At 36.7% G+C, this 72,089-nt stretch overlaps 4 protein-coding genes and 1 long non-coding RNA gene across 5 annotated transcripts in view; 4 read left to right on the top strand and 1 right to left on the bottom strand.

Annotated features, from left to right (window-relative positions):
• Positions 1 to 14,375, top strand: part of LOC140147099 (hyalin-like) — an 18,947-nt gene extending 4,572 nt beyond the window's left edge. The window contains exons 4-15 of the mRNA XM_072168873.1: positions 1,758 to 2,012; positions 3,216 to 3,485; positions 4,664 to 4,939; positions 5,280 to 5,555; positions 6,211 to 6,486; positions 7,117 to 7,392; positions 9,134 to 9,409; positions 10,339 to 10,614; positions 12,333 to 12,608; positions 12,994 to 13,269; positions 13,770 to 14,045; positions 14,368 to 14,375. Coding sequence (XP_072024974.1) covers positions 1,758 to 2,012; positions 3,216 to 3,485; positions 4,664 to 4,939; positions 5,280 to 5,555; positions 6,211 to 6,486; positions 7,117 to 7,392; positions 9,134 to 9,409; positions 10,339 to 10,614; positions 12,333 to 12,608; positions 12,994 to 13,269; positions 13,770 to 14,045; positions 14,368 to 14,375 — 3,017 coding nt within the window. The remainder of the gene's footprint in view (positions 1 to 1,757; positions 2,013 to 3,215; positions 3,486 to 4,663; positions 4,940 to 5,279; positions 5,556 to 6,210; positions 6,487 to 7,116; positions 7,393 to 9,133; positions 9,410 to 10,338; positions 10,615 to 12,332; positions 12,609 to 12,993; positions 13,270 to 13,769; positions 14,046 to 14,367) is intronic.
• Positions 14,376 to 17,710: 3,335 nt separating this feature from the next.
• LOC140147098 (hyalin-like) lies at positions 17,711 to 30,226 on the top strand. The gene is made up of 10 exons (XM_072168872.1): positions 17,711 to 17,714; positions 18,087 to 18,362; positions 20,852 to 21,127; positions 21,629 to 21,904; positions 23,034 to 23,309; positions 23,780 to 24,055; positions 24,538 to 24,813; positions 28,167 to 28,472; positions 29,219 to 29,500; positions 30,093 to 30,226. Exons 1-10 carry the CDS (start codon positions 17,711 to 17,713, stop codon positions 30,224 to 30,226), a joined length of 2,382 nt encoding a protein of 793 aa, XP_072024973.1.
• Positions 30,227 to 31,417: 1,191 nt separating this feature from the next.
• Positions 31,418 to 35,326, top strand: LOC140147643 (uncharacterized). Its single transcript, XR_011858374.1, has 4 exons — positions 31,418 to 31,546; positions 33,760 to 33,924; positions 34,631 to 34,777; positions 35,210 to 35,326. It is a non-coding gene; the product is annotated as an uncharacterized lncRNA (long non-coding RNA).
• A 7,145-nt stretch (positions 35,327 to 42,471) lies between these two features.
• Positions 42,472 to 48,308, top strand: LOC140147097 (uncharacterized). The gene is made up of 7 exons (XM_072168871.1): positions 42,472 to 42,475; positions 42,511 to 42,771; positions 43,764 to 43,856; positions 45,295 to 45,321; positions 45,841 to 45,957; positions 46,874 to 46,990; positions 48,071 to 48,308. Exons 1-7 carry the CDS (start codon positions 42,472 to 42,474, stop codon positions 48,283 to 48,285), a joined length of 834 nt encoding a protein of 277 aa, XP_072024972.1. The 3' UTR covers positions 48,286 to 48,308.
• Positions 48,309 to 52,994: 4,686 nt separating this feature from the next.
• On the bottom strand, positions 52,995 to 71,654 carry LOC140148136 (cytochrome P450 4X1-like). The gene is made up of 9 exons (XM_072169993.1): positions 71,270 to 71,654; positions 62,414 to 62,573; positions 59,612 to 59,784; positions 58,413 to 58,540; positions 57,262 to 57,529; positions 55,908 to 56,104; positions 55,019 to 55,152; positions 54,520 to 54,667; positions 52,995 to 53,813 (listed from the first exon to the last, which is right to left on the bottom strand). The coding sequence occupies exons 1-9, from the start codon at positions 71,501 to 71,503 to the stop codon at positions 53,633 to 53,635; spliced, it is 1,623 nt and encodes a 540-aa protein (XP_072026094.1). The 5' UTR covers positions 71,504 to 71,654; the 3' UTR covers positions 52,995 to 53,632.
• Between the last annotated feature and the right edge of the window lie 435 nt (positions 71,655 to 72,089).

The raw sequence follows: 72,089 nt of genomic DNA, 5'->3' as shown, positions 1-72,089 counted from the left end.
ACTTAAATTATAGTTAACAATGTATTGATAGTGTTTTAGTTCATAGGAACTGTCAAACACGAGTTAATAGAATATTGCTGCATGAAAATATGGAATGATTTTACTAAAATAATAATATAAAACTGTTTGCTCTGTCTATTTGAATTCGGCAACTTCATTATTCTCAAAATTTTTATACCCAAAATGCCATAATGATCCATTCTAAATATTCCATGTAGTCTGTATTTTGATTAAAATTCATTTTAGTGCCATTGCAGCCTGAATTATTGACATACGGAAAAGTATTTTTTATTTTTATTAAAATGTTTTAATAGGAATTGCTATTTTCCAGACGCTGTTACCCACGAATCCATCCGAGATCCTCATCCTGCGACGAGATACAAAATCTAACTTTATATTTATATGAAGCATTTATTCTAATCTTTCGAAATAATACAGTAATGTTAAATGACAGCCACTTTGGAAAGAGTTCGAAGAATTGACACAATCTTAACTGTACACCTGGTTCTTTCTTAAAATTTGTAATAACCAAAATATTTCTTTGTAGATATATGTAATAAAATTCTATTTTACGTTCAAAGTCTTCACCGATTTCTAGTGTATATGAGTCACACATAAAATATTGAAAGATATTAAAGAAAATTAAATTTTATGGCGTACAACAGGTGAAAAATGCTTGAATTCGTGGGTAACATGCATATGCGCATTTAACACTTTATTTGGTCTAGCAAGAAAAGTTATTTTTCAATCCGATGGCACTTCCACCTGATGATTCACTAGACATGATCGTCTCATTTGATAAGTCTAGAATTGAAAAGGAAAACATTTTCAAAATGGCCCCCAGAGAGAATTTTGGCCCGCTTTGGCTGGAATTGACCATATATTGCTGCTATTAGGTTGATTGTATCTGGGAGACTTAAGTAAAGCCGGAGTAAAGCTACAGTATGCGCCAAATTACTCACATCTCCAATGGCAAAGTCCAATAACATGCATTCAATAAGCATAGCTTGTTGCCATCAAGGTTGACTGGTTGCAAGCTTTTTTGTACCCAACACTGATAATGCCGGAAATGTACCTGTCATATTTCGATAGAACTAGTGTTAGTTGGATTGTACGTAACATAACATGCACACCCCCCCCCCCCACACACACACACCCACACACCCCAGACACACACCACAATGTGTCATTTGTTGACATCAATGTACTGGGTGTCTCAAAGTAATAAATATTGGTGCATTCCACATCCTTTACCATGTTTAAAAAACATTGTAGTATCATATTAACATTCAATAATTATTAGCAATATTAGCAATCTAAAATTGGTAGCAACAATGGATTTTGTGCAGTGAAAGTTAGGGGAAGAATACTTTTGCCATCCTTTTGGAATACACTGCATCTTCTTTATGTCTTCGGCATATTATTATCATTATTATTAATATGTGATGCGATCAAGCAAAATCAGTCGGAACTTGGAAATATTGATTTTGAGATATAGCCAAACAAAGGAAATGTTTCTTTTTGTTTCCTATTGTTTTGGAAACTCTTTAATTGCTCATATCTTTGGAATTGGTTGTTCAATTTCAATGGGATTTTCTGCAAAATCCAGCTTTGTAAATGTTTGGTACTATAAGAAACTGAAAATTTAATATTAGTATTATTATTATTATTATTATTATTATTATTATTATTATTATTATTATTATTATTATTATTATTAAAAAATAACGACAAGCTGTACTGTTTTCTGTTTACAGGTGTTGTCTGTCCTAATCCTGTTAGTTCGACACAAACATCAACTAGTTTTGCTCGTCCCACATTCAACTTCCCACTCGGTGCTGTGGTAACCTACACATATACCTATAACGGTCAAGATATTGGTACATTCCAGTTCAATCAGGCTACGACACACTTTCTACAAGGATTCCAAGTAGGAACAAATACGGTAACTTTGACTGTGAGAGATACAAATGGAAATGCAGTGACTTGTACATACAACTACATTGTTACAGGTAATTATTTGAATGGTCTGTAATTTATTGAAGCAGTACGTTAAGGCACGTTCGGTGATTTTTTTTCTTCATTCAAAAAATATTGTAAAAAGCATCCAAATTCAGTTTGTTGCGCATTTGTTAGTAGCCATGTATTAAAGACAAAATAGAACATTTTTCATGAAACTATAATTTTTGTACTTAAGGGTGGTAACCCTGGAATTGCGGAAACCTTTGGACCTCATAACTGCTAAATTGTTGGTCTAAAGTGTATAGAAGTATACATATTTAGAATGGCAAAGACTTAATGAATTCATTCATTTCGGAGAAAATTCCAAAAAACGGCTTTGGCCCAATTTTTTAAAACTAGATAAAAATATCTAGCACCAGTTTTTTTATATTTTTGAATTATGACCAAGTTTGAGAAAATTCGCACCAAAAATGGTTAAAATTTGGCCGAAAACCAAACTTTTTATATATAATTTTTGAAACATATCAATTTGTAAGCGCTCTTTTAGCAAAGTCATAGTTCATTGAATTTACAACCGTGTGACAAAACAGACGAAAATAGTAAATTTTTGCACAAGATTTGCAATTTAAAGACAATTGGCCATTGTTCATTCTAGTGACGCTAGTGTATAGACAATATAAGTGTGCTTTTTCATTTAATGACATTTAATTTGACAAATATTGTAAGGAACACTTGAAGTTTTTACTTTTAAAACCTACGTTTTGGTCAAAAAATGTGCTTGGATAGGCAGTTTTCAACAGATTTACCACATTCGCCTTGCTATAATTAATATTGAATTGCGTTATCTGTTGACCTAGTGACGAAAAGTAATTTTAGGGGGAAGTGTTAGCTTTCGTTTGATATTTAAAAAAAAAGTCTGATTGGATGAAGGGAACACTTGAGGTTTCGACAAAAACCAATCAAAAAGGCCAATTTTTCAGCTAGAGGCTCCACGGCTCTCACATTGCTATGCACTCAACCGTGTAGTGTAATCAAAGACTGCGGTGGAGACATTCACTGCTTGTTGTTCTCTGCTTGGAAGCTGTTGGATGAAAATGTGTGCTCAGGTATATCGAGGTGGAAACTGTGCGCATGATGGCTTATAACAGAATAGTTTTTGTATAGAAACCTTTCCATATGAAAGATCATTTTCAACCATTTTTGCCATTATTTTGATAATAATGTTATTTTTTCTATTTCGATTTATAATACAGCAAACCTATTAATTACATGCCCTCCAAACCAAAACAGTCAAGTTAGTTGTGGCCAAGGCACATCTTTCTTAACTTTCCCTGCCGCAACCGCTGCAAACGGAGTGGGATTGGTAACGATCACATACAATAGTGGTTCTATTGTGTTCAATACTCAAAACCCAAACCAGGTTTCAGCAACGTTTCCAGCTGGATTGACCCAAGTTACTGCTACTGCTAGGGATTCGACTGGTCAGACAGTTAGTTGCCAATTCACAGCAACTGTTACGGGTGGTAAGATTTAGGGATTCAATCATGTTTCACCGTTGTTCATCACCGATTAACAACGATGCGTCCGCGTCGTCTGAGTGGTTTACTTCGCGAGGGCAGCTTTAGCTGCCCGAGCGAAGTAAACCACGCAGACGCGAGCGAGTTGTTAATCGGTGATGAACAACGGTGAAACATGATTGAATCCCTTTCAACAACGAAACAAGCTAAAGATGTCTAATTCACATGATTCTTTCATTCAGAATATCCTTTGTCATTGCTTCTCAACCTTACAAGAAGATCGCGGTATTTTTCTGTTGATAACAGCAATAAAACTAAAGAATAAAGCGGTAATATTTAGCTGCTAACGCCAACATAAGAGAGTTTATGTTTACGCATACATTCCAGGCATGACGAATTTTACGCGCTTATGCGTAACGCGTACGCGTAACCTTGCGTTCTCGTATACGCTACTGGACAGTGGATTCATCACGGATTAACAACGCTTCCTGTACAAATGCATAGGAAGAGTTGTTGAATAAACTTTCTATCTATTTAGCTGAATTTACACTACGTCGCTGATTAGCTATAAACCAATGAGAGTAAGGTTCTTTGTGTTGCGTTGGTAAAAGGCCGCTACCTCGTCGCTCATTAGCGACATAGGCGCTGGTATTAAATTTCAATTTCCTTTGGGTGATGCGCTTTTATGCTCCTTAGCGCTCCCCAATCTTGTTTAATACGCATGTACAAAACGACAGTATTTTATATAATCGATGAGCACATACTGTTCTTGACGTTTACTCCAAACCTATTACGTTTCATGAGGGTAATGAGGGTATTTCAGTCCTGTTTAATATGGTAATATTCATCTTTCTATGTATTTAGAACGGAGTGACACGCGCTAGGGACATCTTACTGGTAGTAAATACCAATTTCCTTTGCTATACTTCAGTTATTCGGCTCAAAATTAAAAAGGGACATTATCTGACAGCAGTCAAAGCAAACATTTTATGGAAAAGAAAATGCTAATCTATTTTTATGGAAATGTTACAATATACAAAACAACAGTATTTTATATAGTCGAAGAGCACATACTGTTCATAACTATTTACTCTCAAAATATTACGTTTCATGAGGGTATTTCAATCCCGTTTCATACGACCACCAAAATGTGCAATAATATATTTATTTTTATTCAATCGCAGGTGACCAGGTCCCGCCAAGTATATCATGCGGACAAGATGTAACTTCACAAGTTCAGTGTGGACAAGCTAGCACACAAGTGTGTTTCAACCAATGCACAGCAACAGACAATTTAGGAACTCCAACTGTAAGATACAGCAGTGGATCAATTCAATTCACTATTCAAGGAAATCAACAGTGTGCAACCTATCCAGCTGGAGTGTCAATTGTAACAGCAACAGCCACTGACAACTGCGGTCTCACATCGTTTGATACTCTTACCGTTACAGTCAGTGGAGGTAAGGAACATTTTAGAAGACAGTTGCCAATTAACAGTAACTGTTACGGGTGGTATGGTTCATCTTTCTATGTATTTGCCTGACTTTACACTCCGTCGCTGGTCAATAAGCGATTAGCTATAAAGCAATAATTTATGAACAGAGTGTTTTTTGTTGCGTTAGCAAAAGCGATCGACGTAATTGGTCAAAAATTAAAGATGGATTATAGGATTTCATTATTTGCTATTTTCACCATGATTTAATCTACTTCCATTCAATAAGGTTGCATAAGGGTATTCAATCCCTTTCATATGAGAGCTCAAAAGTTGCAGTAATTAATATAATTTATTTTCAATCGCAGGTGATCAGGTCCCGCCAAGTATATTCTGTGGGCAAGATGTAACTTCCCAAGTTCAGTGTGGACAAGCTAGCACACAAGTGTGTTTCAACCAATGCACAGCAACAGACAATTTAGGAACTCCAAATGTAAGATACAGCAGTGGATCAATTCAATTCACTCCTCAAGGAAATCAACAGTGTGCAACTTTTCCAGCTGGAGTGTCTGCTGTAACAGCAACAGCCACTGACAATTGTGGCCTCACATCGTTTGATACTCTCACAGTTACAGTCAGTGGTGGTAAGGAACAGTATAGAATTTTCCAGGGTTGCATAATGTGAAAAAGATTTTTTTTAATTAATTGAAAGGGGACATATGTGAGAGTGAAAACTAACTTTTGTGGAAAAGAAATACAAATTTATTTCTTACGGAAATATTACAATATTGCTTTCAATATTGCTTCAATGATAGCTCCTTAAACAAACAAAATGTAGTATCTACAGGAAAACATCGTACTGCACTTATATTTGGGAGATAAAGTATATTTTAATCAGTCTATTCTCAAATTACAAATATATAATCTGCAAGTAAATAAAACAACAGACACTATATCTTTATCTGCTTCCAAAGAAAAACGCAATATCTGCTTGTAGCTAATAAACAAGTTACTGTGGTTTTTGGGGAGGGGATCTTTTCTTTTCTTTTAGCTAGAGAGTGTCTGAATCTAATTGTTGCCATGTTCATCTGTTTAGAGAGCAATGCGCTTATACGCTCTCTAGAACTCTCCAATATGTTTTGTTTAATACGCATGTACAAACGACAGTATTTTATATAATCGACGCTGTTCATGACTGTTTACTCCAAACGTATTACGTTTCATGAGGGTATTTCAATCCCGTTTCACATGAAAGCCAACAAAATGTGCAATAATATATTTATTTTTATTCAATCGCAGGTGACCAGGTCCCGCCAAGTATTTTCTGCGGACAAGATGTGAGTTCCCAAGTTCAGTGTGGACAAGCTAACACACAAGTGTGTTTCAACCAATGCACAGCAACCGACAATTTAGGAACTCCAAATGTAAGATACAGTAGTGGATCAATTCAATTCACTCCTCAAGGAAATCAACAGTGTGCAACTTTTCCAGCTGGAGTGTCTGCTGTAACAACAACAGCCACTGACAATTGTGGCCTCACATCGTCTGACAGCCTTACAGTTACAGTCAGTGGTGGTAAGAAACAGTATAGAATTTTCAGGATTACACAATGTGAAAAAGATTTTTTTAAAGGGGACATACCTGAGAGTTAAAACTAACTTTTGTGGAAAATCTATTTCTTACGCAAATGTTACAATATTGCTTTCAATGTTGCTTCAATGGTAGCTCCTTTTAACAACAAAATGCAGTATGTACAGGAAAACATCGTAGAAGTACTGCATTTATATTTGGGAGATAAATATATCAAGTAAATAAAACAACAGACACTATCTTTATATCTGCTTCCAAAGAAAACGCAATATCTGCTTGTAGCTAATAAAGAAGTTACTGTGTTTTTTTTGGGGGGAAGGGGATCTTTTCTTTTCTTTTAGCTAGAGAGTGTCTGCGTCTAATTGTTGCCGTGTTCATGGAGTTCATGGTGTTCATCTTTTTAGAGAGCAATGCGCTTATACGCTCTCTAGCACTCCCCAATCTCTTTTGTTTAATACGCATGTACAGACGACAGTATTTTATATAATCAATGAGTACACACTGTTCATGACTGTTTACTCCAAACTTATTACGTTTCATGAGGGTATTTCAATCCCGTTTCACATGAAAGCCAACAAAATGTGCAATAATATATTTATTTTTATTCAATCGCAGGTGACCAGGTCCCGCCAAGTATTTTCTGCGGACAAGATGTGAGTTCCCAAGTTCAGTGTGGACAAGCTAACACACAAGTGTGTTTCAACCAATGCACAGCAACCGACAATTTAGGAACTCCAAATGTAAGATACAGTAGTGGATCAATTCAATTCACTCCTCAAGGAAATCAACAGTGTGCAACTTTTCCAGCTGGAGTGTCTGCTGTAACAGCAACAGCCACTGACAATTGTGGCCTCACATCGTCTGACAGCCTTACAGTTACAGTCAGTGGTGGTAAGAAACAGTATAGAATTTTCAGGATTATATAATGTGAAAAAGATTTTTAAAAAGGGGACATACCTGAGAGTTAAAACTAACTTTTGTGGAAAATCTATTTCTTACGCAAATGTTACAATATTGCTTTCAATGTTGCTTCAATGGTAGCTCCTTTTAACAACAAAATGTAGTAATTACAGGAAAACATCGTAGAAGTACTGCATTTATATTTGGATATTTGGGAGATAGATATATCAAGTAAATAAAACAACAGACACTATCTTTATATCTGCTTCCAAAGAAAACGCAATATCTGCTTGTAGCTAATAAAGAAGTTACTGTGGTTTTTTTGGGGAAGGGGATCTTTACACAGCCGTTGACGTTAGTCACGGCTGTGTCTTTTTTCTTACAGGACCTTCTTTCTTCTTTCTTCTTTCTTTCTTCTTCTGCCGACCATTACATTTGCTCTAGCATTTACATACATTCATCGATTTTGACCTAACTTGGTCACTATCATCACTGACCAGGCCCCTACATGTCACATGAATTTCGTGGGGTCAATGGTCACGTAGGGGTCACAATGGTCAAAAACGTGATTTCAACTCAAAATGCTACTTCTCCCACAAATTTCGTAGGACAGTAACGCCACTTGCACACATGCATTGTTATTGTCTATAAATCGTACATAGATTTGAGGTTAAAAGGTCATTAAGGGGGTCACTTCCGGTATAAAACCAATTTCCTTCAAAAAATTTTATTAGCTAAGAAAATCATAGTAGAGTGACGGTATGTGCACACATGAATTATATCAACTTAATGTATATGTGGTATTTTTTTATTTGAGGTCAAAGGTCATTAAGGGGTCACTTCCGGTATAAAACGAAAAAGCTTCAATATGCTACTTCTCCCACAAATTACATAGGACGGTGACGCAACTTGCACATATGCATTGCTATTACCCAGTGTCTATGAATCATACACAGATTTGAGGTCAAAGGTCATTAAGGGGTCACTTCCGGTATAAAAGCAAATTCCTTCAAAAAAATTTATAAATAGGAGAGTGACGGTATGTGCACACATGAATTATGTTTACCTTATGTATATGTGGTATTTTTTTGTTTGAGGTCAAAGGTCATTAAGGGGTCACTTCCGGTATAAAACCAAATTCCTTCAAACAATTTTATTAGCTAAGAAAAACATAGGAGAGTGACGGTATGTGCACACATGAATTATATTTACCTAATGTATATGTGATATTTTTTATTTGGGGTCAAAGGTCATTAAGGGATCACTTCCGGTCCAAGACAAAAAACATTCAAAATGTCCCTTCTGTCACAAATAACATGGCAGAGTGATGCTATGTGCACACATGCATTGACATAAGGCAATGCCTGTGGGGTTTTCGTAGATTTTAGGGTCAAAGGTCATTATGGGGTCACAACACGGCTGTGTTCGTGGTCTTAGACCACAGCTAAGTCTAGTTTCTTTTCTTTTAGCTAGAGAGTGTCTGCGTCTAATTGTTACCGTGTTCATGGTGTTCATCTTTTTAGAGAGCAATGCGTTTATACGCTCTCTAGCACTCCCCAATCTCTTTTGTTTAATACCCATGTACAGACGACAGTATTTTATATAATCAATGAGTACACACTGTTCATGACTGTTTACTCCAAACTTATTACGTTTCATGAGGGTATTTCAATCCCGTTTCATATGAAAGCCAAAATGGGCAATAATATATTTATTTTTTATTCCATCGCAGGTGACCAAGTCCCGCCAAGTATTTTCTGTGGACAAGATGTAAGTTCTCAAGTTCAGTGTGGACAAGCTAACACACAAGTGTGTTTCAACCAATGCACAGCATCAGACAATTTAGGAACTCCTACTGTAAGATACAGCAGTGGATCAATTCAATTTATTCCTCAAGGAAATCAACAGTGTGCAACCTTTCCAGCTGGAGTGTCAGCTGTAACAGCAACAGCCACTGACAATTGTGGTCTCACATCGTCTGATACTCTTACAGTTACAGTCAGTGGAGGTGAGGAATATTATAGAATTTTACAGGATTACATAATGTGAAAATGATTTTTAAAAACTAAATAAAAAGGGGACATACCTGAGAGTGAAAACTAACTTTTGTCAGTGTACTTCGGTTATATTTATAAATGCGCTTTTATCAATACGCACGTGACCACCACCACGCTACCATAACAGCTTATAGACAGTAAGTCTCGAAGTGACTTTCTACATAGCGAGTGGTCTTCCTATACATTTGAATGCAAAGGCGGGACAACATGAGACTGCTGTGCAGCAAAATTGTCTGTTTTGTTCAACTTTGTGATTATATTGTAAACGTTTCCGTCGTTGAATATTTTTTCCGTCATCAAATACTTTCAAAATGTTGTTTTTGATAACATATTACAAATTCGGAATTGCAACATGTGTAATAATTTTGCAATTCAATTAATACTTTTAAAAATTCGATGATATTTATCTAAAGAGTTCCTTGGTATGTCGTACCCATGGGTCACGTGCGTATTTATAAAAGCGCATTTATAAATATAACCGAAGTACACTGTTTGTGGAAAATAAATACAAATACAAATTTCTTACGGAAATGATACAACATTGCTTTAAACATTACAACATATTGCTTTAATGGTAGCTCTTTAAAGAAACAAAATATAGTATCTACAGGAAAACATCGTAAAAGTACTGCATTTATATTTGGGAGATAGATATATTTTAATCAGTCTATTCTTATATTACAAATTCATCATCTGCAAGTAAATAAAACAACGGACACTATCTTTTCATTTGCTTACTGCTTGTAGCTAATAAAGAAATTGCTGTGGGTTTTTTAGGGGGAGGGTCTTTTCTTTTCTTTTAGCTATTTATTTTAGCTATTTATTTTAGCTATTTATTTTAGCTATTTATTTTAGCTATTTATTTTTTATTCCATCGCAGGTGACCAGGTCCCGCCAAGTATTTTCTGCGGACAAGATGTGAGTTCCCAAGTTCAATGTGGACAAGCTAACACACAAGTGTGTTTCAACCAATGCACAGCAACAGACAATTTAGGAGCTCCAAATGTAAGATACAGCAGTGGATCAATTCAATTCGCTCCTCAAGGAAATCAACAGTGTGCAACCTTTCCAGCTGGTGTGTCAACTGTAACAGCAACAGCCACTGACAATTGTGGTCTCACATCGTCTGATACTCTCACAGTTACAGTCAGTGGAGGTGAGGAATATTGTAGAATTACATAATGTGAAAAGGATCAAAAATTAAAAGGAGGACATATCTGAGAGTAAAAACTAACATTTTAGTGGAAAAGAAATTGTTACGAGCCGTACTTGACTCAAGGCCAAAATCACCTTTTACCCGAACTCACACGAATGCACGACACAAATACACTGTTTGATTAAGCTAACAAAATCTAAGTCTTTAATTGAAAGCAAGTTATGATTGGTACAATATATGACAACAAATGCACATACACAATAATCAAATATAATCACTCTTTAACTATTTAGTACTTAGCCAGCATTCTTCTTCTTGGTGATCATAAAGTTCTTGCAATGTTCTGGACGACTGATGTAATATATCCTTATTCACTTGTCCTGCGAAAATCAGCGAAGTCCAGTGAACACTTGCGTTTATAAATATCCTTAAGTATGAAATCCTCACACAAAAATGGCGTTGCTTTCTCCAAACCGTTATCTCCTTGCGCTGCTTTCTCCAAACTTAACTACTTGCGCTGCTATGGTGCTATTTCCACCTTTCACACAATATCTTCAGGAAGCAGGACTGCGATGCAGTTGTCCCCACTTATATTGACAGTTGTGTTGCTCCATTCACCAGACTTCAGCAAATCGGCAGAAGAATATATATTCATTTCTTGGAAGAAGTGCGTTCTTTGGCGTATTCTAGATCTTCTCCGACAACACTGGCAGGCAGTAGTGCATTGACTACGTAAAATATTTCTGGTTAGCAATTTCCTTTCGTTGAAGGAATTGGACTGTAAGCATATTAGCTAGCTAGCCCAGATCAACACTATAAACTGTGAAGAATTTTCTTTTCCTTTTCCTTTTACCTTTTCTTATATACCAAGCAGTGGGAAATCCCAAATATTAATAGCCAAATGTGATCTTGGAAATTCCCAAGCCTTAATTATAACATTAACCTTTCACATGACATCATTTCCTGAGGGGAATCCCGTGAGGTCATCTTCATTTTACAATCTCAAGGGGGTTTCCAAATATTCAAAATTAGATATGATTCAATTTGTTTTGCTCAATTTAAGAGGGGAATTCCCCCCGGAATTCCCCCCAAAATGTCATCACTCATGTAATTCTGTACACAAAGATAAATCATCAAATTAAATTACTCAGGGCACATCACAAAATACAAATCTATTTCTTACGGAAATGTTACAACATTGCTTTCAATATTGTTTTAATAGTAGCTCCTTAAACAATCAAAATGTAGTATCTACAGGAAAACATCGTACTGCACTTATATTTGGGAGATAAAGTATAGTTTAATCAGTCTATTCTCAAATTACAAATACATCATCTGCAAGTAAATAAAACAACAGACACTATATCTTTATCTGCTTCCAAAGAAAAACGCAATATCTGCATGTAGCTAATAAAGAAGTTACTGTGTTTTTTTTTTTTTCGGGAGGGTCTTTTCTTTTCTTTTAGCTAGAGGGTGTCTGCGTTTAATTGTTGCCGCGTTCATCTTTTTTAGAGAACAATGCGCTTTTACGCTCCCTAGCACTCTCCAATCGCTTTTGCTTAATACGCATGTACAAACGACAGTATTTTATATAATCGATGAGTACATACTGTTCATGACTGTTTACTCCAAACCTATTACGTTTCATGAAGGTATTTCAATCCCGTTTCATATGAAAGTCAAAATGTGCAAGTATATTTATTTTTATTCCATCGCAGGTGACCAGGTCCCGCCGAGTATTTTCTGCGGACAAGATGTCAGTTCCCAAGTTCAGTGTGGACAAGCTAACACACAAGTGTGTTTCAACCAATGTACAGCAACAGATAATTCAGGAACTCCAAATGTGAGATACAACAGTGGATTAATTCAATTCGCCCCTCAAGGAAATCAAATATGTGCAACATATCCAGCTGGAGTGACATCTGTAACAGCAACAGCCACTGACAATTGTGGTCTCACATCGTCTGATACTCTAACAGTTACAGTCACTGGAGGTAAGCAGCCTCTCCTCCCTCTCCCAACCAGAAAGACACTTGTCTGAGCATTAAGAAGTAAATTGTACAATTCAACAACAAAAGGAGCCAAACACATAATATTTAAAAAGTCACGTACAGCGTATATGCGTTTTAAAACTAAAAATAGTACTAAGAATTTGTAGCAAAGAATTTATGCTACGTGTAGCTGCAATTAATCGTCGTCTTTTGTTGGATCACTATTCGTCATTTCATAAAATCTGGGAACGACCTTAAAAATACATTATACTTCTTTTTTGTTAATTTTTGCAGACCTGTGTTTCTAAAAAAAAATAACATCCCTATTTTTTAATCTGAAATATAGGTGACCGAAAAACATAACATTTTATCATTACACACTTTACAGGTGACCAGGTCCCGCCGAGTATTTTCTGCGGACAAGATGTCAGTTCCCAAGTTCAGTGTGGACAAGCTAACACACAAGTGTGTTTCAACCAATGCACAGCAACAGACAATTTAGGAACTCCAAATGTAAGATACAGCAGTGGATCAATTCAATTCACTCCTCAAGGAAATCAACAGTGTGCAACCTATCCAGCTGGAGTGTCAACTGTAACAGCAACAGCCACTGACAATTGCGGTCTTACATCGTCTGATACTCTTACAGTTACAGTCACTGGAGGTAAGCAGCCTCTCCTCCCTCTCCCAAACTGAATTAAACTTGTCTGAGCATTAAGAACTGAATTAATACAATTCAACAACGAAAGGAGCCAAAAACATTTTTTTAAACAAATCACATACAGATTAGTCGTTTTAAAACTTAAAATAGTACTAAGCATTTGTAGCAAAGAATTTATGTTACGTGTAGCTGCAATTAATCGTAGTCTTCTGTTGGATCACTATTCGTCATTTCAAAAAAATCTGGGAACGACATTAAACATACATTATGTTTACTTCTTTTTTGTTAATTTTTGCAAACCTGTGTTTTTATTTTGTTTCATAATGAAAATATGGAAACAGTTGTGAAACTTCTTCAATTTGCACAAAAGGTGCAACCTTTGATCTCTTTGCATGTTTTGAAATAAATCCAAATGTTGTATAAAAAAACACCCCATGTTTTATAATCTGAAATAAAGGTGACCCCCAATAAACCATGAAAATCTATCATTACACACTATACAGGTGATCAGGTCCCACCGAGTATTTTCTGTGGACAAGATGTCCGTTCCCAAGTTCAGTGTGGACAAGCTAACACACAAGTGTGTTTCAACCAATGCACAGCAACAGATAATTTAGGAACTCCAAATGTGAGATACAACAGTGGATTGATTCAATTCACTCCTCAAGGAAATCAAATATGTGCAACATATCCAGCTGGAGTGACATCTGTAACAGCAACAGCCACTGACAATTGCGGTCTCACATCGACTGATACTCTAACAGTTACAGTCACTGGAGGTAAGCAGCCTCTCTCCCTCTCCCAAACAAGACACTTGTCTGATCATTAAGAAGTGAATTTATACAATCCAACAACAAAAGGAGCCAAAAACATATTAATAAAAACAAATCACATACAGCCCATATGGGTTTAAAAACTAAAAATAGTACTAAGCATTTGTAGCAAAGAATTTATGCTACGTGTAGTTGAAATTAACCATTGTCTTCTATTGGATCATTATTCGACATTTAAAAAATCTGGGAACGATTTTAAACATACATTATGTTAACTTTGTTTTTATTTATTTTTTGCCAACCTGTGTTTCTATTCTGTTTCATACAGACAACTAAAATATGGAAACACTTGTGAAACTTCTTCAATTTGCAGGAAATGTGCAACTTTTGATCTCTTTGCTTGTTTTGAAGCAAATCCAAATTTTGTAAAATTAACACCTTCGTTTTTTAATCTGAAATATTGGTGACCAAAAAAACACAACAATTTATCATTACACACTATACAGGTGACCAGGTCCCGCCAAGTATTTTCTGCGGACAAGATGTCAGTTCCCAAGTTCAATGTGGACAAGCTAACACACAAGTGTGTTTCAACCAATGCACAGCAACAGATAATTTAGGAACTCCAAATGTGAGATACAACAGTGGATTAATTCAATTCACTCCTCAAGGAAATCAAATATGTGCAACATATCCAGCTGGAGTGACATCTGTGACAGCGACAGCCACTGACAATTGCGGTCTCACATCGTCTGATACTCTAACAGTTACAGTCACTGGAGGTAAGCAGCCTCTCCTCCCTCTCCCAAACAGAGAGACACTTTAAGACCACTAAGAAGTGAATTATGCAATTCAACAACTTTAAGAAGTGAATTATACAATTCAACAACGAAATGAGCCAAAAACATAATGAAAACAAATCACGTACAGCGTATGTGCGTTTTAAAAATAAAAATAGTACTAAGCATTTGTAGCAAAAAATGTATGTTACGTGTAGCTGCAATTAATCATTGTCTTCTGTTGGATCACTATTCGACATTTCAAACATCTGGGAACGACCTTTATCATACATTATGTTTACTTCTTTTTTATTTATTTTTTGCAAACCTGTGTTTCTATTCTGTTTCATACAGACAATGAAAATATGGAAACACTTGCGAAACTTCTTCAATTTGCACGATCTCTTTGTTTTGAAGTAAATCCAAATTTTGTAAAAATACCACACCATGTTTTCAAATCTGAAATATGGGTGACCGAAAAACATAACTATCAATCATTACACACTTTACAGGTGACCAGAATCCGCCGAGTATTTTTTGCGGACAAGATGTCAGCTCCCAAGTTCAATGTGGACAAGCTAACACACAAGTGTGTTTCAACCAATGCACAGCAACAGATAATTCAGGAACACCAACTGTAAGATACAACAGTGGATTGATTCAATTCACTCCTCAAGGAAATCAAATATGTGCAACATATCCAGCTGGAGTGACATCTGTAACAGCAACAGCCACTGACAATTGCGGTCTCACATCGACTGATACTCTAACAGTTACAGTCACTGGAGGTAAGCAGCCTCTCTCCCTCTCCCAAACAGAAAGACACTTGTCTGTTCATTAAGAAGTGAATTATACAATTCAACAACGAAAGGAGCCAAAAACATAATGAAAACAAATCACGTACAGCGTATGTGCGTTTTAAAAATAAAAATAGTACTAAGCATTTGTAGCAAAGAATTTATGTTACGTGTAGCTGCAATTAATCATTGTCTGTTCAGACAACGTGTGTTACTGTCTTTCTGTACGGGTGCGAGTCATGGGTAATTACCAAGGACATGGAAAACAAGATCAATGCATTTGCAACATCTTGCTACAGAATCATGTTAAACATCAAACGTGTGGATCGGATTCCAAATGAAACCATCTACAACCTGACCAACCCCACTCCACTGGTTGCCAGAGTCAAGATTCATCAACTCAAATTTCTCGGCCATATACTGCGTCTTGCAGATGGAGAGCCTGTGAAAGAATATGCGCTTTATATCCCACCACATGGGAAGAGGAAACCGGGACGGCCGCGCACACTGTACTTACAGTATGTCCAGCACCTCCTGGGAGATACTGAAGGGATGCTGCAGCCAAACAAAATTGTTTCACTTGCCCAAGATCGCATTAGTTGGAGAAAGCTTGTAGTCGCCTGCTCCGCAGCCGACTGATGATGATGATGAATCATTGTCTTCTGTTGGATCACTATTCGACATTTCAAACATCTGGGAATACCTTAAACATACATTATGTTTACTTTTTTATTTATTTTTTTTTTGCAAACCTGTGTTTTTATTCTGTTTCATACAGACAATGAAAATATGGAAACACTTGCGAAACTTCTTCAATTTGCACGATCTCTTTGTTTTGAAGTAAATCCAAATTTTGTAAAAATACCACACCATGTTTTCAAATCTGAAATATAGGTGACCGAAAAACATAACAATCAATCATTTAACACTTTACAGGTGACCAAAATCCGCCGAGTATTTTCTGCGGACAAGATGTCAGCTCCCAAGTTCAATGTGGACAAGCTAACACACAAGTGTGTTTCAACCAATGCACAGCAACAGATAATTCAGGAACTCCAAATGTGAGATACAACAGTGGATTGATTCAATTCACTCCTCAAGGAAATCAAATATGTGCAACATATCCAGCTGGAGTGACATCTGTAACAGCAACAGCCACTGACAATTGCGGTCTCACAGCGACTGATACTCTAACAGTTACAGTCACTGGAGGTGAGCAGCCTCTCCACCCTCTCCCAAACAAGACACTTGTCTGATCATTAAGAAGTGAATTTATACAATTCAACAACGAAAGGAGCCAAAAACATATTAATAAAAACAAATCACGTACAGCGCATGCGTTTGTATGCATTTGTAGCAACGAATTTATACTACGTGAAGTTGAAATTAAACACTGTCTTCTATTGGATCATTATTCGACATTTCAAAAATCTGGAAATGACTTGAAACATACATTATGTTAACTTCTTTTTTATTTATTTTTTGCCAACCGGTGTTTCTATTCTGTTTTATACAGACAACTAAAATATGGAAACACTTGCGAAACTTCTTCAATTTGCACGAAAGGTGCAACTTTTAATCTCTTTGCTTGTTTTAAGCAAATCCAAATTTTGTAAAATTAACACCCTTGTTTTTTTATCTGAAATATAGGTGACCGAAACAACATAACAATTTATCATTACACACTATACAGGTGACCAGGTCCCGCCGAGTATTTTCTGCGGACAAGATGTCAGTTCCCAAGTTCAGTGTGGACAAGCTAACACACAAGTGTGTTTCAACCAATGCACAGCAACAGATAATTTAGGAACTCCAAATGTGAGATACAACAGTGGATTGATTCAATTCACTCCTCAAGGAAATCAAATATGTGCAACATATCCAGCTGGAGTGACATCTGTAACAGCAACAGCCACTGACAATTGCGGTCTCACATCGACTGATACTCTAACAGTTACAGTCACTGGAGGTGAGTAGCCTCTCCTCCCTCTCCCAAACAAGACACTTGTCTGATCATTAAGAAGTGAATTTATACAATCCAAGAACAAAAGGAGCCAAAAACATATTAATAAAAAACAAATCACATACAGCCCATATGGGTTTAAAAACTAAAAATAGTACTAAGCATTTGTAGCAAAGAATTTATTCTACGTGTAGTTGAAATTAATCATTGTCTTCTATTGGATCATTATTCGACGTTTAAAAAATCTGGGAACGATTTTAAACATACATTATGTTAACTTTGTTTTTATTTATTTATTGCCAACCTGTGTTTCTATTCTGTTTCATACAGACAACTAAAATATGGAAACACTTGTGAAACTTCTTCAATTTGCACGAAAGGTGCAACTTTTGATCTCTTTGCTTGTTTTGAAGCAAATCCAAATTTTGTAAAATTAACACCTTCGTTTTTTAATCTGAAATATTGGTGACCAAAAAAACATAACAATTTATCATTACACACTATACAGGTGACCAGGTCCCGCCAAGTATTTTCTGCGGACAAGATGTCAGTTCCCAAGTTCAATGTGGACAAGCTAACACACAAGTGTGTTTCAACCAATGCACAGCAACAGATAATTTAGGAACTCCAAATGTGAGATACAACAGTGGATTGATTCAATTCACTCCTCAAGGAAATCAAATATGTGCAACATATCCAGCTGGAGTGACATCTGTGACAGCGACAGCCACTGACAATTGCGGTCTCACATCGTCTGATACTCTAACAGTTACAGTCACTGGAGGTAAGCAGCCTCTCCTCCCTCTCCCAAACAGAGAGACACTTTAAGACCACTAAGAAGTGAATTATACAATTCAACAACTTTAAGAAGTGAATTATACAATTCAACAACGAAATGAGCCAAAAACATAATGAAAACAAATCACATACAGCGTATGTGCGTTTTAAAAATAAAAATAGTACTAAGCATTATTTTGTAGCAAAGAATTTATGTTACGTGTAGCTGCAATTAATCATTGTCTTCTGTTGGATCACTATTCGACATTTCAAACATCTGGGAACGACCTTTATCATACATTATGTTTACTTCTTTTTTATTTATTTTTTGCAAACCTGTGTTTCTATTCTGTTTCATACAGACAATGAAAATATGAAAACACTTCCGAAACTTCTTCAATTTGCACGATCTTTTTGTTTTGAAGTAAATCCAAATTTTGTAAAAATACCACACCATGTTTTCAAATCTGAAATATAGGTGACCGAAAAACATAACTATCAATCATTACACACTTTACAGGTGACCAGAATCCGCCGAGTATTTTTTGCGGACAAGATGTCAGCTCCCAAGTTCAATGTGGACAAGCTAACACACAAGTGTGTTTCAACCAATGCACAGCAACAGATAATTCAGGAACTCCAAATGTGAGATACAACAGTGGATTGATTCAATTCGCCCCTCAAGGAAATCAAATATGTGCAACATATCCAGCTGGAGTGACATCTGTAACAGCAACAGCCACTGACAATTGCGGTCTCACATCGACTGATACTCTAACAGTTACAGTCACTGGAGGTAAGCAGCCTCTCCTCCCTCTCCCAAACAAGACACTTGTCTGATCATTAAGAAGTGAATTATACAATTCAACAACGAAAGGAGCCAAAAACATAATGAAAACAAATCACGTGCAGCGTATGTGCGTTTTAAAAATAAAAATAGTACTAAGCATTTGTAGCAAAGAATTTATGTTACGTGTAGCTGCAATTAATCATTGTCTGTTCAGACAACGTGTGTTACTGTCTTTCTGTACGGGTGCGAGTCATGGGTAATTACCAAGGACATGGAAAACAAGATCAATGCATTTGCAACATCTTGCTACAGAATCATGTTAAACATCAAACGTGTGGATCGGATTCCAAATGAAACCATCTACAACCTGACCAACCCCACTCCACTGGTTGCTAGAGTCAAGATTCATCAACTCAAATTTCTCGGCTATATACTGCGTCTTGCAGATGGAGAGCCTGTGAAAGAATATGCGCTTTATATCCCACCACATGGGAAGAGGAAACCGGGACGGCCGCGCACACTGTACTTACAGTATGTCCAGCACCTCCTGGGAGATACTGAAGGGATGCTGCAGCCAAACAAAATTGTTTCACTTGCCCAAGATCGCATTAGTTGGAGAAAGCTTGTAGTCGCCTGCTCCGCAGCCGACTGATGATGATGATGAATCATTGTCTTCTGTTGGATCACTATTCGACATTTCAAACATCTGGGAATACCTTAAACATACATTATGTTTACTTCTTTTTTATTTATTTTTTGCAAACCTGTGTTTCTATTCTGTTTCATACAGACAATGAAAATATGAAAACACTTGCGAAACTTCTTCAATTTGCACGATCTCTTTGTTTTGAAGTAAATCCAAATTTTGTAAAAATACCACACCATGTTTTCAAATCTGAAATATAGGTGACCGAAAAACATAACAATCAATCATTTAACACTTTACAGGTGACCAAAATCCGCCGAGTATTTTCTGCGGACAAGATGTCAGCTCCCAAGTTCAATGTGGACAAGCTAACACACAAGTGTGTTTCAACCAATGCACAGCAACAGATAATTCAGGAACTCCAAATGTGAGATACAACAGTCGATTGATTCAATTCACTCCTCAAGGAAATCAAATATGTGCAACATATCCAGCTGGAGTGACATCTGTAACAGCAACAGCCACTGACAATTGCGGTCTCACATCGACTGATACTCTAACAGTTACAGTCACTGGAGGTGAGCAGCCTCTCCTCCCTCTCCCAAACAAGACACTTGTCTGATCAATAAGAAGTGAATTTATACAATTCAACAACGAAAGGAGCCAAAAACATATTAATAAAAACAAATCACGTACAGCGCATGCGTTTGTATGCATTTGTAGCAACGAATTTATACTACGTGAAGTTGAAATTAATCACTGTCTTCTTTTGGATCATTATTCGACATTTCAAAAATCTGGAAATGACTTGAAACATACATTATGTTAACTTCTTTTTTATTTATTTTTTGCCAACCGGTGTTTCTATTCTGTTTTATACAGACAACTAAAATATGGAAACACTTGCGAAACTTCTTCAATTTGCACGAAAGGTGCAACTTTTAATCTCTTTGCTTGTTTTTAAGCAAATCCAAATTTTGTAAAATTAACACCCTTGTTTTTTTATCTGAAATATAGGTGACCGAAACAACATAACATTTTATCATTACACACTATACAGGTGACCAGGTCCCGCCGAGTATTTTCTGCGGACAAGATGTCAGTTCCCAAGTTCAGTGTGGACAAGCTAACACACAAGTATGTTTCAACCAATGCACAGCAACAGATAATTTAGGAACTCCAAATGTGAGATACAACAGTGGATTGATTCAATTCACTCCTCAAGGAAATCAAATATGTGCAACATATCCAGCTGGAGTGACATCTGTAACAGCAACAGCCACTGACAATTGCGGTCTCACATCGTCTGATACTCTTACAGTTACAGTCACTGGAGGTGAGTAGCCTCTCCTCCCTCTCCCAAACAAGACACTTGTCTGATCATTAAGAAGTGAATTTATACAATCCAAGAACAAAAGGAGCCAAAAACATATTAATAAAAACAAATCACATACAGCCCATATGGGTTTAAAAACTAAAAATAGTACTAAGCATTTGTAGCAAAGAATTTATTCTACGTGTAGTTGAAATTAATCATTGTCTTCTATTGGATCATTATTCGACATTTAAAAAATCTGGGAACGATTTTAAACATACATTATGTTAACTTTGTTTTTATTTATTTATTGCCAACCTGTGTTTCTATTCTGTTTCATACAGACAACTAAAATATGGAAACACTTGTGAAACTTCTTCAATTTGCACGAAAGGTGCAACTTTTGATCTCTTTGCTTGTTTTGAAGCAAATCCAAATTTTGTAAAATTAACACCTTCGTTTTTTAATCTGAAATATTGGTGACCAAAAAAACATAACAATTTATCATTACACACTATACAGGTGACCAGGTCCCGCCGAGTATTTTCTGCGGACAAGATGTCAGTTCCCAAGTTCAGTGTGGACAAGCTAACACACAAGTGTGTTTCAACCAATGCACAGCAACAGATAATTTAGGAACTCCAAATGTGAGATACAACAGTGGATTGATTCAATTCACTCCTCAAGGAAATCAAATATGTGCAACATATCCAGCTGGAGTGACATCTGTGACAGCGACAGCCACTGACAATTGCGGTCTCACATCGTCTGATACTCTAACAGTTACAGTCACTGGAGGTAAGCAGCCTCTCCTCCCTCTCCCAAACAGAGAGACACTTTAAGACCACTAAGAAGTGAATTATACAATTCAACAACTTTAAGAAGTGAATTATACAATTCAACAACGAAATGAGCCAAAAACATAATGAAAACAAATCACATACAGCGTATGTGCGTTTTAAAAATAAAAATAGTACTAAGCATTATTTTGTAGCAAAGAATTTATGTTACGTGTAGCTGCAATTAATCATTGTCTTCTGTTGGATCACTATTCGACATTTCAAACATCTGGGAACGACCTTAATCATACATTATGTTTACTTCTTTTTTATTTATTTTTTGCAAACCTGTGTTTCTATTCTGTTTCATACAGACAATGAAAATATGGAAACACTTGCGAAACTTCTTCAATTTGCACGATCTCTTTGTTTTGAAGTAAATCCAAATTTTGTAAAAATACCACACAATGTTTTCAAATCTGAAATATAGGTGACCGAAAAACATAACTATCAATCATTACACACTTTACAGGTGACCAGAATCCGCCGAGTATTTTTGCGGACAAGATGTCAGCTCCCAAGTTCAATGTGGACAAGCTAACACACAAGTGTGTTTCAACCAATGCACAGCAACAGATAATTCAGGAACTCCAAATGTGAGATACAACAGTGGATTGATTCAATTCGCCCCTCAAGGAAATCAAATATGTGCAACATATCCAGCTGGAGTGACATCTGTAACAGCAACAGCCACTGACAATTGCGGTCTCACATCGACTGATACTCTAACAGTTACAGTCACTGGAGGTAAGCAGCCTCTCCTCCCTCTCCCAAACAAGACACTTGTCTGATCATTAAGAAGTGAATTATACAATTCAACAACGAAATGAGCCAAAAACATAATGAAAACAAATAACGTACAGCGTATGTGTTAATTTTTTTGCCAACCTGTGTTTCTATTCTGTTTCATACAGAAAATTTAGGAAAGACTTGCGACACTTCTTCAATTTGCACCAAAGGTGCAACTTTTGATCTCTTTGCTTGTTTTGAAACAAATCTAAATTTTTGTAAAATTAACACCTTTGTTTTTTAATTTGAAATATAGGTGACCGATAAAACATGACAATCTATCATTACACACTATACAGGTGACCAGGTCCCGCCAAGTATTTTCTGCGGACAAGATGTCAGTTCCCAAGTTCAATGTGGACAAGCTAACACACAAGTGTGTTTCAACCAATGCACAGCATCAGACAATTCAGGAACTCCTAATGTAAGATACAACAGTGGATTGATTCAATTCACTCCTCAAGGAAATCAAATATGTGCAACATATCCAGCTGGAGTGACATCTGTAACAGCAACAGCCACTGACAATTGCGGTCTCACATCGACTGATACTCTAACAGTTACAGTCACTGGAGGTAAGCAGCCTCTCTCCCTCTCCCAAACTTGTCTGAGCATTAAGAAGTGAATTATACAATTCAACAACGAAAGGAGCCAAAACATAATAAAAACAAATCACTTACAACAAGTATTACGCATTTGTAGCAAAGATTTTATGCTACGTGTAGCTATAATTAATCATTGTCTTCTGTCATGTCTGTTGGATCACTATTCGACATTTCAAACATCTGGGAACGACCTTAAACATACATTATGTTTACTTCTTTTTTATTTATTTTTGCAAACCTGTGTTTCTATTCTGTTTCATACAGACAATTAAAATATGGAAACACTTGCGAAACTTCTTCAATTTGCACGAAAGCTGCAAATTTTGATCTCTTTGTTTTGAAGGAAATCCAAATTTTGTAAAAATAACACACCTTGTTTTTTTAATCTGAAATATAGGTGACCGATAAAACATGACAATCTATCATTACACACTATACAGGTGACCAGGTCCCGCCAAGTATTTTCTGCGGACAAGATGTCAGTTCCCAAGTTCAATGTGGACAAGCTAACACACAAGTGTGTTTCAACCAATGCACAGCATCAGACAATTCAGGAACTCCTAATGTAAGATACAACAGTGGATTAATTCAATTCGCCCCTCAAGGAAATCAGGTTTGTGCAACCTTTCCAGCTGGAGTGACATCTGTAACAGCAACAGCCACTGACAATTGCGGTCTCACATCGTCTGATACTCTTACAGTTACCGTCACTGGAGGTAAGCTGCCCCTACTCCTACCCCACCCCCAACAAAAAAGATGCTCGTCAATTCATCAGTTGTATAATTCGAACATCGTTTAAGTAGCCCATTTATTTTCATTTTCATTCGTCAAAAAGTGAATAATGACATTTGGCAACGAAAACAAAGGCAATTTGCAAAAAAAAATAAACAAGGTCACGCTTGACTCGATAAGTCCAGTTAATTAGCCTGTGCAGCGAATTTTCTTCTTTTTAAAGTTTTAACAATAAAATGATATAACGATATGGCCGAGAAAAAATGGGTCAAATACGTAATACAACAAATCCCGCATTCAGCATTCATGTGTTTTAACATGTCTTTTGTTGAAAGTAAAGATGATCAAGCCTGACCGACAACAATATAATTATTCATAACGGGTGAAACTGTCCCGTCGAATGTTTTCTGCGGACAAGATGTCAGTTCTCAAGTAACTTTTCAAAACGCAATATATTTCATTACAGGTGACCAGGTCCCGCCGAGTATTTTCTGCGGACAAGATGTCAGTTCCCAAGTTCAGTGTGGACAAGCTAACACACAAGTGTGTTTCAACCAATGCACAGCATCAGACAATTCAGGAACTCCTAATGTAAGATACAACAGTGGATTAATTCAATTCGCCCCTCAAGGAAATCAGGTTTGTGCAACCTTTCCAGCTGGAGTGACATCTGTAACAGCAACAGCCACTGACAATTGCGGTCTCACATCGTCCGATACTCTTACAGTTACAGTCACTGGAGGTAAGACTGCCTAACTATACTAGAAATTTCAATTGAATGAACACAGTCTGACATAGCGTGAGGATTTTTATGTACACTGCGCGATGTATGCTATGGATGGCGGAAACCTTCAAAATACGCCTAAGATAATACGCCTAACCTTAGACGTCTAAGATGCAATCTTAGACGTGTAAGGCTAGGCGTTTTATTTTAGGCGTATTTAGAAGGTTTCCGCCATGATGGCGGATACCTTCAAAATACGCCTAAGATAATACGCCTAACCTTAGACGTCTAAGATGCAATCTTAGGCGTCTAAGAATTTCGTGGTAGACTTAAATCAACGAATGGCAGGACCAGAAATCCCAAACAACTAATCATCTTAGGCGTATTCAATTATTAACCAATGAAATCTTAGACGCCTAAGATTTTACACGCCTAAGATTTTTCTTAGACGTCCAAGATTGACCATTTGACCGTGACTAGTGATGGACGGTATCGCAAATTCGATCATAGCGCCTGTTGTTGTTGGTCAGACCCTGTAAATGATGTTACGGGCTGTGTTGGCATGGTTGGCGGTCGTGTTATTTGGTCAACCTAATCTACTATCTGATACAAAATGATATAGACATGACTACCATATCAAAATGCAACCTAGGATTCACATAATTTGTTGATTAATGTTATAGACAGTCATATAACTATAAACTATGGTCATTTTAAGAAGACCCTATGTTGCATTTCAAAGAAGCAGGCCTTTAAATAACCATCAAAACTGATGGGTACCAATCATTTTGATAAAGCCTGTACATAAACTGAACTGATTATCCCGCCGTACTTTATGATCGATCACTGCGCATGGTATCTGTAATACGAGCTAGTCTTCCAGGGTGCTTTGCGAGCTAGGCGTGCTATCACATTGGTGATACCGTCCATCACTAAAATATCAATCTTAGACGTGTAAGAAATCTTAGGCGTGTAAAATCTTAGGCGTCTAAGATTTCATTGGTCAATAATTGAATACGCTTAAGAATTGAATACGTGTAAGAAATCTTAGGCGTGTAAAATCTTAGGCGTCTAAGATTTCATTGGTCAATAATTGAATACGCTTAAGGTGATTGGCTGTTTGGGATTTCTGGTCATGTGATTCGTTGATTTAAGTCTACCGCGAAATTCGTAGATGCCTAAGATTGCATCTTAGACGTCTAAGGTTAGGCGTATTAACTTAGGCGTATTTTGAAGGTATCCCCCATCATGGCGGAAACCTTCTAAATACGCCTAAGATAAAACGCCTAACCTTATAAGATTGCATCTTAGACGTCTAAGGTTAGGCGTATTATCTTAGGCGTATTAAGAAGGTATCCGCCATCCATAGTATGCCAGCGTGTGCGCCTGTATGCGTGTAACGCGGAAGTGAATCCAACCATACCAACGCACTGGTTATTATTGTATCCAATTAGGTTTTGCGTTCCCGTTGTAGTTTGAAATACGCGATATACGATTGCCTCGCCGAGCACTACTATAACATGCGGTCGGATCGTGTACAGTTGTTGAAAGCTGTGTTCATTCAATTGAAATTTATAGTATAGTCATGTGGTGCGGCGTGTAGTTGTTATAAATGTAACCATTTATATAGCGTAATTAAACAGGTATAGCGCTTTACATTTATTCCGCTGCCCCTAGGATATCCCAGCAAACACAAAAACGTTTTAAAAACGTTTTTAATAAGTTATATTTTGGCTTTTGGTTTACATAAAAACGTTTTAATAACATTAAAATGTCGGGTTATATAAAGGTCATGAAAACGTTTTAAAACGTTTTGTATGAAAACACACTACAACAATATTTTTAAATGTTTTCAAAAATGTTATTGTAAACTATTTTTGCAAACATTTTTTGCCAAATATTTTGTTAACACTTAAATAACATTATGTTAAAATATTTGCACTCAGCAAACACAGAAATGTTCTTAAAATGTTTTTTTCAAAACGATTTAATAACATTTAAATGTCGGGTTATATAAAGGTCATGAAAACGTTTTTAAAACGTTATTGCAAATATTTTGGGCAAACATTTTTCGCAAAATGTTTTTTCAAACCAAAATAACATTCTGTTTAGAATGTTTTGTATCAAGTTTTCAAAATGTTTTTGGAATGTTATTAAAACGTTTTATACCCTTTATATAACCCGACATTTAAACATTTTCTCTAAAACATTTTTTGTTTGCTGAGCAGTAGATTATCAAAAAATGATTTCTAATGGTATGAAAACGTTTTATACCATTAATATACCCTTTATATAACCCGACATTTAAACGTTTTCTGACAACCTTTTATACCCTTTTGCGAATGATGTCGAAAACGTTTTGTGTTTGCTGGGTACCACACCATTTGGAGGGCAAAATGGCCGAGCGGTTAAAGGCGTTGCGCTGTCGGCCGGGAGAATACGATCGGCGAGGGTTCGAGCCTCTTCCTCTCCTAAAATGTTCCTATAAGGTCGGAAATCCTACATTGTGTTCAGTTACTTTACAGAATAAAATTGTAGGATTTCTTCTCACCCCAATACACTGCTTAGCACTTGGAGATGTAGGTAGTGTGTGTGCGACGTCTTGTGGTTCGGAAGTCACATAAAGCTGTTGGTCCCGTGTACAGAAAGAGTCAAACCATGTGCACGTTTAGTGTCAGCGCTATTCGGAAAGAGAAGGGTCATCCCCGGTTCTGATATATGTAATCAATCCTAGGTTCCAGGAGCTAGTGTTGGCGAAATATTTATAAAGCCACCCTGCCGACTGAAACTAAGAAGAAGAAGAAATAACGGCACAGGTTTGACTATCCTCAAATAACTCCCCATTTTACACCTAATTGGAATACATCAAGTGAGATAAAGTGCCTTGCCCAAGGAAAGAACACATTGGCCCTGACGGGGTTCGAACCAATAACCTCGCAGTCATGAGTCGTATGCCCTAACCGCTAGGACACCGTACTCTCTATCTGCTTCAAAATTCAACTATATTGTTTTTAGCATCTGAAATCTAATAGGCATGTTGATCCTTTACATGGTCATCTCAAAACGAAGTTCTACTTACAAATCGCCTGTTGTGTGTGCGTACGCCTGCCAAACGCTTCCTTTAATTACCGCGTACGCTTTGCAAAAGCCTTCTTTCGCGTTGCTATAAACGCGCGAGAAATAAAAAATGCACTTTTTCCGCATGCGTTTGCAGCAAGGTTTGCAGGGGAACCTCATTTTGGTAGTAAGATGGCGGATCCATGCAAAGTGCGAATACCTAGTAATATGTATAGCTGACAACTGTTGCTGTTACAGTTGTCGGTCCAATGGGATGTAATGCAATATACTTATTCAAATATTGCATTTATCAGGTTCATATACAAATATAATCATTGCAGGTGACCAAATCCCGCCGAGTGTTTCCTGCGGAAACGATATCAGTTCAATATGTGAGTGTGAACACACTGACGCCAGAGTGTGTTTCCAACCGTGCTCAGCAACAGATAATTCAGGAATAACTCCTACTGTAAGATACAACAGTGGATTAATTCAATTCACTCCTGAAGGAAACCAAGTATGTGCAACCTTTCCCATTGGATCGTCAACCATAACAGCAACATCCACTGACAATTGTGGTCTCACATCGTCTGATACTTTTACAGTGTCCGTTGCTGGAGGTAATGATTACGTAAATGAATCAGCTGTTCAAATTGAAATCCATACACCCCTATGGATGACATGACCTTAATTTCCCACACAGGGGATGTAGACTTTTGTGTGGAAATTTTGTGTGGTAAATTAAGGTCATGTCTTCCATTGTAGGTAACTGGAATAGCCCAATAAAGCATTGGCTTCTGTCAGATTACTATTCACGATTACAACAAACGTATGACCTGAATTGTACCCTTTTGTTTATCTATTTTGAATCATATTAAAGATTCCATCCCACTTTTAGTCAAAGGTGACATTTTTCGAGGTAAATTCTGTTATATTTATCATCAAAGTCACAGGTGTGATTCTGTTCCTCTGTGGATTATACTCATTCATAGTAATAATAGTTATTTAAATATGCAATGTTTTTTCAGACTTGAAGCTTCTTGTGAAAAATAAGTATGTTCCCCATGTCCAAAGGAGTGTACAATTTTCATATGTGTTGAATATGCCAATGTTTTTGAAAACCAAAATTACCAAACCTCAAACTTCTTTCTGTGAAAATATCAGGAACCCTGAGGTTTACTGATAAAAATACTTGTGAAGTTGTAATAAATAGGCTATAGGATTCACATACACTGACATATATAAATAGTATCAAGGCCTCTCGTATTATCTCTCAAAACCTAGTCTACCAGTATTTCAAAATACCCTTTCCTTCGTCGAAACATAACAATACATGACTTATGAACATAACAATATTCCATTTAAGGTGACACCATCCCGCCGAACATCTTCTGTCAAGACGTAAGAGATGAAGCACCGTGTGGACAAGGCGGACAAGCTAACACACGAGTGTGTTTTACACCATGCTCAGTAACAGACAATTCAGGAACTCCTACTGTAAGATACAATAGTGGGTTCATTACATTAACCCCTCAAGGAAATCAAGTGTGTGGAACCTTTCCAAGTGGAGTAACAACTGTTACAGGAACAGCCACTGACAATTGTGAACTCACATCAACTGATACTTTCACAGTGACAGTTGTCGAAGGTAATTAAATTATATTAATGATGAATTTTATAATAGACCCCATTTTCACCGAAATCTTTAAACATTTATTGATCTTTCTTATTATCAGCAACCCCAATGCCAATGAGGGGATAAATGGATGACATCTTTGATGAAACGGTTCGCTTTGTAATGGTGCATCCAACTGATTATAATACCAATAGCATCACAACCCGTAGCAATATCACACAGATAAATCAGACACATGCGTGTGTGGACTTAACCCGGTTTGGAAATAAGCTCTTCATTTGAGAAAGAACGTAGATTCATGTCGGGAGGATAGACCTAGTTTGCGCTAGGCTACTAATCAAAGAGTGCTTTTAATACGTCCGTATGGAGGATAAGTGCGGCACACTGACTGCCTGACTCAACCCCCCCCCCCCCCCCCGGCCCCCACTCCGGGACACTCCTACATTGGAGGTGACGCGCATGTAGGGCTGCTAAGACCCACTTTTCTGCATCGCTGTCACCTTATGACAATAATAACAAATAAATAAATGTTTAAAATATAACTATATTGAATTAATATTAGTTTATTTGCTTGCCTGTTTTTGTTTTTGTTTTTTCGCAACAGTGGCAGGTAATCCATGTGCTAATCATAATTGTCAGAATGGCGGACAGTGTACAGCTTACCCAGGCTCATGTAGTCAATACTTCTGCCAGTGTCCACCATGCTATTATGGACGATTCTGTGAAAACCGTGAGTAGTTCATCGTCATTCCAAGAAGAATACTATCGAGAATCATCAAAGAGTAACTTCTAATTTTATGCGATGTTGTTATTTTATCCCGTCGTATGTCGACCTTACTATGTACTGTCTATATGGATGATGATCCATGGTTTAACATAAAATATATGAAACGCAACTCATTGCATTCATTACAGGAATTGATGCTTGTCTCAACCACAAGTGTGAGAATGGTGCTATTTGCCAGGCTCAGCCGAACAGCTGCACTGATTACACATGTACTTGTCCTTCGTGTTTCACAGGACCATTCTGTCAAACCGGTAAGTGTTGTATCACAATGTACTATTAATCAAACACAATTCGTTTCTGATTTCAACTCTTACTGCTGCTTGTCTGTGCAAATTCTTCGAAGACTACAGACATGTGCGATAATTATTATACCAAACGCAAAACTATTTCATGGAAAGGTGTACGCGCATGATGATTCTGATTCAACATTCTGCTTTACTAATCTTTGCAATGCAACGCAATGGGAGGACTTAGAGACTCTAGTCCAGGAATTGGAAAGCTCGCATCATTGGCCTGGATCACCATAAGTGTAAAACAACATCACTGCTGTTGCATTGTCAACTCTTTCCAAACCAATGATTCACGAACCCGAAAGAAATCCCTCTCTTTTGTACCATGCCAGAAACGGAAAGGAAGGCCCAACAGCAGATGGGTCAGTGATGTCATCAGAAAAGATGTAATTGAATGGACTGATGAAGAAAGAATTCCATTCAGAAAGCATGGTGGCAGATTATTTGCGAAGCTGAAGCAAATCTTCAGACTGGACAACCATAAACATGATAAGTAAAGTCAAACGCGTACTGACTTTAACATGTTACATAATCTGTACCCATAACCTCGTTTATTGGTTCATTAACATGATTAATGTTTACATTGATATCATTTCAGCTGTTCCGGACCCTTGCACCAACAACCCATGTATTAACGGAGGCCAATGTTCACGTGTTCAAGGAACATGTTATGCTTATCAATGTTCATGCCAGCCTGGATTTGAAGGAGTTAACTGCGAAATCAGTAAGCAAGGAAACCATTTACTCGCTAAAATTTCGCCACTACCGTTAATGTCTAGTTAGTTAATTACATTAACTTATTCATATAATCATATAATCAATTTGTTTTATCTTCTAATTATGAAGGAACTCAAATATATGTGAACCCATGTAATAACTTTCCATGTGAAAATGGAGGTTCCTGTGCCTGTTTGGGTAACAACTACTACGTATGTACCTGTCGATCTGGCTATGGTGGTATCAACTGTGAGACTCCAATAGGTAAGGACTCACACTATTGGGCAAAACTGTCTCATTTTCAGTCATACCTGTATTTATAATGAAAGACAAAGATAAAGAGAATTTATCGCGTCTGACGTCATCTGTCAATCAAACTCGACCACGGTTTGTTTACAAGTGTCGTGATGATGACTTGCTGAACGCGGATTTATAACCGGGCGCCTTATTGTTAATTTTGCACCTTTCGACATGCAAACCATTTCAAAAGTTAGGTCTTTATAGTAGGAAACTTTCATAACCGAAGGCACCATGTCCACAATGCCTAGAAAAACTGCTTTTTGCCTTGTAAAAGTACGTAATTTTTCGCCATTTGCTGCTATTCCTTTTCTCCGATCAGCACCAGATAGATTGGTCTTCCTTTTACGCGCTGATTAACCTGTGTAAACCAATCAAGGATCGTAATTGACAGTGACATCAGACGCGATAAATTCTTTTTATCTCTGTCTTTAATTATAGGCTAAAGTTTTATAGTGTAACTTTTGTACCACACACATTCAAAGGCCATTCTGTGAATGTACAAATATATTGGGCTTAAAAAATATTATCCTCGTATAAAAGTTTGAGATCACAGGCCACTTTTTTCTTCAAAATCAAATAATATAACGGGAGAAAATACAATATACAATATACAACGACATAATGGTGTGATCAAGCAAAATCAGTCTGGAGTCGGTTATATACAATTTTAGTTTCTTATTGAATAATAACAGGCATTTACAAAGCTACATTTTGCAGAAAATCCTAGTTGAAATTGGACAACCAAAAGATGTGAGCAATTAAAGAGTTTCCAGAACATAAGGAAATAATTATTTCCTTTGTTTGGCTATATCTTAAAATCAATATTTCCGAGTTCCGACTGATTTTGCTTGATCATATCACATATTTTCCTCAAAATGAGAGTAACATTTCTCTTCTGTATTCAACGAAATCTAAATTAATTATAATACTCACTAAAATTTCGCCACTACGGTTAATGTCTAGTTAATTACATTAACTTATTTATTATAATTAATTTGTTATCTTCAAAATCAAATAATAACGGGAGAAAATACAATATACAATATACAACGACATAATGGTGTGATCAAGCAAAATCAGTCTGGAGTCGGTTATATACAATTTTAGTTTCTTATTGAATAATAACAGGCATTTACAAAGCTACATTTGCAGAAAATCCTAGTTGAAATTGGACAACCAAAAGATGTGAGCAATTAAAGAGTTTCCAGAACATAAGGAAATAATTATTTCCTTTGTTTGGCTATATCTTAAAATCAATATTTCCGAGTTCCGACTGATTTTGCTTGATCATATCACATATTTTCCTCAAAATGAGAGTAACATTTCTCTTCTGTATTCAACGAAATCTAAATTAATTATAATACTCACTAACATTTCGCCACTACGGTTAATGTCTAGTTAATTACATTAACTTATTTATATAATCATATAATTAATTTGTTATCTGATTATATTATTATAATGTACGTTTAAATTCTCTATTCAACGAAATCTATATTAATTACAATCACACATCAGGTCTGGAAACTAGTTTGCTTTTCAAGTTTTTAAAATGAAATGTCAGGAATGCTCACTCTGCTCAAGATATCATTATTAAAAGGTTATCCCTGGTCAGTCTGTTAATCCTAACTCTAACAATATGTAAATCCTACAATTGAACCTTAATACTAATTTCTTAAGCACAATTAAGGGGGTACTACACCCCTGCCCAATTTATCTCAAAAATTATAGCACATTGGTGACAAGTAAGATATGTATATTATAGGGGCAAGGACTACAACTACTGTACTGAAAATTCAGCAACTCAAAGCAAGTAGTTATTGATTTATTGATCAAATATTGGTTTTCCCTCATTTTTGACTGTAACTCCACAACTGTTGTCTGTGCTGAAACAAAATTTCCAGTAAAGTAGTTGTAGTCCTTGCCCCTATAATATAAATATCTTACTTGTCCCCAATGCGCTATATTTTTTGAGAAAAATGCAAAACTGGGCACAAAACTGGGCAGGGGTGTAGTACCCCCTTAATGCCAGTAAAGTTCTTGTTTTTACACGTACTGGCAGAAACAAATGTTAAACTGTAACTATATACTGGTATGGTCCTTTAGGGTACCGTCCCATGTTTGACAATTTTGCAAGTGCTGGTGGTCTTGTATTGACATTTTCTGTTTGTTTGCAGCTGGAACCCCCAACTTTGAATCATGCAACAATGTTCCATGTCAGAACAACGGTGAATGTTACAACGGTTATGATCAAAACAGTGCGACACAAGGGTTCTACAGAAACCAATACACGTGTGTTTGCAACCGAGGTTTCGGTGGCTCCAACTGTCTCACCAGCGTAGGTAAGTTGGGTTTTATATAAACTATGGTTTGGTAAACTGTAAGTGAGACGAGAGATTGTAAGTGCAATAGCATTTGTGACTATTGCTATCTATTTAGCCCTTCTAGTTTCAATTCTATAAAACGAGTAATAATTTATCTTCTTCATGGTCATGATGGTAGAACACTCTGGGAGAATATTATGACGAATATGTGTTAAGAAAGTAGACAACATTTGTTGTTACTTTTGTGCCCATATCATATTCGTTATTTTTCCAAAGCTATAGACGAATCCAATTTCACGCATTCCTACACCTCAATGGCAGCCATAGCTGGGTCCCCGTCGGCTCCATCTCACTTAAAATGTGAAATGATGCGGCCTTGGAGGGTATTTTAAACTGCATTATATCACCCGTGTTGCATGTAGACAAAAGAATGATGACAGTTTACAACACAAAAGAATCTAATATCGAATTTTAAGCGGCTTTAATCCACCCAATTGGGCAGTCACAACACCAGGTAGGTGCTGCGGGGACCCAATAATGGCCGACCAAATCCTGACTATGACTTGGCTCGTTGGATTCATCTATACGTATTCTTTAATAAAACTTGAAGGACTAAGAATCCCAAAGGAACTGAAACTACGTTATCGCATTCTTACGTTCCACCAATTGAGCATGTGTAATGAATGATTTCGGGAATGACCGTCTAATCTAATCTTGCTTTCAGTGAATAATCCTACTGCAGATGATTGTTCTGGAGTATTGTGCAGAAATGGAGGAACGTGTGCCAATGCCTACTTCAGTTACGCGCAAAGAACTGCTGCGGTCTGTAACTGTAATATCGGATTCTTCGGACAATTCTGCGAAATAAGTAGTAAGTTATTACATGAAACTTTAATAGTCAAATTTTGAAATATACCGCTGCAGCATGTCCTATCGCTATTTAAGCAATTTAAACATGTTGAAAAGTAGCTTTAAATTATTATGTTTATTATAATTGAAGACCGAATTAAAGAGACTAGTTTGCGTCTGACGTCCTGTCAACCAGACCAAAAATGCCGTACTGCGCAGGACAGCAACCAATCACAACGCGCCGTTGCCCTGACGTCAGACGCAAACTAGTCTTTTTAATTCGGTCTTCAATTATAGTTAAGTTTGTCTTACAATAAAAGTTTATTACAAGACAGGCACTTACAAGTGTAAGTTGTAGTTAGCGCTTAGAAACCTTTGTATTTTGCGATTGATAAATGTTGTTAATTATTAATTATTAAAAGGCTTTAACACTTTTGAACTTTATTTATTGTAGCTGAAAACCCATGTCTTAGCAACCCATGCCAGAACGGTGCCCAATGTTCACCATTCAATACATATTTTGTCTGCGCATGCATTGGACAATTCTCTGGAGTCACCTGTGAACAAGGGGAGGTAAGGTTATTCTTATTCGTATATAGGAACAAAAGTTGCCACAAAACTCCAATTTGTTCTTGTATTTCATGAAATAATTTATTTTACCTGTTTCACACTTCGTTTGATAATATTAACCCTAACAGGACTGTATACTACAAAATACCACTTGATATATACGCTGTTCGTGCGTGCATCCCACGTGGTGTGATGACGCAATCGCCCCAAGTGATATATAGGCACGGTTTTGCTGGCCAGCGAAGCCCAAAACCCGTGGCAAAGTGTCGCCGACCGAGTGCTTGGCATGCGAGGGGTCTGGGGTTCGAATCCCACCCAGAGCAAACAACTTCTTTCTTTGTTTTCTCTCTTTGCTCTTTATTCCTTCCTTCTTTCCCTTCCCGTCGCCAAAAAGCCCTTAGGCGGTTAGGGTTAAGACAATATGAAGGGTCATTTGGTAGACCTATTCTGGCTCATTTTGTGAAAAGTCTGGAAGAACTACCGTAACAAACTAAACTGGGCTCAAAAAGAAACTTATAATTTTTCACATGGTCATATCTTAAAATCCTGTCCATAAAAATAAACAAAATTGCACACAGGATTACTTCAATACGCTACTCTAAACACTGGTCAGTAACCAAACAGTTGTCCAACTGACACAACAGCAAAATGCACTGACATGGAAAAGCTTCCTGGACCACATTCACAGCCCAATAATTGGCACCCAACACAAGAAATATGTGAGTAAGACCTGTTTCTTGAAGAAAAGCAGAAGCAGCTCCGTTCCGCATTATTCCGCTTACTCTTTGGAAATAATCACCTGTGTAAGGATTTTGTACGCATTCTCACAGATTTCTTTTGCTGGGTGCCAATTATTCGCTTGTAAATGTGGTCCAGGAAGCTGTTCCGTGTCAGTGTATTTTGCTGTTGTGTCAGTTGGACAACTGCTTAGATACTGACATGTGCTTAGAGCAGAGTATTGAAGTAATCTTCAATGTTCATTTTTATGAACAGGATTTTAAGATAAGATATGACCTTGTGAAAAATTATAAGTTTCTTTTTGAGGCCAGTTTATATACCATGTTGCAGCTGAGATTATATGCTCTTCCTTATCCCACAAAGCTTGATAAACATATATGCCATGATAATTGAAAGAGGGGAACAAATATACAAAAAGTTTTAAAAAGACCAAGCCAAGCTAAAACTTCTATTTTCGCTACCTGTTTTTATTCCACATTATGCCCAAAGAGAGCTAACAAATTACAACAATAAACCATTGGCTATAAATGTTTATATAATCTATCCTTTGTGGTTATTTCCTGTCTAATTTCTTTAACTTCTTTAAAAGCTTAAAAACCACCGAACAAAACATTACTCATTGTTATAATTGAAGACAGAATTAAAAAGACTAGTTTGCGTATGACGTCCTGACAAACAGACCAAAAATTCTAAGTTATCACCCAATCACACCGCGCCTTTGCCCTGACGTCAGACGCAAACTAGTCTTTAATATTATAACATTAAATGGTTAGAAATACAGAGGGTTATTAAATAAATCTTGAAAATGCCTGACGGTGCGGAGAATCTCGTTCCGTACATGCTACAAGTGCTGGGCGCCACATGCATCTGCCGGGCAACCCGCTCCATCTCGCCTTAATAATGAGTTCATGAATATTCATAAAAAGAAAAGTTCCTGCAAAGAAAACATTTTCAATCCAAGTACAAAAGTATTATCCTTTACTCTTTTTACATAGTTATTTCAAATTTCAAATATTGTGACATGTTTTTTTTATTTTCAGGTCCAATTCCAGGCGACACAACTCCACCTAACGTAATCTGTCCACAGAACCAACAAGCTACCATTGCTGCTGGACAAAGTGGTACAGTGGTAACGTACCCTCCAGCTACTGCAACAGATAATAGTGGAGGATTTGTCCAACTGTCTTATAGCATCCCGTCAGGAAATTTTTTCAGTGCTAATCCACAAACAACAACCGTCACTGTCATTGCCAGAGATCCAAGTGGAAACCAGGCAACTTGTCAGTTCACCGTCACTCTGACTCGTAAGCTACATAATAAATACTCTACGTTCTTAGAAAACATAAAAAATATTAAGTTTTGGTGCTTTCAACCTTCTTTTTAACTGTTCTTTTAGTGAAGACTAAACACATACTTTTACAATACGTAGAAATTGTTGAACTTCGTTTTATTTTAAACTTCAAAGTTTAGGATTAGTTTCTGAAGGAGGAGACCATGTAGTGCATGCCACATTTTTGAGTTAGCATCTAGATTTCCTACATTAGTGGAACCAATGTTTTTTGGCATCCTCAAATGATCAAACTTGAATTGGTTTTATTATTTTCTGTGCCCCCTATGCGCCCCACGAAGGGTCGAAGGTCATATTAGCATGATTAGGGCCAAAATGTAATATTTGTTCTATCATGTTCTATACCTCAAATTGTTCCTCTCATAGTTAGGAACAAAAAAAAAGTCAATTATGATACTGCACCAGTGTGCTTAGATCAGGAGTTATAGAGTAAATATGGTCAAATTTCAAAAAATCTCATGCACAGAAGCCAAATTTTCAAATTGCACTGATTCAATCGAAATTTACTCTCAAATTACTCCTCTGGGGCAAACCAAATAGGAAAATAATTTATTTGGGAACTGCATAATCTTAGAATCAGATGAAATCATAGGTCAAATGTTGTGTTTCTACATAATTCTATTGCCTATTGTTACGTGTCTTGGCAATGTTTGTTATATTACAGCGGTGACAGGTGTTGATAGAATTCCACCAGTGGTGATATGCCCACAAAACCAACAAGCCACAGCCCCACAAGGAACAATTGGTACTGTTGTCACTTACCCACAAGCAACTGCAACTGATAACAGCGGTGGAGCTGTTCAACTTACTTACGGAGACCCATCAGGGACATTCTTTAGTCTTGGACAAACCGTAGTAGCTGTAACCGGAAGAGACCCTAGTGGAAATGTTGGACAGTGTACATTCACAGTTACAGTTTCACCAGGCAAGAAAGATTTGAACGCTGTAGAAATTATTTTAGATGGAGTTTGATACCTCATTTGTGTCACAATAATTCTGAATCGTCCCGAAATTGAATAGACCGGGATCAATAGAAATAAAATTTTTAAAATCTGTACAATCCCGGGATACGATCTGGAATTCTTTTCACACCAGTGAGGGTTCAAACTGTATCTAACGAAAGGGCAGGGTCTGGCTGGATGTATTGCCGGGTGACAAGCGGGGCAGCGGCCACATTGATGTCGCTCCATCGAATTAGCGCTATATGAATAACCCGGTCTCCTTCCCCTCCATAGGTTTTATTCCACTCACCCCCACGCTTCCAGGTTGAATGTTTTGGGGCAAGTTCCTGTTTAGTGAATTTTTGTGAAGCACGTAACATTTTCAAATATATCAGGGTTATTAAAGGGTAATAATCTAGGCTTTTACCTCAGAAGAAGTGTAACATCTTTGCGGTGGTAAACATAATACAGAATATAATGTCTCCTTTAACCAATTAATACAGGCGTAGGGGACACTACTCCACCAAATCTTGTGTGCCCAGCAAATCAACCAGGTCAGGGACAAGGAACATGCACGGTCAACTACCCACCAGCGACGGCTACCGACAATAGCGGTGGATTTGTTCGATTATCATACAGTAATCCATCCGGGTCATCCTTCCCTAACGGAGGGACTACAGTTACAGTTACCGGAATCGACCCTAGTGGTAACCGCGGATTCTGCACATTCACTGTAACATGTTCTGGTGGTATGTTTTATTTCTGTAGTTTTCTGTTATTATAGTAATTCTTCAAACACAACGTGATTACCAAGAGAAGCACGACATACTACAAGCATGGCAACCAATTTTGCCCATTACTATGTTTTCAGAATATTGCATCTTATACATGTTCCTTTGTACTATTTCACCACTTATACCACTTTGACATTGGTCTCATTGGAGTACATAGTATAGATATCGTCTTGCCCAATACTCATAGCCGGAACTCATAGTTCGACCAATTAATATATGTGGTCTTATTTTGCTTAATCCATCCTACTTTGTATGAAGGGTGTAATATACAATTGAAATTATATGATAGAAAACAATATGTTAGAAAAGTTACACATGATGACGTTGCTGCACATTGAGATGTTGCTTTTGGCATATCAGCCTTCACTGATATCCGCAAATGGCTGTATTGAGTTTATAAACGCCAGCAAGCTTAGATTAAACAAAGTTGAATAAAAGTTACAAGTTTGTAAACCATTAGCTCATCTCGCATGATATTTAAGGTTAAAGACCACTAATTATGTATTACACGGGTTTCAATGGGAAAATGCCTAATTTCGGGTGGAATTTTCTCATATTCAGAACTCTCACAGTTCAATGCCACTACTATCAGGTGAAACTATATGATTTAGATGCCAAATGATCAAAAATTCAACATAGGTTGACCTGAGACTTTTCTTGTTTTAACGCACTGAACCGTAAACACCTTAAAATGACAGTGCGCCCTCGAAGCTGATAGTTACAATATGATAGGGCGAATGTTTACTAAAACCGAAGCCGTGCGTATGAATTTTGGTACTATTACAACAAAAATGTCATATAATGAGAGAAAATGTACCATTTTGAAGCATCAAACTCTAAAAAGTACTTTGTTGGCTATATAACTCGATCAATTTCAGCGATTTTAATGCAGTCTTTTCGAATGCCATGAAAACAAATAGTTCCTCGTCGTATTTCAATGTATCGCCCAGGCCTATTAGTGGTCTTTAACCTATATAAGCACAAAAGTGCTCCAATCTCGGATAAAATGCCATGAATGTAAACATTGACATTTGCAATACATGTTTTAACAAGAAAATTTCTGGAAAACAGCATGACGAGTAAAATATCAATGGTTTTCGGACACCCTGTATGATGACTGTTTCGCTGTTTTTGCTTCAACCTAGGACTATATCTGGAGATTCGTATCTGCAGCATGTCCTAGCACGATCAGATCAGATTAAGATTGATTTAGGGTTAGTGTTCCGATTTAGGCTTGCTGATTAGTGTTAGAATTGTTGATTAGGGTCAGGCTCGCATTAGGAATAGGGTGTTTTATAGGGCTAGGCTCGTGGATAGGGATAGAGATACGGCTAGGTCCGAGGATTAGATATGGGTTTAAAATAGAGTTATAGATCAAGTTAGGGTTTCGGCTTGAGTTAGGATAGAGTGAGGCCATACATGATGCTGTAGAGGCACATAGACAATGTGTACACAAAGACTAGGTTTTATTTTACACGCGACTATAGGCCTTACATGCGCCTTAAAGCTTAAGCAAAATGCCTAGCCTAGGCCTATACTGTATTTTCACGTATAGGCCTATGTACGATATTTAGGGCAAGAAAATCACCAACAAAATGTGCATTTAACAAAGTGGCATATCTATATGATCATCAACATTGATTTTTCATCATCATTAAGCTTTCTATATGTATACGCAGGCAAGCGAAGGTTGTTGAATTTAGAAGCCCTGAAATCACAGAAACCAGCCGTAAACCCAATACTAATGCCACAAGTCCCCCCCCCCCCCCAACCCGTTACTACCCCAACGGGTTCTAAAAACATACCTTAGTAGTCGAAGAAGATGCACGTTTTCTTGCCAGGGCAAATACAGTTAAATATTGAGAAATGTAAGCAAAAAATAGCTAGAAAAGTCTCCATGACGAATATCAGATCCATAGAATTCAGTGTTTCTATAGGTTAAAGACCACTAATTATGTATTACACGGGTTTCAATGGGAAAATGCCTAATTTCGGGTGGAATTTTCTCATATTCAGAACTCTCACAGTTCAATGCCACTAATATCAGGTGAAACTATATGATTTAGATGCCAAATGATCAAAAATTCAACATAGGTTGACCTGAGACTTTTCTTGTTTTAACGCACTGAACCGTAAACACCTTAAAATGACAGTGCGCCCTCGAAGCTGATAGTTACAATATGATAGGGCGAATGTTTACTAAAAACCGAAGCCGTGCGTATGAATTTTGGTACTATTACAACAAAAATGTCATATAATGAGAGAAAATGTACCATTTTGAAGCATCAAACTCTAAAAAGTACTTTGTTGGCTATATAACTCGATCAATTTCAGCGATTTTAATGCAGTCTTTTCGAATGCCATGAAAACAAATAGTTCCTCGTCGTATTTCAATGTATCGCCCAGGCCTATTAGTGGTCTTTAACCTTAACGAACAGCAGGCGCGGATCCAGACATGGGCCCGCGCTGCCCCTTTCCGAGGGTCCTAATTGTTTTTGTGTGTGTTTTGTGTGTGTGTGTGTGTGTTTGTTTTTCTGGGTTGCTTTTTTTTTCTTCTTCTTGTCTACGTCTTTTCTTCTGCTTTGTTCCTTAAGTACAATCTTTATGTGTATTTTTTATGAATAAATAATAATTGAATATCGGTGGTATTAAATAGTTTCAAATAAATCGACCAGAATATGAAGAGATTACCTTTGTTGCTTTGATTCCTAATTTCAGTTGCAGTCACGGACAGGCAAGCACCATGGCCCGTATGTCCAGATAACCAAGTGGCCACTATTAGACCAGGATTGGGTGGTACATCGGTAGCTTATCCGGCGGCGACCGCCACCGACAACAGTGGTCAATTTGTAGGACTTTCTTACAGTCACACGTCTGGGGATTTCTTCGACGTGGGAACAACCGTTGTTACTGTCACAGCTACTGACCCGGCAGGAAATTCAGCTCAATGTATTTTTGCTGTAACTGTTAATTGTAAGTTGATGACGATGTTGGTTTATTATTATTATTATTATTATTATTATTATTATTATCATCATCATCATCATCATCATCATCATCATCATCATCATCATCATCATCATCATCATCATCATCATCATTATTATTATTATTATTATTATTATTATTATTATTATTATTATTATTATTATTATTTTTATTATTATTATTATATAAAAGATAATAGATAATAATAATAATAATAATATACAGACTTTGAGAGCGCTTTTTAAATGAAGAAACAAAGCGTTGTGGAAAAGGAAAAAATGCAAGAGGGAGGAAACATTAGGTGAATATGTGAGTTTTCGGGTTCAGGTTTTGACAGATGTGTTTGTACTAATACTACTATTTTTGTTCTTTCTAGTTGTTGGACAAAATGTACCAATTGTGACAGGATGCAACCCTCAAAGTTCTCAGGTGCGTGTGGATAGCTTTGAAACACTTGCTGGTGGACAAAGAGTGGTGGTTACTTGGAATGTTCCAACGACCCAACAGGGAGCAGTAGGCAGGACACATGATAATCTAAATAGTGGTTCTCAGTTCCCAGCCGGTCTCACTGAACTCATTTACATCTTTGGAAATCAAGGAAGTGAAGCCACGTGCACTTACCGTGTATATGTGTTAGGTACGTAGTCTTTAATATTGAATATTTATCAATGTACAAACATTGTAAGTCATTTAAAGCGGCCCTTGTGACATCACCTGCAATTGTATACTCCCTTGATTGCAATAATGATCAGATAAGGGGGAGACGTCTTCCATCAAAGATATTCTTGGATTCTTGCATCTTGGAGCATGGCAGATGTTGGCGCCAACTTGGCGGTACAGGCGTAATGATGTGGGATGGCATTAGATGGAATCAATAGAACCGAACTTATAGTTTATCAAAATAGTTCACAACGCTACATTGATGCGGGTTCTTGAGCCTGTCGTCCTTCCTGCGACAATCCAACGGGAACAGAACTTCACATTCCAGCAGTACAAGGCTCGACTTCATACTGCTAGAGTGACAATGAACTTCTCTGGGCCCAACAAATGATATCAACTGCTTCCCCTGATCCACTAGGTCACCGGACCTTTCACCAATAGAACGGACATTTTGAAGGAAAAGAGTCCACACGCAGAGGTTTATCCGTTGGCAGGGTCTTAGCTAGAAATTGAGGGTTGCCCGTCATTTGAATAAATTTGCCTGTCCTAATTTGACCTTTAAAATATTTACCAGACATCTATAGCCCATTGGGGGTTCAAAGAGTTCAAATATGTGCTGATATGGCCTTGTTCTACAATTTGGGTCTACTAAAAAGGGCAATTAGCTTTTCAAAACATACAATTTATGATATAGCATCTGTCAAAGGCATTAATTTTGCCCGTCCCAGGAGCAAACTGGCCGTCTAAAATGGCTAGCTAAGACCCTGTCCGTTGGCCTCGAACCCCTATGACATTATCGTGGGTTGTAGATGTCGGGTGGGTGTGAGGGTATGTGTGCAAACTATCTTTACTACTGCCTGATGAAGTACGGTATCAGACGCAACGCAAAGTTGTAGAAGCAAGTTCCAGTAAAAGATTTTATTCAAAACTGTGTGATATTTTTAATACTATTTTTTTTTCACATTACAGAGAACAATGCTCACGCTTGCACAAGCAATCCGTGTACTCAACTAGGAGACACATGTTTCTTTAGTTCGCGGAATTATGTGTGCCAAGGACCAGGTAATATTATTACATTCCTTACAGATTCAGATCAATAATAAAGATAACCCAGAATTCCCCGCCTAAATATGTTCAGGGTCGAATTTAACTTTTTGGAGGCCCTGGGTCAGGCCAAAATTTGAAGGCCCCAATCTCACCATGAGGAAGACATGTACACTCAAGTGCTAAAGTGTTGGTTTATATATATAAGATCCGGCGGGAGCATTTCAATTTTGAGGTGGACGAGCATTGATTTTACCAGAACATTTGCGCGTGAAGTGCGTAAAAAATTCAATTTCAGACTTTTTTAGCCCGAATTGAAAGTGTATTTTTCTATATGACGGACCAATGCACAGGGGAATTTGGGGGCCCTAAAAATGTCAGGGCCCTGAATCCGGGTCCATCTGGCCCAATTGTACATCCGGCTCTGAATATGTTACGCGATTTGTGACAATCCCAGAATCGCAAATATTAAATTTGTCAGAACGACAAAATTCTGTAATCCAAGTATGAATGTATACACTTTTGAAATGACCCCTGATTGTAACTAATTGGGTACAAAACCCATACCCCGTAAGTTGAGGTCGACTCAATTGAGCTGTGATTTTTTAATGAATGTTATTATTGAACTTTGCCATTGAAATGCGGCCATTTTGACCGAGTTTGACTTGAGTTTGATCACGCCGATGCGCACATCGTTACTGCACAATTCAAAGGCAAAGGTTTTCGATGTCTTTATTCCCAGGACCGCGACACTCCGGAGGACAGCAGAGGACAGAAAAATGTGACTCTCCTGCTAGTCTCCTACACAACCAGTTAATTATGTTTTGTTCATACCGCATACAGTCTGGCCCGCGCCTTGAGACTAGCAGGAGAGTCACATTTTCTGTCCTCACATCGGTATAGGCCGTCTGCACGTTAATTGTACGGAGTGTCGCTTCTCTACCTTTATTTTCTCTGTTATTCCTCTCCATACTGGTGTTTACTGCAGACGACAAGGTTCAAATTTTCTTACAAATTCAAAATTCAGAATTACCCAAACAAGCCCAGGATTAGTTTGGCGGTCCTGATATTTTGACGACAGATCTCAAAACTTTTATGTTGAAGCTTAAAGCTAGTACGCAGAGCATTAATGCAGGTACGCAGAACATTAATGCAAGTTCTGCTGCTTGTGTGTGATTACCCAAGATCTTAAACATTCCAATTGGTAGCGTCCCAGTTCTGTAACCTCAATATACTCATCCCCCCACAACTTGAGGTCACCTTTTTAAACTATGTTGGTAAAAGAATTCTGTCATTGAAAATGAGACAATTTTGTCCGCCATTTTAACTCATAGTGACTGTACTACGGGCTCTGCTTCAATTACTCTTAGTATAGTCAGTAAACAAAAATTTGTGTTAATATAATAATATAATGGCGATTATATATAAATATATTGGTTTGGCTTTTTGTTTTCAGCTGGACGAAAGAGGCGTGATATTGAAGGTTGGTTTACATGATAATTTTTGAAATCATTACAGAAATGATAAATTTCAAACATTCTTAAATTATTTCAAATTAATTCTGAAATCTTCTTAAGGTTAGTAACTATTTTCAACTGTTGCATTTTGATCGTTCCCAGCATCCTGCGAATGGTATTGAGCTTTGGTATAAAAATGCATTGATTATTTCATAGCGATCATGTAGAAGGATTCAAATATCACATATTTACTTTTGTAGGTCCTGTGGTCCTTGAGTAATGTTGTAAAGAGGGCTGAAACCACATCACCCTTGTAAAGCGTACATAACTCATTAACAACAATAAATTAAGCAAGTTTTCAAAGCATATGATTTGTAGATTGAACTTCTGCAAAACATCAAGGCGTCATTTTTCAAATATAATTTAGACAATAAAAATCGACCAACAATTTAGACAATAAAAATCGACCAACAATACTTGGTCAACCCTTTTACCGTATGGAAAGACATGGAATTTGACACACTATCTGCTGATTTTGTTTCCAGAAGAACTAGATTGTGGACCGTATTGTAAACCGTTAGGAGGAATCTGTGCCTCGCGCAACCACTTTGGAGAAGCATTTGAGGAACCTGAGTGCTTCTACCCAGGATATCAACCCCAAGGTATAATGTCGTATCACTCGTATAGATTTGAATCTTGTTTGCATCTTTAAAACAAGCAGACACTTGTATAATGGTATTAGAACATCAGCAAAACGACTAACAGTATAATTCATAGTATTGCCTGATTATTGAATATATGTAAATAGCGCCCTCAATTTACACACAAATGTACAGCTTATAGAATAAGAATTACCACAAAAAAGCAGATGAATAATTTGAAATAGAAACAAAAATCTATGTTAAAATTGCTACACAGCATATACGAGCGTATACAGTTTATTAGTGTGATAGCTGTTGGTATTATCAAGTCTAGAAATGAACATTATATTATAATGTTTTGTTAGAAAAATTATTAATGATTACATCAAACAACCGTGAGTCGATATAAACACATGCATAAGTGCATACAGATTTTCAACTGAAATGGCAAACAGAAACCTAATTGTGTTCTGTACATCATTCATTTTTGATATCTCATTTGTGTCAATAGTCTCAAAATTGTTAGCATGTCGCATGATAACACTTTAATTGAAAATAATTGAAAAAGATGCAGATTCCAAAGTTGTACTGATAAAGCTATTCAACCAATGTCACATGGCATTCTCTGCATGAACAAGATGAATGGTAATTAATGACAAAGCACTCTAGCAACAAACAAAAGCAACCATTTCAGTGGGTTTATTTTAAAAAGTATAAATTTGGCTCAAAATGAGGTATCAAGATGTGCAGAGTATAAATTAAATTGTGATGTTTAGATGAGTACTTAGGATTATGTGTGGATTTACGATTTTTACTGCATAGCTACTAAAAATAAATGTCAATAAATATCTGTGTTTTCGTGTTCGTTTATTAATGTAAATTCTTTCATTTAGTCTTTTTTATTTAATAAAATATTTTGTTATTTAACTTTGTACAGATCCATGCGATGCACAGCCTTGCATGAACAATGGCACCTGTGCATCCATCTATGATCTGGAATCAACGACCAGATATTTCTGCTTCTGCCCACCAGGATTGGAAGGGAAACACTGTGGTAAGTAACCAAGGTAACCTAACAAAAATATACAAAGCATTATATGTGATACAGTCCCACAAATCTGGAAATGTCAGCCGAACTTATTTTCAGATAAAGGCCTTCATAAATGAATGAAATATTGCAGAAGCAGGGGGACGTGTCCCCCCTCAATTTTCCATATGACGCCCCCCCTAAATATCCTAATAGAAGACGAAATAAAGCAACAATTGCCCTGCGCATTTTTCTTTTTAGCCGAAAAACACCGTGTTTGGGCCAAAATAGAGTAAAAAAGAAGCTCGAGTCCCATCAATTTTAATGCTTCTACAGCCACTGCCACATAAAACTTTTTCAGAAGATGATAGGAAATCTTCTAGTCTAGTAGATAACCCGTATAAAATATCGCCCGAGTGTAAACTTGGGTATGACTACTACTTTTGCTTTAATAGTTTCAAGTGTGAAGATGAAGAATTTCATGGGTGTCCAGTGGGCACCCCATTATGTTTGAGATTTCTTATGTTACGGGGAGTAATTTCAGACCAGTTTCGATGAAATCGGACCATTTTAAATTTTCACCTCTGTGTATGAACTTTTTGATATTTGACCTATTCGACCTTATAACTCCTGAAAAGCGCCATGAGCATTTCGAGATATCCAAGGTAAAAGTTTACACAGGGGTCAAACTTCGAAATTGTTCAAATTGTGTTAATACAAATTCCAAATCTACGACTTTTCAGTCTGCAGTTTAATTAGCGAACAGGTCGAAAGTCAACATTTGGACTTCATACGGGTCAGAACAAATATCATCCACCGATTTCGATAAAATGGTCTCAAATTGCCTTTTTATAACAATCCAAAAAAAGAATAGTTTGCACTATAATGTAGGACATTTTGTAACCACTAAAAACAGCAAAATAGGTCACAATCAATAGGACTGAATGGGTACTGACCCATTTCGCTGCGCCCTCTATAATCATTATAATACAAAAGGATGGTTTGTGGTTGTTTGGGGTTCATCACTCTGCTGAAATCATGACAAATGGTCAGTACACACAGCGATGAAAGTAATCATTATTGCTATTGTTTTGTTTTTGTTTACAGAACTCAAGAGTTACGTTCCATATGACAATGGTGCTGTAGATTACATTCAAGAAGATGGATCTATGATGTTAGGATATTGGTTCATCTATATCTTATTAGGCGTCATTTGTCTTGTTGTTCTCTTTCAATCTATAGTAGTTTGTAAGCTTGTAGCTAAACAGATGAGAGGAGTCCCAAGTGGTTATAAGCATATGGATGATAAAGTAATGTATTAATCATCCTGAATAAGTTTGTAAAACTTTTTTTACCAGAAGACTTTCTTTTTATCTTAATATTATATTATATTAATCTTAGTATATGATCAGTACTGTAAATGTGGTTTTTTTTATGGTGATATGAGGTAGATTTTATTATATATAAGGATTTTTGAAAACATTTTCAACCATATTTTTGACAAGCATAGCTTATAAAGCTCATTGTTTCGGGTAAGAATTTTCACACCCGAGCCCTACATCCGCTCTGAAATTTCACAATGAGTTAACGAAGTGTGCCATTAGAAATGTTATATGTACTTTCAAAAGTTTATATTTTATTTAAGTTTATTTTTATATACATTTTTATTTTTATCTTTATAATTAGTGATTAGACCTGTTATTCCTAAGTTAAGCATTCACATGTTGACACAGAGAAATTTTTACATAACGTTATGCAATGTAAGTATAAAATCTCATTTAAGTAATTAAAATTAACCTCAGAACTATGTTTACATAAGAAGTGTGTACAATTTTAATCATATATTGTAAATATTACATACTTCTGAGATAAGTTTTACTTAATTATAATGAGGTTCTGTACTTACATAACATTATGTAAAAATATCTGTGTGTTGTATTTATCATCTATGCTGCATAATTTTACTAGTGTAAGTTAATAGGACATGAATTGCTTAAAGATTGAGCAGAGATTGAGAGAAAGTAAGATATTTACGAAGTAACCAGCAGTGCTTTCATAAAAAAAATGTTCATATTTCATAAATTGGAGCCTATGATCAATATGATCAGGCCAAAAAAAGGTTCGTCTCTCAAACATTTTGAAAAAAAGCTATATAACTTACAAAATATAAATACGGGAACATTCTGTTCCAACTGACCAACAGAGAACCAGAGGATGGATCTAAAAGGATACAACTGTGTCACACTAGCAATGGATAGCAGTAAAAACAAGTATGTGACACAACATCCAATGGGGGAATAACACAAAGTATAAAGTATAACATAAAGTATAAACAAAGCAAAAAAACCGACGTTTCGAAAAGACAAGACTTTCCTTTTTCATGGGATAAAAATAGGGACCAGCTCGCAGTACACAACAGTAATTAGCTATCCAAACCTTTGAAATAAAATGCATGAAATTTTTACTTGAGAACATAGTGAGTGTTTCCATGTACTTGTTTAGAGTGTGTGTGATCGTTGATAAATTGTAATGACCGGCATTACTGCTTTAATTTTTATCATGTCTCTCAAATGTGACGTATAGTATGTCATAAGGAGGCACTTAAGGGCAGATATCAATTTTGAGGGTTTTTTTACATATTATTAAAATAGAGGTAATTTCCTTTTCAACACTGGGTTTTTTCCGTTGAAATCGGACATTGCTAAGCTAAGTTATGGAATTCCAAGGTCTTTTAAGAGTGATCAAATTTACTTCTAAAAGTGTAAAGAATGCACAAATTTTTTTTTTAAATCAAATTCCACAAAAATCACTACTAATAGCTGGTTTTTTGGCCGTTTCTCCATTTTCTCCTGTTTCCCCACAGAGAGTCTTGGTGCTGCAAAGATAAGTCAAAATCACTGGGTCAAAACATACTTTTTTCTTCTAAATCCTTATAACAAAACAAGTAATATCTTTCAAAATAGCCCGATTTGAGTTGATTCCCGCCAAACCCGAATGGGCAAAATATGAGCTTCACCTGACATCAAAATCTGCATTTTGATGTGGAATACAGGAATAGTTTGGCCCAAGTAGTTTGGTAACATGTGCATCAAATACCAAATTGGTGATTGTCGATTGTTCAAGCGTGTGGGTGTTTGTATAGGCAGGGCGGGGATGGCAATCAAAATTCAAATTTCAAGCTATGCATCTCAAACAGAAAATAATAATTACTCTGCGTTCAAAATTCCCCTAGGTTGCTCACACTCATCTTTTATTAATTTAAAATTTAAAAATGTCAATACTTTTACTTTTACCATTAATGGCTCGGATAGCAAAGTTTGCATTCTGAATACGACGAATGTCCTTCTGATACTGATATCATACTTTCTTATATGTTTTTTATTTTTGATATTTAATGGTCCTAAATAATCTAATGATATGTACTTAAAGTGTATGTAGCTGGGAGGAAAAGCCGACGATCATTTACAAATTTTGACCTTTCGTATTGAAGGTACACATTTTTTCCCAAAAATTTTAGGTCTTTTGGGGGAACAAAATGTGTATCTTCAATACGAAAGGTCAAAATTGTTAACTGATCGTCGGCTTTTCCTCCCAGCTACATTCACTTTAAAGGTGAACCTCATTGAAAATAAAGTTATATATCAATGGAAAGCTTATGATGCCAGGAAGCAGAAAAGAATATTTTTTATTTGCCTAACGTACCAGGATAGACATAATCTCCATGCAAAGATTGGATATTGGAACCCCCTAAATTACAAAACGAAATCGTTCAAATTGGGCGCTTTCGTTGATGACGTCAGCACGGGGACACAAAGTTACTTCCGGGTTTGATTGTAAAAAAACACAATGTCCATAGTGCATTACTAGTGTGGCATGCATCGGGCCAATGCCAGAACTCAGTCATTGTCAACTTACTTTACATGAAAAATATCTTCAATAAAATAAGAATAACATGAAGGAAACATCATGATCAAATCAAGAATGAAGTTCCTGAATAAAGTGTGTGGATTAAAAAATGGGAAAAGTGCTGGCCGGGGTGATTTGGGATAGGCCAAGCCATCCACGATATGCAGGGAATCATACAGTAAAGCACGAACGCCGAAGAACCGGAATGAAAACAGATTGCAAAAAATAACTGCTAGTGCTACCAGTTCAGATCGTCGCACCAAGTTGAGATGAACTTATCACAATGAGAAAATGAAGGAATAGAATAAGGTACATGTACGAGATTTTTTAATTATTTCTTAACTTTACAACCGGTCATGTATGATAGGCGAACTCGTAGATACATACGGGATGAACTCAGTGACTGACTATGACTGCGTCTCAGTCGCCGAGTGTTCCGTATCCGCGACTGTACGTACTGTACTTGCAGACAAAATGACCGATTTGATATTCACATTCTGATATTTCCAACTTATTGCTACTTCATCAGAAAAATTTATTCCTGTAAATGTTCCAAATATAAGGGAACGATTGATCAAATCTGCTGAAACAGGGCGCAAGTGCTACAGGAAAACGTAGCGAGTCGCTGTGTTTGTGCATACGGCCATACCCACCTTGATCGGCGTGGTTCCCTGTAATTTCTTCAGCAGCAATTTACGCATCGTGTTCGGTAATCCATAAAACATGAATGTTTAAAATGAATCAAGAATAGGGAATGTCACAAACAAGTTATTTAATTTGTTATTCGATCATGTTTATTCAGTCCATGACATGAACGGTATACGGTAGCAGCAAGCATTTGCGCAAGGAATTGATCCCAGCGCGAAATTCAAACTCAATTACCCAGTTATACCCAGCCAGTTATGACTGATTTTGTCAAAAATTTACAGAAAATTTTCGTGTTGACAATAATTCTATTATTTCTAATATATATAGAAGGAATCAGCAACTTGAAGATTCTTCTCATTTCAAGCTTTATTGTGAAAATCAGACTTGCCGGGCAGCTTGCAAAGTACAGGAAGCAAGTCTTGTTTACATGTTTCCGAGTAGGATCACGTGACTGCGAACCCTGAGCTTACGTCACGAGCATTCCCAAGGTCAAAGACGATTGATTTGGGTGCTTTTTGGGCGCCTTAAAAAAGACCAAAAATTCATTCATTTTTTTAATTTTTCAGCTTTAAAAAAAAAAAAAAAATCGGGAAAAATTATTTTTAGTATCCTGATATCATAAGCTTTCCATTGATATATAACTTTATTTTCAATGAGGTTCACCTTTAAGTGCATATGATAAGTTTACTTTGTATTTTTATCGCGAATTTCAAAAGATCAAAATTATTTGATATCAGAAGAACATTCCTCGTATTCAGAATGCAATTCGATATGTCTGATGTGCTATTGCTATCGGAGCCCTAACTGAAATGTTATTTATGTACATTAAGCCCTGTGCATTCAATATTTTCAAACATTTTATAAATATTCAGATTTTTATTCTATAAACAGTTACATTCATGGTTAGCATGTTACAATTACAAAACAATGCCCTTTCTTCTATTGATGTCAATTAAATGCATGCCAACTGATTACAACTTAAACAACATAAAATGTACAACCAAGCAGAAATATTCGCAGCAATAAAAATGCATTTAAACTTTATTTCAACATTATGCCTGATATGTTAGGAAAAAATTATCAAGTACGAATCACATGGATTTATTTAAAACAAACTCATATTGACCATAAAAACAAATAAAAACAACCGTGTTTCAACACGCGATATTCAAAATTCCCGGGCGTCAAAATTGTCTGGTGCAATGACGTCAATACAATGACGGCTGGCGACAGTTGAGCACAAATAACCATGACGTCATTGCCCTAGACAATTTCGGCGCGGGAATTTTGAATATCGCGTGTTGAGAGACGATTGTTTTTATTATTATGGTCAATATGGACATTAGCTCGGAAAAAAACCATGTGATTCGTGATTGACAAACTACAAATGATTAAATGAAGTCTCCGGCAATCACGACATTATGCCTTATATTATAAGGCATAATGTCGTGATTGCCGGAGACTTCATATAAGTTTGTCCCGGGTTTTTTCCGAGCTCTTCTCCTTTTGGTTTGTCCACCATTGCATTAATTTTGTTCACTTCACATTCTTATACTGAACATGCGAAAAACGAAGCTTGAAAAAAACTTGACACATGTATGGCCAATATTATCTTCACATGAAAACAATTAACTCCAACTTTTTATTTACTCCTTATTCATGTTATCTGAAATAGTTCGTATTAATAACTAAACCAAGCATGATTTCCATCCATATCTTTTCATTATAAGTACGAAAATACGTTAGCAGTCAAATCAGCTCCATCGATAATCAGCTCCATTCGACTATGGTGCGACAGGTTGCGGGTTCGAACCCTAACGGTGGTTTAATACGATCTCGTGGAAAAATTGAGTAACTCGGGTAGCTGATCCTGGTTGCGAAGGTCATTTGCGGAATGTCTAGGGCGTGCGCTCTTGAAGCTGCGAAGTCCATGTGTTGTTGTTGTTAAATGGTTTATGGAATGATGAGGGGTCGTAGTTGTCAGTGACAACCTGTAAAGTGTGCTGAGGCTTGTGGATCAACGTCTAGGCGTTGTGGCTGTGCGTAACGCACTATAAATCACTGCGGTGTATTTTTTGTGTGTTTGGGTTTTTTTCTGCTTTTTTTTAAATAGCTTTAGAAAGTCCTATCTTCTCGCGGTTTAATAATCACGTGAACACCTGTTTCGCTTCTTAATGTTCCAATATTGATTAAGCTGATTGGTCGAGCTTCATCTGGCAGTATTTGGAAATAACGTAGTAATATAGCTAATGTTGTCTTGACTTCATTCACAGCGAAATGTTGGCCGATGCAGTTTCTGTAAAGAAAAACGAAGTGGGGAAAAAAGATGATGTATAATGCTAGCTTTTGTTACTTCTTAATCAAGTCGTTTTTGCAACATCATTTTATAAAACAGAGAAAAAGACGAAAATGTTAACCCAGCAAAGATAAAAATATTTTTAAAACGTTACATATCAATTTGATCAGCAATCCGTGTATAGCACATCCCAAACTGGTACTTTCCCAATTTGCTTTTGAAAGGAACGAAACTATGGTAAAGAATATATTATCTGTACTTTAAAAGGACACAAGGTTGCTTTTACTGGCGATTCTATAATCAATGTTGTAAGTTAGTATCCATATTTCTGATTTTTACAATTATTCATTTACTCCTAATATACTGTTTAATTAATACTTCCAACATACATAACTTATAGCATACTATTCCCCTAATTCAAGAATTACTAGTAAGTGACTACATAATAATTCGTTATGGTTTTCTCACACGGATGAACCCGAGATAAATATAAACCACCCCCGTTTGTATTATACTAATTACAGTGGGTGACCATACCAATTTCTTGCAACAGACAGCCGTTTTTGCCATGGCCATGATGGTCGTCGCTCCTCGCGCTCGGCGAATCGCGCAGGCCACAACACGGGTTTGTATAGGGACGGTTTATAGTGATCTACGATTCGTCAGTATGTGAAAATCATTACAAATTACAATGCATAATGATTACCGTGGTCCAGCAGAAAATGGTAAGAAAGCATGTGACGGTATCCGCGAGATATTTTCTGCGGAAAATCGATCTGGATCAAACACCTCTGGATGGTCCCAGGCTGATGGGTTCACATGAAGTCCGCTCATGGATATGTAAACAGTGGTATCTGCAACATAACAAATAAAATATTTAAGAAATGTATTTATGAGCTAATTATTAATCATTTGTCAAATACCTTAGCTCTTTTATTTCAAATTGTCATTCACATCAAATTAAAGCTGACTTCTAATTCGTCACTATTTCGTTAAAGCTGACTTAAAGTTCGACATGATGGAAAAAATCTGAATATCTACTTAGGGGAGCATGACCTAGCGGTGTTTGCACTCAAATATTGAGACTAATAAAGCAGACACACAAGAGGAATTATGTGGGTTCTATCCCAAGGCTTGATATAACGGATGTAATATCCGCGATCCGCCCCATGTGCATGATTTTTATCGGTTCGGGTGGTACGTACCTGTTGGAATAACGCGTCCGTCATCCATTGTGTGTGGTTGGGTTAAACGGCGTAAAACGAAAGGAACTGTGGGTAAAACGCGTTGGCTCTCTCTCAGAAACTGTCCCACATACTCCAGCGAGTGAAGGTCTTGCCTGGGTATAAAATACAAAGAGTGATATTAACGCTAAATCAACTATATAGGATTATAGTAATGAAGGGTAGGTTAGTTAGGACCCGCGACAAACGATGCATTCGGTTGCTCAAATGATTGACATTGTTCAGGGCTTTGGCATTAAGTCTTCGGCTTTATCTTTGGCTTTGTCTTCTCGACGTTTTGTCCCTGTCCACGTTTATCACAACGACAAAAACGCCTATGGTGTGGTTCTTATGCAGCATGTTCAAAACTAGGTAGAATAGTCACAAGTATACTAAAGCCCTTATTTAGAGAAGCTTCATTGGTTACCAATCTCGTGTCATAAGTTAATTTTTAAACTCTTGCTAATACTTATACTGGCGGTCGTGTTGTGCCCATATTGTCTCTCTTCGTCGTTTGCTGGGAGTAGCGACCCCCCCCCCACCCCACCCCACCCAACGAAAACATTTTTCACGCAGATGTCTGCCCAAAGTCGCTCCGAAACAGAAAGGGGCACTCAGGCCTTTAATATACAGGCATGAACCTTCAAATATATTTAAATCAGGTTCATTTATTTACACTTTGGAAATTTGGTGCTAAATAAATTTGTATGAACATTTAACTTTGTAACGTTTTACTCTATTTTGTCTTTTCATAAAGTACATTTTGTATCATGCAGTACTAGATACAGAGATTACTTATTTTAATTTATGTATGTATGTCTAATCTCTGTATTATGCTCTGGTAAAATTGATGAATTGATATTTTTCATACCATTCGATATCGTCTGTTCCTTTTCTGTCCATAAATTCGTCAACTTCTTCACGACATTTCTCTTGGAATATTGGATATTTAGCCAGGCAATAGAGCGCCCATGAGGAACATGTTGCCGTAGTCTCGTAACCACCTACAGTGAATGTATCCACTTCATTCTGAATCTCCACTTCCGACAATCCATTACCGTCTGCGTCCTACGGATATAAAATATAAAATATAAATTCAGTAGTTTCTTTTCACAAAAATTCATAAAAGGAATACTTCTACAAAAACAAGGAATCTGGTAGTGTAATTTACACCTTGATCCTTAGTTCGTAAATATACCCTATCTGGAACATTGCTATTCAATAGTGCAATCTTTGTTTTACATACAATAAGTGTTGTTTTTGTTTCATGATGCAGTCATGTCTACAGTATAATTCATCTCGACCTTTGCAGGACTTAAACCCCATTAAAAGCTATTAAACCAAGATAACACTCATTGAAACAGCTCAACTGATTAAATCGGATCTTCTCTGGTTGTGTACATGTGTCTGTTTTCATGTGCGATATCGCAATAAAGCTGGTATTATAGCTTCAGTTGGGTAACCGATTATAAAGGAAACGAAAGGAAACAATGGTATGTGTACCTTTGTTCACGAAATGAGACAATGGCCTGCTTTTTGTAAACCAGCATTCTTGAAAATGAGCAACATAATGATTGTTGACTTAACACGGTTTGGAAATAATTTCTTCATATTTTTGGTGTTATCTGTCGTTTACATATCCTTCCTAAAACACAAAAGTGCGACCCTCTCCAAACACCTAAATTAGCTAAAATTTAGGACATGTTACAAAACTATATTGTCTTGAATTTTAGAAGAGTACTTTTAATATTGGCCGGTTATTTTTCACACAGCGACGTTAACTAGGCAATGTACTATTACCTATAACATTAACTAAAACACCAAAGTACGAATATTTCCAAACATCTAAATTAGCTAAAAATTTAGGACATGTTAAAAACTATATTTTCTAGAACTTTAGAAGAGTACTTTTAATATTGGCCGGTTATTTTTCACACAGCGACGTTAACTAGTCATATCCCCATACTTTTAACGTAGGGCTATTTATAGAGTTTACGCGTCAATGGTGAGAGCACTGTGTATTGTGTATAGGAAAACGGACAGTAACGGCAGTATGTTACAAAATTTTATATATAGTTCGTTTATAGGGCATTACCTCCTTGATGCTTAATACTTGCATTAAATAGACCCAATATGCCTTCAGAATTTAAAAAAAAAGCGTATGCCTGTCAAAAATAACCACTTGCACACGTCATTCATTGAAAAGTGCAATAATAGGTCTTTACCCTTGCATCTAACAAGATCTCCAAAAAGTCCTTGAACTGTCTCTTTCTGTTCCCAAAACCTTCCCGTCCCTCAAGTCTTTGTAGACGCCTCTTGCGTACAGTGCTCGCAGAGAATGCTTGTGCAGTACGCATATGTTTGCGGAATTCCTTGCCGTTTTCGGTCATATTGTAAATGAAATCAGAATATAGCCATGGGTTGACGAAACGTCGGAAGAACAGGTCGATGATCCGACGAACGGCTATTACATACGGAGAAGTATCGTTAACTCTGGAAAAGAAAGAGTGGCCTATTATTGAATTCGTTACATGATTATAATATCTTTTTTGCATATCTTATACATTTTGTTGTTTGTTTTTTGGTTTTTTGGGGGTTTTTTGTTGCAAAAACAAGTTGATCTATTCACCAATCCGAGAAGCGTTTACTCTATTTGGCCCTCTATTGACAGAACCACAGTTGTACCAGTGCGGGAGATTTAATTTGTTCAATCAATTCATGATCGTGTATACGCTGGCGAAGTTACGTAATTAATCGGATGAATTACCATAGCAATAGGTGAAAACAATTTTGAACATATCGCGCTGCACTACAAGCAGATTACACTCATCACCTGTGTATGTCTGCAATCATAGATTGAATACAATACTGGTCTTTTCAAAGATACTAATCTTACAGGTGCAAGTAATCAGCATGATATGGTTCAATGAAGAGGTACCGCGTGAACGTATCAGTGCAGCGCGGTATATTCAAAAATTGTTTTCACCTATTGCTATGGTAGTTAAGCCGATTATTACGTAACTTCGCCAGCGTATTGAAAATCACTGCTGTGTACAAGTTAAAAATTAGCACACTAACAAGTAATTGATGGAACCCCCGACACCGCCGGGGGCACCGCAGTAATGGCCTAGTCGGATTGGTGTATACAACATTACGTCGGTAAAGCCCAATGATTTTTATTTTTGCTCTTACAAAATAGTTTAAGTGATGATATTAAGCGCAAACTTGGTATTTTGCCTATAATGGTATCCAATCACAATTGGCCAAATCTAATACAATACAGATAGCCGCACTTGCCAAATATTGTGGTGTATGGAGACATCTTGTAGTCCCCTGCTCCGCAGCCGTAGAATGATGATGTGAATACAATACTTACCCCGTTGTTTGACAATTGGTTTCCAGACTGTATATTGACCTCATCAAATTGTCTAACGTTAGCAAATTCATGTGTTCAAATGTCTCGATTGATACGGGTCCGTCTTTGCCCATTTCCTTCCATTTGTTCTGAAATGATTGAAGGACGATAACTAATTCCGTGGATATATTTTATACTACAATGGTCCCGGGATATTTTGGGCATGGTCTGAATAAGCTTTTGGAATTGAAATAGCATATTGCACTTCTTCAACAACATCAAAACAAAAAAACTTTAAAATACGTGTCGTAATAGCTGAAGACACAAGCTCATCAGGGGCGTACTCGGGCCTAGGGGGCCTGCTATACTACTAAAATTAGAAAGATTCGAGCCAGGTATACCAACCTGGTGTGGGGAACAAAGACAAGATAGAAACTAATGCACTATGTAAACCAGAATGGTGTACACTGTTACTGCACTACTTTGTCGGGGCAAAATGGGTTTAAATTAGGACATTGTGGCTACCGGGCCATAGGAAGATGCACATTGCAGCTTTTGGTCGCATCTAAAGCTAAAAACAAATATGCGTAATTCAAATTAACACGTCTTGCATTTCAATCTTATCTTGAATAGAGACATGACTTGAACTTTCTTTATCTGCGTCAATAATAGAATATTGATTTATATAGAATTGAATACATCTCTACATTTTGAGTTTGTGCTTCAGCACTGAGCGATCTAGCGATCGATTCCTAGCCAACCAGATAGAACTCATTTTCTTGCGTTCGGTGAAATACCAATCGCCCGTCGCTCACCAACGGAGTATTAAGTTGCAGGGAAAAATATTTACAATACAGGGTGTCGACACTGTGTGGCGTAGATTTCTTTTTGACTTTAGGGGGATGTGGTTGGAAAAAATTCTTGAAGAATGTGAATCCAGCCCCTTTTAGCGGCAAAATAAGTTTATGGTAAATATGCGCGCGAAAATATTTGCCAATTTGAAGCAAATTTGGTGAAATATGCTTCAAAAATGGACTAAATTCGCGCGAGGCGCGCAAAATTTGGCATTTTGGGGGCTAAAATGGCCAAATATGAGGCAAATTTGGTCAGAAACCCACATACAGGGGTCAACATTGGGGGCCGGGATGAGTGTATGAACCATCCCCCTGGCAAAATATTGGGGGATTTATCCCTCCCATCCCACCATAAACCGGACTTACCACTAAAACAAATGCACATTTGCTGAAGATAGAAACATAGGGTCGCAATCCCGCGTTGTGGAAGGCTGGCGTAACAAGATTGCGATTTCTCTGCCATTTCTTACCATGACTGACAACAAGACCATCACCTATCCATTCCCGTAGAAATCTCATAATCTCCTCTTGTTTGGGTTCTGTGTGCAAAATTAGTGGCAGATATGGCAGGGATAAGGTTTTTTTTCGTTGTTAACATTTGCATAGCATACAACATAGGAGAGTATTCGCTGTCGAAGTGACGCAATAATCGGATTAACTACCATAGCAATAGACGAATACAATTTTTGAATAGATCTCCCTGCACTACAACCAGAGAGTTGATATTCTTGAGAGGGCACTCTATTCACGTGGTTTCTTTTCCAACGCTTAAAGATCACGAATTTTGGTGGTTTGCAAATGAAAAGTGTCCGCACTATCGATTGATTACGTAACTGTTATGAATAATTTATTAGGTTTTTCAATGCAATCGCCTCGACCCATTAATACATATTATCTGTATTATCAAAGTACTTGGAATAGCAATCCGGTGAGTTCACTGAACTACGCCCTAATACTGATGGAGTTTTAATGGCGTTTAATGGCGCTAATCCTCTCCATACACAGATGAACAAATACAATAGATGAAGGTCAACACGTATGACCTCCTATGTGACATGTTATATGTGATGTACAAAAACCTGAATATCATAAAGATCAGTATTCGTTTGTGCATATGAACTGCACATTTACGTTGCTAGATATTACTCATTATATATAATGACAAACATTGGTATTATGACAATACGGTATATACATTGTATATAAAATGACTAATAGATCCTACTATCATGGCGTCAGGTCAATGTTCATCATACCCCGTATGTTTCTTAAAATTCATTCATATTTGAGACAAATTGCTGTGCCAATTTTATTGGTGCACAAGTAGATCCGTGTTTTTTTTTAATTTTCATTTCCTTTTAATGAAAGAATTAAGGTTTTCCACTGCACGGGGGCCACAAGGGTGATACTAGTATTTTAATGTTATATTTTCAAAACGAATACGTGCTCCCGGTTGGCTCTATAGCGATTTCACAGAAAAGGTATTTCTAGTGCAATGCAGCGTCGGACTCTAGCTGAGAGCGTAGCCTAAGTCATTCCGGACTCCAAAAGGGCTCTCCATACACAAATGAACAAACACAAGGAGGGTAGTCTCCTCCGTGACCAGCTTGATTTCGATGGAGCGGAACCAAATTGGCTGCGGAGGAGACGGGTCATTTTTCCATGCAAATTTTTCAGTGTCAGCCGCCTGACTACAACGTTCATGCGTGTACGTGGTACCTATGCATTGAACCATATAATGTCAAAGTAATGCTGATCACTCGCACCTGTAAGATTAGCATCTTTGAAAAGACCGGTATTGTATTCAAGCTATGATTGTAGACATAATACAGGTGATGAGTGCAACCTACTTGTAGTGCAGGATGATCTATTCAAAAATTGTATTCATCTATTGCTATGGTAGTTAATCATTTGTATAGTAATATTAATCAGTATGATTAACAGACGCCATTCTGGTAGAACGACTCGTAGCATAGTGGTATATAGTCTCTGAACTATGGATCCATAGGTTGTTGGTTCGAACCCTGGTAGAACCCTATAAGAATTTTAATCCTAATAAATTTATTTTCTTTTTGTTAAGGGCTGGGGTATGAACGTTTGGACAGTATTTATTTTGGGACATTAGAGCACATCAGACATATCGAATTGCATTCTGAATATGAAGAATGTCATTCTGATATCAAATAATTTTGATTTTTTGAAATTCGCAATTTAATACACATTTTATGGCAAATCATTAAAAATTGATATTTTTGATATTTAACAGTAATTGAAGTAAACTTTATAAATCTGATGATTTATACTTAAAGTGTATGTAGGTGGGATGAAAAGCCGACGATCAATTGAAAATTTTGACCTTTCGTATTGAAGATATGGATTTTTTCCCCAAAACACAAAAAAAATTAGGTCTTTTGGGAAAAAATCCATATCTTCAATATGAAAGGTCAAAATTTTCAATTGACCGTCGGCTTTTCCTCCCTGCTACATACACTTTTAAGAATATATCAATAGATTTATATAATTTACTTCGAGGACTGTTATATATCAAAAATTTGAAAAATATCAAATTTTTATAATTTGTCATAAAATTTGTATTATATTGTGATTTTAAAAAATGAAAATTATTTGATATCAGAAAGACATGCTTCGTATTCAGAATGCAATTCGATAGGTCTGAGGTGCTCTCATGTCCCACAAAAAATACTGTCGAAACGCAATAAACGCTCATTTTGGATCCCTAAGAGGAAATAATAATGGTAATAAACTTGTGGTATAAAACTGAGCACCGTGGAATCTAATCTCATAAGTTCGCTGTCGAAGTGACGTAATAATCGGGAAAAAATACCGCGGCCCGTGTATGCAGGTGTCATAATGGGAGGGGGAGAAGATTTTCCATCCCCATTATCAAACTATTGGGGGTGATTGATCCCCCATCCCCCGGATCTACATACGGCTATGAAAGTGAGGGTCGGTTGGTCAGTCTACAAAATAATTAATACAAATCTGTTTTTAGGCCCAATCTCACAAATTTGCTATTGTTGTCGTCGTAATCGTTATTGTTCTCTTTGTTGTTGTCATCATTGTCTTCGTCTTCTTTGTTGGTATTGTTGTTGTTGTTGTTGTTGTTGTTGTTGTTATTGTATTAATCTTCTTTGTTTTTCAACTCACCTGATTTGGTGAGCACTGCCCGACAAGCCTCTGGGTGATATAACACTACCCCTGGCATGAATGGACCAAGCCAAAATTGCATCGCCTCTTCTTGAAAGTTGAACAGAAACTCTCGTTTCATTCTGTACTCTTGTATCATTCCGGCAAAACCTTTCGAATACTGAAAACAATGGAACAATAGATATAATTAACTGACAGTGTGACAATTTGACATGACAAATCCAGGGACTCATATGCTATCACGCATTATTTTTCCATATTTATTTTCAAGATTATCATATTAAGGTGGTACTACACCCCTTGATAAATTTGTGGATATTTTTGGATTTTTCTCAAAAACTAATAAAACACTGGTAACAAAAATTATGAATATTATAGGGGCAAGGAATCCAGTTACTACACTGGAATTTCAGTGACTCAAGACAAGTAGTTATTGATTTATTGATCAAATATTGGTTTCCCTCATTTTTGACTGTAACTCCACAACTGTTGTCTGTGCTGAAATAAAATTTTCAGTGCAGTAGTTGTAGTCCTTGCCCCTATGATATACATATCTTACTTGTAACCAATGCGCTATAATTTTTGAGAAAAATGCAAAAATAGGCACAAAATTGGCCAGGGGTGTAGTACCCCCTTAAACAAAGCATTTTATCGCTCGTCGTGTGTTTCTATTATGCCGAATAACATTTTACTGTAAACCGTCCTTGGACCGTTCGATATTTACGTCAAGGGGGAATGGAATTTTAAGGGAGGAATCTGAATTTTAGGGGGTCTGGAGAGGAATCTGAATTTTTTACTACTATGAGGAGGAATGTTAAGTTTCTAATTGAGAAAAAAGGGGAAAAAGATCATTTTGAGTGGATGCGAAAGGGAATGCGAAAAGTCCGGCGCTTTACCTACCGGAGTTGAGACACAAATTTGCAGGTTTACTTGTGTATCGATGATTTGCTCCAAACCCTTTACACTTTTGTGGACGGCGCTCTTGATGTTTGCATGTTTTCAAAAGCGCTCGTTAGGCACATATGCTTGTTATCGAGTGATTACGGTAGGCCTATTCATATAAATAGGGTTTAAATACTCCCGAAGTGTTATTATTTTTATGCAAACGAAATCAATTTATTTTTGTTTATGTGGACATGATAGAACACATTCCACCACACGGATATGTTACCCGTTCTTGCTCAAATACCCGTAGATAATTTCTGTTACGTGCTAAAATCATATGAGCTACTCGTGCAATTATCCGAAGGAAAACACTCTGATGTGTTATTTTTAAAAGCGAAAATTAAATTCCCCGATTTTCGTAAATTCATGACTATTTCAAAAAAGCAAAGAAATGTAAGTAAAAAAGCTTGGATTTATATCAACAAATCCACCTATTATATGAACAATCCTACCAATGCAACTCTTCAATGTTATTTCAAAAACTTTTCAAAATGGGTGAGAAAAATGACAGGATAAGAGGGTTGTTATCACGTATCACAATGTTTTGGATTATGACCATGACTACCGTTATTGAATTGTGGTTACAAATAATGATCGGTTAAGTGTGAAGCAATAATTATCAAGGTACTAGCAGGTGAATTCAAGTTCAACTTTTTATTTGCCAAACAACAAATTATACGCATCAACGCAAATGTATGTCACTATTTTTGGAGGGCTGCCTTTCACAAGATTGCATGGTCTGCGCAATTGCGGGGATTAGTGATTAGTGTTTAAATAACATAATAATAAATATATTTATACAGAGAAATATAAAATATGACATTCTTATGTGTAATATTTTTGATATAATGGTGAATAAACACAGCGTGCCTTTTGTGGTCCAAACAGTCTCATGCTCGTAATGTACTAAAAGTGTGCCGAAAGTGGCCCTATGGAAAATCTAAAAACGGAGAAGTGAATATGTTGCAGTCATTTCAAAAATGATTAAAAACACCAAAAAATACCCAATTTATTATACCCTTTCCTGAACTTAATCTGGCCAACTTTTACGGGGACTGTGATACCCCAACCCCCGGCTAGGGGCAATTCCCACGTCATTCCGCACCCGGGGGCACTCAACACAAATGACCATACGGGTATGCTCCCCGGAAAGACCCCCCTTTTGGGTTTCGCAGCTCCGAAAGACCCCCTATATTTGACCAAAATAAAGCTCCGAAAGACCCTTGATTTTGATAATTTCAGCTCTAAACGACCCAAAAATTGCTCATTCCTCATATTTCTTGTTTTTTCAGGCGATTTTTTAACCAAAAAGCCAAGAAAGACCCTTATTTTGACTTTTCGCAGCTCCAAAAGACCCCATTTTACTTGTTCACAGCCCGGTTCGCAGCTCCGAAAGACCCCTTTTACCGGTACGCCGTCAGCTCCCAAAGACCCACCACCTCAAAATTCCGGGGAGCATACCCACCAAAATGTTTGATGTGCCCCCCCGGGATTCCGCAACGCGAAGTTTGTGGTTTGGATTCACCTTCATGTTTGCCGATGCGAATTTCGCGTTGCGTGATTGGCCAATGATTATCCAATGATTGCCCTTTTCGAAACTTTTAATAAAGGACTCATCACGCCTTTAGATTTATGATACGGTACTAAATTGGCGCAAAAATAACCGATGATCATAAAAACCAAACCAAGATATGGATGGCAGGGAAATTATGGATGAGCCGTTTGGGTCAATGGAAAATTGTTCTGCTGATGAGCCAATGTCGAAACAGATTTACCGCGCAGTATGCGAGCGAAGCGCTCTAAAATTTAACAGGCTAATTAGTCTAATCATTTTGATTTTTATAAGAGCCATGTTCAGACGACATCCCGGCGTTGTAAGAAACGTGCATGTTGTCTGACACATCGCGTGCAGAACATTTCGCTTTAGGAGAACTCTTTTGAATTCATATTTTAACTTTGTTTATTTATTCATTTACCAAAAAGGTTATAAAGCGACCCACTTGTTATGAGAACATAATTATGGCTACTTGCTATACATTTTTACAAACTTTGCAGTCAATGGGTACAAAACATCCGGTGAATTTGGATAAATAACAGACACAAATAGCAGTAAAAGCCTGCGGGGGTTTTAATTACTAGACTTTGCTTTTCAAGTTCAACGGGTGTGTTTGTGTACCGGAAAAAAGACTAATATTGTTAAAACGGTGAAATATTCGATTGAATTGTATGAAATAGGCCTGTATTGAATAAATTAATTATAATTAGATTTATGTATCATAATAAACAGGGGACAGAAGAACCATGCATTGCACGCTAGCACAATGTGACATGAAGTTCCGATGCACTGAACTTCATTTCAGCTTTAAATTTCACAGGCTAAGTAAGTCCAAATTTACTATAGTCGAGGGGCTACCATTATTATAGAGAACGAGATATGCAGTTACGAGGAATGATGCAAAACCTTTTGAATGACCCTTGAATTTTGTTTAAATTATTCGATCCAATCAAAGCTTCTTCTAGATATAATTTTTAAAGTGAATCTGGGATTGTCAATCCATCCAATAACAGCAGTGAGTAAAGTATTAATTAATTAATACAAGTAACATATAATGTCAGGTAGTAAATATTATTTTCAAAATATCACAAACCATATTCATAATGATGATAAATTTTTGTTAACACAAAGTGTGTCAATTCGCTGATATTCATCTTCCGCAACTGTAATGTAATGGACATACTAAAATATGCAGACAATAATTGAATCTTCCGGATTATTTTTATGCTTGCATGATTTCACAAATCTTAGATAAACATAGTAATCCGATCATGAATATTGTCATCAAAATAGAAAAATGATGCTATGTATAATATTTGAAACAGATCCTTAAAAATATAGCATAGCCTGAAGAGAACTGGTTCATTGATCATCGTCTTTTTAAAAACTTGGTAAAATATTAGAAATAGACATATTCACAAATCTTAGACGAACATAATCCGATCATCTTCCCCCAAAGTAGAAATATCATGTCAATTTGATAATATGTGTCTCATCACTTTTCGCATAAGGAGTTATTAAATATATCGAGGAATGAAGATTACTAAATATAAGCCTTTGGATACAGATTTAGTTAGATTTCCTTTCAGATTGTGTCCACCAACCTAACATTAGACTACCCCGTAGTCCACTTGCCCATTGTGCATACTCTGGATATTGTATTTATGCTTAAAACTCTGATTTAATTAATGTGTGCACAATTGATAGATTTTCACATCTGATCAGTCACCCTACTCCCTCTGTTTGTTAGCTTCCCAATTTTCGGGGTTCGCTATCAATAAAACTGGTAGATTCCAAAATCAGAATTGTTCAGTATTAAATTGAGCCGTCATAATTATGCAAGATAATGTTGCATTCAATTACTTTTATTGTCACTAATCGTCTGATATTTTTAACTCTTTATGACCATTTTACTATTGAATACTTTAATTTTAATAAACGGTGGAAGCTCTATAGTCCGACGGTTCTTTATTCCGACGGTTCTTTAGTCCGAAGGTTCTTTAATCCGACGGTTCTTTATTACGAAGGTTCTTTATTTCGAAGGTTCTATAGTCCGAATTTTAAAAACGGTTCTTTAGTCCGAATATGAAATTAGGCTCTATAGTCCGAATTTAAAAAAGGGTTCTATAGTCCGAATATGGAAATAGGCTCTATAGTCCGAATTTAAAAAAAGGTTCTATAGTCCGAAATTGCAAAAGGGTGCTATATTCCGAAACGGATACCGTGTTCTTTAGTCCGAATTGGTAAACAGGTTCTATAGTCCGATTTATATTTTCAGCATTTGTTTCAGTGTCAAATCATCAATTGTTAAATACAAATCCGCTGAAGTTCAACATGGATGCTTTTTCTGGATATTTTACCTAGCATACATTGACGTTTATCTTCATTCTGGTGGTATTTTCTTCATTTTTATCTTTTGTTCATTCTATTATAATATTATATACTGTAAGATACTAAATAAGCTACGATGTATTCGATGCATGTAAATGCTGCGGCATTAATGTAGTCATTTTAACAAATTAGTTTACAGAATAGTTAAAGTATGGTTTTATCTTGCGATTTGGGGGTGTAAAATATCCTGGCTGGCTTTTATCAGGGATGCGAGTGGGTAACATGCATGCAATTGGCAGTGATGGCGGCTGGTCCTGGGATTGCTTGTACCTTTTTTGTGTTCGTTTTCATTCTGTCTTTCATTGTTTTTTCTTTCTTTCCAATACCTTTGTCCTTTTTTCGAATCGTTCTTCTTTTGTTCGTCGTTTAGTTTGTTCTTTCATTCATTTGTTCATTCTTGATTTTGTTCGATATTTTTTTCATTAGCTCTTTCTTAAAATCCCTTTCTCATTTTTGTTTGTTCTATAATCAATTTTTTTTTTCGTTTTTTTTTCTTTATTACATATTTTTTTAGCGTCATGCCGTTTACCATAAACTCTGCTATTATCTAGCTAGAGATCGCAGTAAATGTTAATGTTATAAAAATTCGGACTATAGAGCCTTTTTACTGATTCGGACAAAAGAACACGGTAACTGTTTCGGACTATAGAACCCTTTTGCATTTTCGGACTATAGAACCCTTTTTTAAATTCGGACTATAGAGCCTATTTTCATATTCGGAATAGAGAACCGTTTTTAAAATTCGGATTAAAGAACCTCTTTTAATATTCGGATTAGAGAACCTTTTTTAAAATTCGGACTATAGAACCTTCGAAATAAAGAAACGTCGGAATAAAGAACCTCTTTTTAATTTTTTTCGGACTAGAGAACCTCTTTTAAAATTCGGACTAGCGAATGGTATGAACACATGTTCGGACTAGCGAGCCTTCGGACTAAAGAACCTTCGGATTATAGAAGCGTCGGATTATAGAGCAGTCCCCTAATAAACATCAGTATAATTTCGAGTTCAACGAAATGGGTTCATCATGACTAATAATAACATATTTTTAATAAAATTCGACTATGGCATAGTCTATCTCAATGGAGACGCGGTCTTATCTTGGAATACCCTATGTCTTGAATCTTGTGATTGGTCGCCCAGATCTCGTTATGGTTTTTACTTGCACCCCTTCAATGTATATTTTTTCGAGCACGATTAGCACGTCAGCACAGCACAACTCCTTGGACAAGTTTCAGCTTCTTCTGGAGTATACAATTCAAGATTCAAGATTACGTATAAATGGTATATCTTATTAGTTTTCGGTCCTTTCAAGCCATAATCGGCTATTTCAGAAAATAGAGGCACGCCCCTTTATAGAGGAGTTCGGATTTCCGGACTTTTTGTTCAGTTGTAATTGATGGAAACCCAGACAAAGGCAAAAATATCCAGCAGAAAATAATTCAAAATCGGAAATCCTCAATTGGCTATTCCAGAAAATAAGCGCACACCCCAATAAAGGAGTAACTTTTTTCAATAAAGGAAATGTGTGGATTTCTAAGATTGCTTCCTGAAAACGACTGCAATTCCAATTGCCAATGTTACGGGAAAAAACTTGGGAAATGCAATTAAATGAATGGAAAATCATGGAATTGTCTAAAATGAGCTTTCAAATTGAAGATTCCTGATATTGAACTATTTTTCTGCTGGATTTGTTTGCCTTTGGACACGTCTGGACAAAAAGTCCGGAAATCCGAACTCCTCTAAAGGGGTGTGCGTCTATTTTCTGGAACAGCCCAATTTGAGAGCTCATTTCGGACAATTCCGTGATTTTTCATACACTTCATTGTATTTCCCAGCTTTATCCAGTAGCATTGGCAACTAGAATTCCAGTCGTTTTCAGGAAGCAAGCCTGGAAATCCATCTCTTTTATTGAAAATTTACTCCTCTATGGGCATAGGGTGTGCACTTATTTTATGGAATAGTATGATTTTTTTTTTGGCATAGGGCTATTTGTAATGTTTACACATGTCCCAATCAGCCAAATTTGTGGCCAAAATAGCCAGTGATTTTTTTGTCACGTTATCTTATTAGACACCCGGGATTAGACATAGACCTTTCCTAGCAGTTATCACTAAATATCAGGATTTTGAGTGATAGAATAACAAAATTAAAATTTAATGGATCATGCATAATCGGTGTGCTATTACACGCATGTATCATTGACAACATAAACGAAACAAATAAAACTGCCGGTACCTTATTTTGTACACGGATTTTACATAATTGCGCTGCATTTGCGGGTTTTGATTGTAATGGTAGGCCTATACCTCGAAAGAAACTGACGTGCAAGCATATTCTTAATAAGCCAAGACCTGGATCTTCGTGCATAGAATATGTTCATTTACATGTTTACTTGAAACCGACTTGAAAACAATATTGCGGATATACGGATGGGTAATTAAAACTTGTTTGTGATTCATAATAATTAGTCAATGTCATCAACAGGTATTCAAGCTACCACAGATTGCCAATGCCAATAATTGCCTCCAGCGGGGTTCGGTTGGTTGCCCTCGATTTACCATCGCACCCACATCCTCTGTTTGAGGAAAATTTCCCAATATACGAACAAACTTTTATGATAATGATTCCAGTGGCCGTGGTAGCCTACATTGTTTTTTGGACAATTATCTGATTGTGCGTATTGTGTCTATAGGTATTATTGTGTTTCAAATAAAAGCCACACTTCATGTAATATTTTGCATTATGGAAGAGGATCAAGTTTAAGAAAAATTGAAAGATGGGTTTCCAGTCGATTTTAGCATAGATAATCAAAAAACATAATCTATGATTTTAGTCAGAACCAAATTGTCAATTTTCGATCGAAAGGTTGTTGGGTATTTTTCCTTTCATTTTAAGTCACTTTTCCAAAAGATTAATATAAATTCAAGTATTGACTCGATTTGTCCCTAACCCCAGCACGAACACGAAACATTCGCCAAAAGGTTATTGCCAGAAAACGATTAAAGGATATAAAATGTTTTAAAATTACATTTTAACACATTTTTAAAAGTTGCTGCAAAACATACCAAGTGTTGACAGAACTATTTTTTGTTCGCAAAAATTTTTTTTTCAATAATATTTCAGTGATAACCTTTTAAAATGCTGTTGCAGGCCTAGTGTTTGTTTTTCATATAGGCCTAAACGTTTCAAAAATGACTTCATAATAACGTTTTGGCCAAAATAAAAGTAAACAAACAAAAAACAAGGTTTTAAAACATTTTTGTGTTTGCTGAGACTTCAATCGAACTACTTCTATCTTTTTTTTGCATTTAGTGTATGAATCATGCAAGCAAGTTTTTTTGGGTCAAGTAGCCTAAGTTTTCTGGATCGGGCTGATGGCGGAAAGGACGTAGGGGGCATTGGTTAATGGAAGAAGGGCAAGCGATACTTAAAAATAACTTAATGTGAAAACGCCATAGACTAGGCCTATCCTTTGCGTGATACATGTACATAATTGTCCATGCTACTGCATAGGAATTCATCACATAATTCTATCGTTCAATGCATAATTAAGGACTCGCATAATACTTCTTAGAAAACAAACCAACGAACTTAAGAAGAATATTATTAATCCTAGAGTTAAGCTAACGCGAAATAGACCTATAACCATGATAAGGACTAACAAAATTGTTTGATTGGCGTAACCCGACCGACGACCCTAAAAGTAGGCTCGACTCTGACTATTTTTGCACAAAAAAATAATAAAATAAATAAATAAAAATATTTAAAAAAAAAAAATTAAAAAGAAAAGAAAAATAAGTTCCAAGCCCTTTATCAAACGCAATTTACAGCTTTAACAGTCAAAAAATCCCTACCTACCTACCCTATATTTTATGTTACGCCAATCAAACAATATTTTTAAGCGTAACAGTCCTACTGGTTTGTCTACTATCACTTAGTAACACAACTGTTAACTTCCACTTACCTCAGGTAGATCCCCAAAGAGAAAAGTATGATTGGGATGTTTAGGAAACTTCCTCAACGCCCACAGATACCACCATCTCAACCGAAGTTTATTTATAAGTCCAGCAAAGATAAGGAAGACACTTGCAGTTACTACGGTAAATATTATACGATACCATCCCGGGAATTGAACCACAGACATGTACGATGGTAATAATTCCGGCCAGGCGGGCATGATGGTCTTATCATCTGCCATGATGTTGACTGGCTATCCGTGCTTCTAGGCAAGATATGAGTTAACTTATGCCTATTTATTGCGGATGATAATTCCACTGATTTCCTTTGAAGATCTGTGTAGCCTCGAACCACAAGTCTTTGCTGTGTCAATCCACAAAACCTCACAATCTGCTGTCTCATTCGCTAATAACCTGAGAAACTATTTTGTTATGAACTTTTGATCAAAATCCTACTCGGAAGTACTTTAGGGATATTTGTGTTTCGCTATTGTTATAGTTGTGTTTCTTTATACGATTTATTTAGTTGCCTGGAGGGAGGAATGATAGAAAAAAGTTGAAATCTGCCACAAAATAGAATCCGCCTAGCCGATTTTCCACGTGAGTAACTCACTGTAATTACTTCAGTGATTGGAAGCAATGTTCCAGATAGGTGAGTATATGGTAAGTAAAAATGACGTTCATATACATGCGCAGTTAACTATGTCCCCCATGGCCCCGTGGTTTCAGACGACTTAAAATATTTGGCAGTTTTATCACATATTTATACAATAATAAAACATGCGTATCAAAGATATATTCCAAATTTAAATCTGTTGAATAATGTAG

The sequence above is a fragment of the Amphiura filiformis genome, chromosome 3 (genome assembly GCF_039555335.1).
Source record: "Amphiura filiformis chromosome 3, Afil_fr2py, whole genome shotgun sequence".
Lineage (NCBI taxonomy): Eukaryota > Metazoa > Echinodermata > Ophiuroidea > Amphilepidida > Amphiuridae > Amphiura > Amphiura filiformis.
This window is presented reverse-complemented; position numbering and strand designations above follow the sequence as displayed.

Excerpts from the sequence above, each read along its gene's own strand:
- LOC140147098 (XM_072168872.1), top strand. Across the intron at positions 23,310-23,779 it reads AACAGTTACAGTCACTGGAG|GTGACCAGGTCCCGCCAAGT; the intron begins GTAAGCAGCCTC and ends CACACTATACAG. Across the intron at positions 29,501-30,092 it reads CACAGTGACAGTTGTCGAAG|TGGCAGGTAATCCATGTGCT; the intron begins GTAATTAAATTA and ends TTTTCGCAACAG.
- LOC140147097 (XM_072168871.1), top strand. Across the intron at positions 43,857-45,294 it reads TTATGTGTGCCAAGGACCAG|CTGGACGAAAGAGGCGTGAT; the intron begins GTAATATTATTA and ends TTTTGTTTTCAG. Across the intron at positions 45,322-45,840 it reads AAAGAGGCGTGATATTGAAG|AAGAACTAGATTGTGGACCG; the intron begins GTTGGTTTACAT and ends TTTTGTTTCCAG.
- LOC140148136 (XM_072169993.1), bottom strand. The coding sequence starts at position 71,503 with ATGGCAGATGATAAGACCATCATGCCCGCCTGGCCGGAATTATTACCA. Across the intron at positions 59,785-62,413 it reads GGCAGTGCTCACCAAATCAG|AACCCAAACAAGAGGAGATT; the intron begins GTGAGTTGAAAA and ends TTTTGCACACAG. Across the intron at positions 55,153-55,907 it reads GGAACAGACGATATCGAATG|GCAAGACCTTCACTCGCTGG; the intron begins GTATGAAAAATA and ends TTTTATACCCAG.